At 40.3% G+C, this 72,089-nt stretch overlaps 3 protein-coding genes across 3 annotated transcripts in view; 2 read left to right on the top strand and 1 right to left on the bottom strand.

Annotated features, from left to right (window-relative positions):
- LOC127621127 (indoleamine 2,3-dioxygenase 2-like) overlaps nt 1–9,708 on the bottom strand; it is a 12,317-nt gene extending 2,609 nt beyond the window's left edge. Inside the window, exons 1-9 of the mRNA XM_052094593.1 lie at nt 9,470–9,708; nt 8,172–8,267; nt 6,023–6,142; nt 5,768–5,886; nt 1,234–1,248; nt 860–959; nt 541–658; nt 384–435; nt 142–290 (exon numbers count right to left, since the gene is read on the bottom strand). Of these exons, the coding sequence (XP_051950553.1) occupies nt 142–290; nt 384–435; nt 541–658; nt 860–959; nt 1,234–1,248; nt 5,768–5,886; nt 6,023–6,142; nt 8,172–8,267; nt 9,470–9,562 (862 nt within the window). The 5' untranslated portion in view covers nt 9,563–9,708. The remainder of the gene's footprint in view (nt 1–141; nt 291–383; nt 436–540; nt 659–859; nt 960–1,233; nt 1,249–5,767; nt 5,887–6,022; nt 6,143–8,171; nt 8,268–9,469) is intronic.
- Nucleotides 9,709–23,127: 13,419 nt separating this feature from the next.
- LOC127621214 (rho-related BTB domain-containing protein 2-like) lies at nt 23,128–63,488 on the top strand. Its single transcript, XM_052094722.1, is given in 11 exon segments — nt 23,128–23,153; nt 26,464–26,665; nt 29,580–29,683; nt 29,822–30,007; nt 30,470–30,693; nt 30,696–31,424; nt 38,622–38,740; nt 45,139–45,289; nt 52,392–52,480; nt 62,292–62,397; nt 63,257–63,488. Coding segments are annotated over 11 exon segments (2,136 nt in total). The 5' UTR covers nt 23,128–23,130; the 3' UTR covers nt 63,460–63,488.
- A 6,974-nt stretch (nt 63,489–70,462) lies between these two features.
- Nucleotides 70,463–72,089, top strand: part of LOC127621316 (phosphatidylethanolamine-binding protein 4) — a 209,974-nt gene continuing 208,347 nt past the window's right edge. Inside the window, exons 1-2 of the mRNA XM_052094872.1 lie at nt 70,463–70,586; nt 70,805–70,922. The gene's annotated coding sequence lies outside the window, so the exon portion shown is untranslated. The remainder of the gene's footprint in view (nt 70,587–70,804; nt 70,923–72,089) is intronic.

The raw sequence follows: 72,089 nt of genomic DNA, 5'->3' as shown, positions 1-72,089 counted from the left end.
ACTATTCTTATTTTTCATGAGATCATGTATTTCTCAGTCTTCTTAATGACAAGGCTTGCTTTTAAATCATGAATCACTATATATAGTAATACAACTACAGTATGATCTAGCCATTGGGGTAAGCACTGATGATTTTCTCACCACTGTCTCCTTCATGCTTGACTCCGAGCAGTTCATCAAAGCAGTGTAAGAGACTGCTCTGTGCAGCACTGCCACCTGAAAACTCCATTGGCTTTTCTTGAACTCCTTCATACACCAGACCCTCTGCTATCAATGGATTATCTTTCCACCTAACACAGAAAACACACACAGCAAAACAATCTTTCACAGGTTATAAATAATTTGGGGGATTTTTTTTTTTAACTGTAAAACCAAAGGCTTACCCAGACAGATAGATCCTCAAAATACCATAGAATACAAAGGGATCTACATACACTGAAACAGTACAAAGATGTCAAATACAAAGCAATACAAATAAGACAAATGTAACTTAAAAGCCATTTTATACACCTTTGTTGATTTATCATCTGAATATATTACCGTGCATTAGTTTTAGGGCCTGTTTCATGTTGCCTATGGCCTGACTGACCACATCAAGGGCTTTGGTGACCATAGCAACATCATTATAATGGACACCGCTGATGACTTCAGGGATGGACTGTACAAAGAAACATCTACTTTATTTTTAATGTTCAATAGTTAATCATTGCATAGGTCAATACACTGAGCTGCTTATTGTTCTAATAACACAGTGTATCACTGTATCAAAAGCAATTATATATTATTAAAGTTTTTACTATACAGCTCAGTGAACTGTTTGTGAACTGTGACATTTGCAAAGCATTTTAAGGTGTCAGACCTTCAGGCCAGGGACAGCTGCCAACTCCACAAGCAGTGTAACTAGAAAAAACCCTCTCGTGCTCTCGCCTCCAGGCAATGTCAACAGCAACTCCAAGTTTCTACAGAAGGCAACAACATTTAGATGTAGGCTACTAGCTATAAACCAGATGAGCAAGCGTTTTAAAAAGTTGTACTTTATATTTTGCATTTTTGATTTTGTGCAGTTCATTTCTTGATACTAATGTCAATTCTATGTTCAGATGCTGCATGGGGGCATGCACATGCAGTCCTATTGCATATTCTGTACTGTACATAATATGATGGCTCCATCTGCTGGTTTTATAAATCAATAACATGTAATAAATATTTCTGTTAATTAAACACAACACTTACTCAATGGAAAAAGGTCTGGGAACAATCATTGTCCAGTTGAGCATGGAAAAATAAATATACCATTACAGTTAGTTTGCTTTATAGTACACAGCATTTCAGATCTGTAACACAGATGATATGTCTAAATAAACAGTATATGCAGATCTATGTAAATGTCACAAAATACTGGGCATGTGGTGTATATTTACAATGAGATCTTATTTCTTTAAGTTGCATAGCAAAATGTGCTTTTTTTGATAAAAACTGATATTATTTAGTCAAGCAGGCATTTTGTGGTCTGCAAAAAAAATGAAACATGGGTTATGTTTGGGATAGCATGCTGTACTAGCATACTACTCTTACTATAGTATGTATACTTTGTACAGCATGCACATTTTCTGTATCCATGGATTACCCGGATGATCTAATGCTACATTTACCAAAATGTGCAGTATACAAGAGCATACTGTGCAGAGTACTGTAACACACAATGCAATGTGCTTGACATGACCTTAAATTTCCAATGTAACAAATCAACTGGAAGTACTATTATTTTTTTTTTACACAAAACTGGATTAGAATAACCATAACAATTTCCAAGATGATATCTGGATGCCACTCTCTAAATGTACCCAGTAAAGCCTGACATGAAAGCACTGTTTATATAACAATTTTTTTATATTACATTTACCTGTTTTTAGCACCATTAAACATACTGTAAAATAATCGTATAATAAAAAGTGCACTTTATATTTGATACATTGGCTTTAAATGTCATTATCCTCCTGAGGCCCAGCAATTCATTTTTGATGAAGACATTTGTTAATTAAGTTCTTCTTAGCCCATACATGCTGCATTAGTAAATCATCTTGGTTACTGTCGTAACCTTCGTTCCCTGATGGAGGGAACAAGATGTTGTGTCGATGTAGTGACACTCGGGGTCTCTCTTGAGAGCCTCATTTACCTGTTATCTTTGAGGAAAGGCCAATGAGAATTGGCCAACCGAATGTGCATTCCCTTCCCCCGGACATACAGGTATAAATGAGGGAAGCTTTAGGGTCTGTTCAGACAGGTTTTGAGCAGAGGAGCTGAGAGTAAGGTCCCGGCCATTTCAGCGGCTAGTACAGTGTTGTGGCAAGAGGGACACAACGTCTCATTCCCTCCATCGAATGTTACGACAGTAACCAAGACGTTCCCCTTCTGTCACTCACTCAACGTTGTGTCGATGTAGTGACACTAGGGGTCCCTATCTAAAAACGCAACAACACTGAACTGTGTTACGTGGACTGCTGATGCAGGTGCAAGCAAGCTGCTTCGTGCAACAGTAGTAGGTGCATCAGACTGGTCTTTGACAAGGCTCGCTTTCTCAATGCCCCCATCTCCCAGATCGGCCACTGCTGACTCCATAGGAGGAGATGGTTTTGAGACATGCGACAAGAGCAAACACTCTTTATATATACATTTTTTTTATATATATACTCTACTGTTGCTGTGTTGTCTGAGTGGATCAATACGTGCTTGCCATGGATCAGCAGGGTGCTGTTTCTTCACCACGAGAACTGCTGGGCAAAGTTCTCAACGTTGTCATCGATTAGGCCGATCTGGGAGATGGGGGCGTTGAGAAAGTGAGCCTTGTCAAAGACCCGCATCTCGACCAGATTCAGCCACAGATAGCGTTCCTGGACCACGGTGGTGTCCATTACCTGTCCGAGTGCGCGCGCTGTGTCCTTCGTTGCCCGGAAGGCAAGATCGGTCGCTGAGCGCAGTTCCTGCAGCACATCAGGATCAGGACTACCCAGGTGCAGATCTTTTAACGCCTTGGCCTGGTGAACTTGCAGGAGGGCCATGACATGCAGGGGGAGGCGGCCTATCCAGCGGCGCTGTTATCCACCTGGGGTAGCCACTTTGTTATCCACCTTGCGGCAACTGCCTTATTCACCTGGAGGAGCTCCGTGTACCCGTGGACCGCCCCTCTGTCAAGGGTAGTGAGAGCGGACATGAACCATGAACCATCCACAAACGCTGCCTCAGTGTGATCGCTGCTCAGACATGTGAGGCAGCGCCAATGACAGTCAGATGCAGAGAGGTAATGACCGCATTCAGGAATGATACAAAAACGGAAGGGCATCTTGAGAAAGATGCATCTTTAAAAAGACGTTCAACGTCAGATGTATATACTCTTTTAGAAGGGCTGTCAAAGCACCCAGGGGCGTAGTCTGCACTGGCATGCAGAAGAAGATAATGCTGCTTAAAATGCGCTGTATCTCCAACAGCGTTTTCTCTATAGAGATAAGTGGAACAGCAGTTGGTTTTCTCAGTTCGCTCAAACAACCACTCGGCTCCAAAGAAAAAATCTGTCAGAACAATCGCACTCTTCCCTCCTTTTATACCCGTATGTCCGGGAGAGGGGCATGCAAATTCTGTTTGCCAATTCTCATTGGCCTTTTCTTAAAGATAAGAGGTAACCCAGGCTCTCAAGAGAAACCCCTAGTGTCACTACATCGACACAACTTCAAGTGAGTGACAGAAGGGGAACTTATCAGTGGACTCAATGGGCTTTTCAGAGATACTAAATGTTTGAGAGTTTGTCCATGGTGGCTCAGTGGTTGAGGCTCAGGGTTACTTACCAGAAGGTTGGGGGTTCAAGCCCCAGCACCACCAAGATGCCACTGTTGGGCCCTTGAGCAAGGCACTTAAATCCAGGTTGCTCCGGGGGGGTTGTCCCTGTAATAAGTGCACTGTAAGTCGCTTTGGATAAAAGCGTCTGCCAAATGTGTAAATGTTGTAAAGCAGAGGAGGTCAGGACTGGGCTGGAACAATGCACACCCGGACTCCAATCAGACTGATGGGGGCGCGTGAGGGATAAAGGCGGCTGGTGATGACAGTTCGAGAGAGATAGAGAGAATGACAGACAGCTGCACTGTGTTTGTGTTTCCCCCACATGGGGGAAAAAAAACTTATTTTGACTTATTTTGGGTAAGAATTATTTTGAGAGGTTGCTTGTATCTCTTGTGAGATACAAGTGTCTCGTTGCTGTGTCCGGTACTTACTTTACGTACTTATTTGGACAGCACACAGAGCTTTAGACTCTCTGAGCAGCTCTTTATTTGCTTTGGCAGACAGCAGAAGGGAATGCTGTCTGCAAACAGAGCCTTGCCCACTGGGTAGTCGACTCCATCGCATTGGCTTATCAGACCCAGGCTGTGCACGCCCCCTTGCAGGTTCAAGCACACTCTACAAGAAGTGCAGAATCCTCGTGGGCACTGGCCAACGCCACCTCTCTAGCAGACATCTGTAGAGCAGCGGGCTGGGCGACACCCAATACCTTTGCCAGATTCTACAATCTCTGGGTTGAGTCGGTTTCGTCCCATGTTTTGTCAGGCTCGAGCATGTAGAACTCAGTAACACGGGATGACTGACCGGGTGTACCGCTTGCGCTGGTGCCTTTCCCCTCCACTGAGGCGAACACGTGCACTTTTTCTACCAGGTGGGTCCACTAAACTCGAGCTCCCTAGATGTCTTTCCTCCCTAGTTCTCTGGTCTGTGAATTCAGTGGAGGAATTCCCAACCAGACCCACTACGATTACTAACTACTCTGTACTGGAATAGGTGCTCCACAGGGTTTGGACATCATGGATTAATCCCCCTGCCGGTGGACCCCCGTCTCCCTCGGGCACGCCCCTCTGCCCTCTGGTCGCTGTGTCTGTAGCAACTCCTCCCTCGCTAGCTAGGATCTACCACTGCGCCGCTTCCACATGGGGCCTGAAAGCCCATGTGACGTATTCACCGCATTTATCCTCCCCCCAGCTTGGGCAGGATGTAGTCTCTACAGGTTCTTTTCCAACTCCTATTCTTTCAGGGGGGGAAGTACGCCTTCCCAATGCATGTTATAGCGTTAAATGGCGGCTCTTAGTGGGGCGTTGGGGAGGGATATGTACAGTCTTATGCTCATGCTTCTTGGCACGCTATAGCTTGCTGCACCAGCATCAGCAGATCACGTAACACGGTTCAGTGTAGGTGGCACAATTGAATAGGGACCCCTTGTGTCACTACAATCGACACAATGTCGAGTGAGTGACAGAAGGGGAACGTCTAGGTTACTACTGTAACCCCCGTTCCCTGATGGAGGGAACGAAGCGTTGTGTCCTCCTTGCCACAACAATGTACCAAGCCGCTGTGATGACCGAACCTTATTCTCGGATCCTCAGTGCAGAACCACTAGGTACACTAGTAACCTAAACATTCAGTTTATTATTAAACAATTATATCAAGTGAACTGTCAATTTATCATCTTGGAAATAATTTTAAATCCAATTTTGTGTAAAAAAATAAATAAAATGCTTTTACTTTTGCAATCCGAGCAAATAATGAGTCAAGAAAACCTGTTAAAAATGTGCAAACTGTGCATACTTGAAAAATAAATAGTATGAGCTGTGTACAGTATAATTATCTCCTCTGAAAGTTAAACAAAAGGTAAAAATGTGTAAATAATTGGGATGTCATATTAATATATATTACAATAAATTAATGAACCTTAATATTACAGTGAGTTTACCCATTTGGGTCTGTTTTCTTCCAGTTGGCAAGGACTGAATCACCGTGAATGAGTATTGGGGGCAGACCCAGTCTTTGAGACACCTCCCAGAATGGCACAGCCAAATTTTGTGGTAGCACCTGAGAGAGATCAGGACATGCATAAGCACACACACACATATTAAGTATGAAGTCCTCTACAGATTAATATGGTAATTTCAGTTCTGTAGTTCAGTCATATTAGTGATTTAAATGGTACATAAAACCATTATCGTACTTTTATTGTTTCTCTCGCTCCCTCCTGCCATACGTAACCCATAGTCATCATACTCAAAGCCAGATGGGCCAAACGCTGCTCTCGATAGGTCTGCAAAAAGTGAGTCTCCAACAGTGGCATCTGAGATAGGATACAGCAGACTGTACATATCATTCACAGACAAAATTCTAATATGATTATTAAGCAATGAAATGCACTTCTTCAACTCTGGGGCATTTTTGGGCTGCTGCCTGCAATTTAAACCAAATGAATAAAAAAGAGTCCAATTAATCATATTGTAGAGCGGAGGAGGGCAGGGCTGCATCAGCCTGATCATGCACGAGGGATAAAGTCGGCCGGTGACGATGGTTCGAGAGAGAGAGAATGACATGCAGCTGTTCTGTGTTTCTGTTGGTGTGTTTTTCATTCAGTTTATCATTAAACTAATATTTATATTGCCAAGCCGGTTCTCGCCGCCTCCTTTCCATTAACCCGCTTTACATATAAATAATATATGATATGTTTACAATGTATAAACAGAAGATACTTAATTTCTATAAAGATGATTGTGAAAATTGATAAAATTACAACAACAATGGTCTCGTTGTCATCATTCCATCATTGTTGTTTTTGTTTGTTTGTTTAGTGTTGTGTAAGCAGAATTAATAATAAAAAAATAAATAAAACAAAAAAAAAGGAAAATTGTTAAAATTGAAAGTAGATTATCTGGTCTGGGCTATTTTGTTATTTTTTGTTGTTATCTTTTGTCATGTCGGTGAGGTCATCTAATTTGTAAATTTTTTTATTATAAGAATGGGGTAGGAGTTTATAAGATTTTTTTTTCTTCTTCCTACTCCTGTTCTTTTTGCCATGGAATGTACTTTTGTTGTGTTTGTTGGATTTGTTAAATTGCTGTTGTGGCATTTCGTGTTGCATTACCATGAAAAGAGAATACATAAATAAATGAAATGATGAATAGAATTTTTTTAAATATAGATATTTTATTTTGTCTATGTAACCATGTAAATCTGTATTTACTGCATCTCCCACGAAAAATACTTATTTTATACCAGAAATTACTAGAAAAAATATTTTGAAAAAACTGTAGATGGCACTCTAACTCATTTTAGCCCTTGCAGTTGTGCTCGTCCATAGACATTCGGTCTAATTTTCAGTTCATGCACCACCACCCCCATTGTTCCATTGAATATCTTGGCCTCTGAGTGGACTAGAAGCTCAATATAGGTGACGTTAGAAACCTGCGATCTTCGTCTTTGCTACATTTTATCATCAAAAGGCTATAACATATATTTCTGATGATTTGTTTAGCAAGTTTTTCCTGCTGGTCTGCATATTTTGTTCTGGATCTAAGATATAACATTGGATTATTCACTAAAAGAAGCACACAGGCAAGTACAAAATGGCAATTTATTTATAAAACTGCAAAAAGGTAACAGCTGACATAAAGTTTCTAGCTATTTGGGGCTTACAGCATCAGTGATTGGTGCATAAAGGACAATTTGTATTGGATGTCTTACAGAAATCATATTTCAATTTGTGATTCTTTGAAAATACTTCGGACTGTGGTATTAGGGCAACAAAATATATGAGAATGAGAGCGTTCATTTAATATATGATTTATCTATATATGTGCTATTTGAAAGACTTTCATATTCATATTAATATTTCTACCACATAACCTCAAGGTTGCACTGATTTGCAACACAAATATTTTAGGCCTTATTTTGTTATTTTATGAAACGTGAAGTGATGTTATAGATGAAAAGTTAAATTCTAAGCTTTCAAACGATACCACATACTGTATGTGTGACTTACTGTGTATATTCAAAGACTTAAACATTTTAAGCGTCCTTTTTTTTTCATGACATAACGCCATTTTGGACCTGCCGGTGGATCCTCAGAGTTGAAGAGGTTAAGCAATGTTAAAAAATGCCAGAAAGGAAAATAAAGGGAATAGGAAACATTTTAATATATGTAAATAACATATAGTATTATATAAGACCACGTATTTGTGATATAGATATAGCACAAAATAGTAATACATGTCTATATTCTCAAATACAGGCTTGAATTAATATGTAAACTCTTTATTTCCTCTTTGTTGGTATGATAATTGTCAATTTACTCAGTACTTCAAATAGAATCATACATCATGAATTCTACGGCGTAAGGAATGGGAAGAGAGGAGTTCTGGAACATTTTTGGCAATGTCCATCCAGGGCTTGTAGTACAACGGAAGGTCTGTCTGAAACAGTGCAGAAAGATTTTATGACATTGCATAAGCTTTTATTGTTATATACTGCTTTTATGCAAATAGTTACTGCATGTTTCATTTATGTCAGATCACATTATGCTGAATTCCTTATGTTGATCTTATTTAAAATTCTTGATTTGGTTGCAAAAGCATTATATACCTTGATATGACTATACTATTACAATAATATATACCATTTTATAACTCAAAGGGATAAAGTCACAGATTATTCAGTTTAGAGATATAGCTAAAGTACATTTTTAAATCTTATACCAATCATTGAAAGAGATGCATCAAGTTAACAATTCTAAGAACTTTGCAGCTGGAAAGTTGTCACTACACTTATGTGCACAAAATGCACATTGAAATAGTTTACTTGTAAACTTGGCTTTATATTGTGCACTTATAGAAAGAAAAGAATTGTAGTGCAAAGTTCTCTATTTTCTATTTTCCATTAAGCAAACAGATAAAGGTCACAGAGAAAGCAAACAGTCAAAGTCTATGCTTTATTAGACAGTCAAGCAGTCTAATTATGCACCTTAACATGGTAGATGAAAAGTAATAATTTGTTATAAAAATTCCCACTAGTACAGCTACTGGGAAGCTCTCAGTGCATGTTTATAGTGGAAAGTAATGACAAATTGTTTCTTTGCATGTAAGACTCAATAGGAACTCAATAGTTCCCTTTTCGCAAATTTGAAACCTATTCATTTACACAGTTGTCAAAGGTTTATTTAATAGTTTATTTAAGTACAACGTCCATTATTTGAATCTAAAATATCTCATTGTTCATCAAAAATATTGGTATCAATTTCCAATAAGGTTCCATTTGTTAACATTATTTAACAACATTAGTTAACATGCAATAACAATGAACAATACTTTTAAAGCATTTATATATCTGGGTTAATGTTAACATTGGTTAATAGACTATGAACTAACATGAACTAACAATGAACAGTTGTATTTTTATTAACTAACATTAATAAAGATGAATAAATGCTTAATAAGTATTGTTCATTGTTAGTTCATGACCTAATGCATTAACTAATGTCAACGAATGGAACCTAAAGTAAAGTGTTACCAAAATATTGTACATTGCATAATACAACAATACATTAATATGTCACAATATGCATAAAGCACAAAGCATATCACCTTAATACAAAATGCAATAAATCGTCTCCACCTACCAGAGGATCTGGAAGAATAAACCCACAGTCTTCAGAGACATGAAACTTTCTCAATGACAATAGAGTTTCTACATTTTTCACTTGAGTGTCCATATTGTTTGATACTACTAAGTGTTGGGCATATGCTGCTGTCACTGCTCTATAGCTAGAAACGTAATGAGCCTTATCTATCAGACAACAAACAAATATCTCTCTCTCTCTCTCTCTCTCTCTTTCTCTCTCACACACTCTCTACTGCGTTTCTGTTTTACCGTTAACAATGACTTTGTTCTCACTTCCTCTTACAATAATCATATGAGTAACGTCAATGAAATCACTGCATCCTGCTCCTGATTACATAAAGTATGGCTTTATCATAAAGGCAATTGGTTGCTTTTTTAGAGAGAGGGTTGTCTGGTCAGAGGTTTAGAGACTAATTTTGTAATCAGTGGAATATTTTATCAGGTAACAAGGTAACCTTGAACATTTTGAACAGGATAAATAACCAATCCTAGAAATAGTTGCACATTACTTTTTATTGTGTGACCATTTAAGTCCTTTTTTACTATAATTTTTCACTTTCATATTCTCATTTTATTTTTGGTGATTCACATTCTTTGTAAATATTGAACCCTACTGGGAAGGGTGGAGAATTTATAGTAATAAAAAAAAAGAAAAGTACTTCAATATTGATCTGTTTTTCACCCACACTTACATTGCTTCTGAAGATGTGGATTTAACATCACCGGAGTCGAATGGATTACCATTATGCTGCTTTTATATGCTTTTTAGGGCTTCAAAGTTCTGCCCACCATTCACTTACATTGTATGGAACAACAGAGCTGAAATATTCTTCTAAAAATCTTTGTTTGTGTTCTACAGATCAAAGAAAGTCATACACACCTGGGATGGTATGAGGCTGAGTAAATGATAAGACAATTTTCAATTATGAGTGAACCATCCATTTAAGGGGAGACCAGGGCAAGTTGTTGCTCTTTACATTTTGGGTAATATTTTTAAGGGTGGGTTTATTTTTGAAAATCTTTTTCGAAATATGTTCATATAAAGTCTTGGCCACACAAAAGCAACTGAAATCTGTTTTGCCCACCATTGCCTAGGTACAGATAAAGTTCATTGAACACCTGTCATCCTTTTAGGACAATATGAATGTTGTCACACTATGGGGCAAGTTTGCACAATGGGAATGGGACATTTTACTTAAAACCTTATGGTTATCATGATATAGTCCATTGCAACAAATTCCCTGTGGGACAAACCATTTTGTTCTCCCCACCTAGTAATCTGAATATATTGACTACAAATTATGTTTACATGATGATTACATGACAACTATTATTGCTCCATGTTTACCAATTCATGTTATGTTGACTATGTTTTTTTTTAGTAATATCGGCATTATTACTTAAAGGAATAGTGCACCTAAAAATGAAAATTCTCTCATAATTTAATCACCCTCATGCCAGACCATGGCTGCGTTTCCCAAAAGCATCATAAGCCTAAGAAGATCGTAGAATCCATCTTACAATTGATCTTAGTGTTGCAGCCCATTTCCCATAAGCATTGTAACTTAAGTAGTACTTGAAAATGCTCGTATATGAATGATTACTCTGGAGTAATCATACAGCGCTAAGAGCATCGTAAGGACACAGACTTATGCAGACACCTGCAGGACAAACGCGGAATTACACCTAGTACAATTTAAATACCTGTAGCTACACTTTATGCTCATTTAATATCAGTATACATATGTTTTATTTTATTATTATTTTTAAACAACAAGGCTAATATTAAAAATAAATGCAGAAAATGGTTAGTCAATATTGGATGAACTGATAAATTAATATGTAAAGAAATAAAGTTATTTGTGGACTAGTTGGTAACAACAAAGTGGTGGTATGATTGTTGCAAAGAACTGTAAAAATGACAAAGGAAAAAAAGTCAATAACTTGCTGCCATGCATGAAAATTAAAATCATCCATACAGTATATTGGCTCCTCAACCTCATCTCCTCTTCCTCTATGACACTTAAGGGCACTCTTGCCCACACCACACATTGTGTAGTACTGCATATGTTGTGTAGCACTGCAGTAACTGTTATCACCTTTGAGAGTAAAGAGCAGATCTCCCATTGATTGGTGAAAGTTCCTAAAGCGCAGCTTCCACGCGTCCGAAAATAACATGGTGAACCTCGTTATATTAAATTCATGTTTGTGATTAGCATGACCACATACAGGGTCTCCGCTATCTTCATTGATCCTGGAAGCTTTAATATTGACCCACAGAACAAATTTTCAAAAGGAAATATGAAAATGCACATCTGATGAATGAAACAGTGATTGTGTGAAAGACATGTTTCGTTCTGCACAAAACAATTGAAGAACAAAATGCAATTATGTGGTGAATTAAGTTGTACATTTAAGAAACCAAGCTAAATTACAAACATTTTTAAAGTTATGCACAAATATAATGAAGCTGCAATGACGAGCAGCACAATACAGTCACATTTCAGCACCTCGGACATGGACAGCGTCTCTCTGAATTAGCACTTAAAGTGCATCTTCGAACATTCATGTTAAGTGTAGTTTTGGGAAATGCACACAAAAAATAATGAACATTCATAAAATCGCTTGTAGAAAACGCTCTTAACTGCTAAGACCAATCTTTTTTGGTTAATGAGGCCCAGGTGTGTGACTTTCTTTCTTCTGCTGAACACACAGTAGTTGGCGATATGCACAAAGAGTGTGAATCACCACAACAAAAGTAGAAGAATGTGAAAATGAAAGTGGACATTCATGGTAAAAATGGACTTAAATATTGATCAGTTTCTCACCCATACCTATCATATCACATCTAAAGACATGGATTTAACCACTGGAGTCGTATGGATTACTTTTATGCTGATTTATTTGATTTTTGGAGATTTATGGTCACCATTCACTTGCATTGTATAGAGGTACAGAGCTGAAATATTCTTCTAAAAAGCTTCATTTGTGTTCTGCAGAAGTCATACACATTTGGGATGGCATGCGGGCAATGAAAGAACTTACATTTTTTGGTGCGCTATCCCTACAAAGTTTGCGTACTTCAAGAATTGCTCAGATGATAGGAAAATATGTGGCACGATTCATTTAGTTGATTTTTAACACGCTATTTTTTTAATATAATTCATAGCACTAAATTAACACATTAAATCGACAGCCCTAATATTTAGTTATGGAATGAAATGACAATAGCATATTTTTAAATGTGGCTTGAATATAACATCAGTAATATTCTTGTTTATGTTGCGGTGACGTATAGTGGCATAGATGCAGCATCACGCAAAAACAGAAGTTCTCAGTTACTGATGTCATTGTAAAATGTGCTATTCACAGTCAGCAATGATTAATTCCACGAGTGAAAGTGTCCAATTACATTGGATTATTGAGATATACGGTGTAATATTCGTCTGGTCACATGATGTTAACATGGTGCTTATGAATTTTTGCCCCAATACCATATGTTCAATCAGTAGACCCTACTAGAAAAATAAAATCCAAAATTAAGATAAAAAAAAATAAATAGAAAAAGTAGTGACAGATTTTTTTATGCAGACCACCATCATTTGACATCACAGATCCTCCATATGTTAATGTTTTACACTTCTCGATTGCATAACCATAACTTCACCAAATTCCCCAAACTTCCTATTTTCAGGTCAAAATGAAGCTCTCCACTCAAAACCATTCAATCTTGCTGAAAAACCAAACTTTACCCTCAGACATGACACACTAGCCCTCAAAAACACACACTACAACATTACACACTGGTGAGATAAATTCAAAACTATAATACAAAAACGGGTAATAAGTTATGTTGCTTGTGGTTCTCCCCCTCAAAAACCTTTTCACATGATAGACAACAATAGACACAACAAATGCATACATTTGCACATATTTTATTCCTTATGTACTGTACAATACAATACACCAAACAACAAAAAATTATTCTACCCCAGCATCCCTCATAGTCATACCATGAACAAGGACATGGTCAACTAGAGTGGCACAAATTTCATCCAAAACTGCTTGTCCCCTTCCCCCCTCTTTCGACTCTTAATGTTTCCACCTGGGTAATTGTGTGCTAATTGTGCTCAAGCTGTGCTGATTTGAGTGAACAATATTGAATGCTAGTGCTTTCTAAATAACCACATGGTGTAAGCAATGAGAAATTAAGGGATTTGTGTGTAGAGTTTTACAGTGACAGTTCAACAAATCTGACTCGTGTCAGAACAGGGGAATATTGTTTATAGTTTAGGGACCTAGGTGTGCTTTTTGATAAATAGCATTATGGTTTTGAAAATGTTGTTCAAAAGCCAGGTTATAGTGTTTAAGCAATCGAGGAAAACTGTAAAAGCCCAGACAGTGCTTCCACTTAACCCAAGATTAGGTTCTTGGACTTTGATCTTTTAAATCTGTGAAAACACAAACATAACCTTATCATCCAAGGGCCACACTTATAAACCAATTTAGGGATGGAGATATTGGATTCAGCTCTCTCTCTCTCTCTGTGCGCATGTGCGAGCGATTGCGGAGCGAGTGAGAAGCGTGTGGTGAGTTTGAGTGTGATTTCTAACTTTTTCTGTAGTTTGTTTGTTTGTGTTTTTTGTGTGTTATTTTGGTGTAAAAGAGCAGTTTTCTTTAGAGAAAGTTGTGGGAGTGCTCCCGGCGTCTTTTTTTGCCTGGAAGCATGGCTGCTTCAGGTGTTACGAGTAGTGATGGGCTAACTCGGCGTCATGGGATTAAGATTTTGGGTAAATGCAGTGTAGAGGAATGCGCTTTAGCGGTTGGCAATGTAGTTGGTTGCAACGCTATTGTTTCTGCTTCTAAAATGAACAACGCGATTGTTCTATTTTTAAACACGATCGAAAAAGCTAATGAGGCTGTTCAAAAGGGAGTCGTGATTAATGATACTCTTACACCTGTACTTCCTCTTAGTAGTCCTTCCAGAAAGATTGTTTTGTCAAATGTTCCTCCTTTTGTTTCTGATGCAAGTATCGCTAAAGCATTGTCTGCTTTTGGTAAGATAGTCTCTCCCTTCAGGAAATTGCCTTAGCTGTAAATCACCCTTGCTGAAACATGTAGTATCTTTTCGGAGACAGGTCTACATGATTCTGAAAAACAATGCTGACGAGCTAAACCTGTCTTTTAATGTTAAAGTCGAGGATTTTAGCTACACTGTTTATGCAACGTCTGAAAGCATAATGAAATGCTTTGGCTGTGGCAAAATTGGCCATCTTATACGTGCATGTCCTGATAAAGCGGATGAAAATGCGACTGTACAGACAAACTCTCAGAGTAATGTTGCTGAAGCTGTGTCTGTCACAGAGGATGTTGTGGCTCCTGCTGCTGTCGAGTCAGGTGCTGGTTGGTCGGTTGGGAATAAACCCACTATGGCTGAGGTTACTGCGGGTCGTTTCTCTGTACCTGGTCTCATGGTTTATGAGACGGGTAATCTAAGCAGTGATATCACTGTAACTAGGGATAAAATGACACCTACTGATAAACAGGTCAGTGAGGGTGTTGGTGAATTGGAGATGGAAACAGAATCAATCTTCAAAGTCCCTATTAAAAGGAAAAAAAGTCTATCAGAGCAAAGACATTAAACAAGTAAAAAAAGACAAAACTGAGGCTGAAAGCTTAGTCTCCGATAATGACAGTGATTCCACGGATTCCAATATTTCTGATTGTTCTTATCTTTCATCGCAAACTGAAAATGAAAATCAGACAATAGTATATAAAGTTGAGGAAATTAGCAAATTTTTGAAAGAAACAAAAGGTCTACCTGGAGTTCAAGTTGAAGATTACTTCCCTGATCGCTCAACTTTTATTAATGATGCAAAAATTCTAATGAAAGAAGGAGCTTTTGTAGATAAAGAAGTTTACCGTCTCAGAAAAATTGTGAGTAAACTGAGAAAGCAAAGCCTTAATGATGAAAAACAAGATATGCTGTAACTTATTTTTTCTGGTAGAAATATTAGCCTTGCTGACTGTTTCTTTTAATTACTTAAGCCCATGTCTTTTTAAAACATCATTTTTTATGAGAGATTTTAAAATCGGAACCCTCAATTTAAATGGTGCTAGAGACAGTCAGAAGAGAATGTGTTTGTTTGAATTTATAAAACAAAAACATTTTGATGTTACCTTTGTTCAAGAATCACTTAGTGACTTAAAAAATGAGGTAGACTGGAAAAAAGAATGGGATGGGCAAATTATTTTGAGTCATATGTCTTCTAATAGTGGAGGAGTAGCTGTTCTGTTTTCAAAGAAATCACTACCAATTTCTTATGAAATAGAAGATATAGTTAAAGGCCGTTTTTTAAAAGTTAAAGCCAAGTTTGAAAACACTATAATGAATTTTTTAAATATTTATGCTCTCACAAAAGGGGCTGAAAGAATAGCTTTTTTTATGTAATTAGTGTTGTTATGAAAGATTTAAACCCAGATGAATTATTGTTCCTTGGTGGAGATTTTAACTGTACTGAAAATGATAAATTGGACAGGAATCACTTAGAGCCACATATTGCCTCACAAAAAGCTCTCACACAATTGATAAGAGCTTTTGATTTATGTGATGTTTGGCGGAATGTGCATCACAACCACAGACAATATACTTGGGCACATTGTAGAGATAATCTCATTTCTATGGCAAGGCTGGATAGGCTTTATGTGTTTAATTATCAAGCAAATCTTGTTAGAGAATGTAAAATAATTCCAGTTGGTTTTTCAGATCACTTTTCTGTTGTCTGTAATATGTTTATTAATTCTGTGCATTTAAAGAGTGCTTATTGGCATTTTAATACATCTCTTTTAAATGATAAAAAGTTTATTGGAATTTTTAATTTGTTTTGGGAAAATTTTAAGAAACAAAAACAGTTTTATACTTGTTTTCAACAATGGTGGGATTGTGGAAAGGTCCACATTAAACAGTTGTGTCAAGAGTATGCTCTTAATGTCACTAAAGAAATGGCTCAGTCAATGAAAAAGCTAGAAAATGAAATCATAGAACTTTTGAGTACAGCTTCTACAGGTGATGGTGATTGTTTTGAAAGCAGCAAATCCAAAAAGAATTGCTTGCAGACTTATTGGGTATGAAAGCTCAAGGGCGTTAATCCGTTCCCGTTTTCAAAACATTTCACAAATGGATGCACCATCTAAATTTTTTTCAATTTAGAAAGAAAGAATGGCCAAAGTCGCATCATTCATTCATTACGCTCTGATACAGGGAAAGAGCTTACTGAGCCTAGTGAAATACGCAAACATGCTGTTGTTTTCTACTCAAACCTGTACAAATGTGAATTGTCTCAAAGAGAAGATGATGACTTCACTTTTCTTAATGATCTTCCGAAGATTGACGAAGAGTCCAATTCTATGCTTGAACAATCACTGTCACAAAATGAATTATACACTGCTATGATGAGTATGGAAAATGTAAAAGACTCCTGGCATTGACGGGATTCCTGTTGATTTTTACAAAATTTTATGGCCAGTGATTGGTGAAGATTTCTTTTTTGTTTTTAATGACAGTTTGAATAAAGGATTGTTACCGTTAAGTTGTAGAAGAGCTGTTATTACTTTGTTGCCTAAGAAGGGAGATCTCCAAAATATAAGTAACTGGAGACCGATTTCTCTTTTATGTACAGATTATAAAATTGTGTCAAAGGCTCTAGCTACAAGGTTAAGTCAAGTTCTGAGTCAAGTTATACATTCCGATCAGAATTATTGTATACCCAATAGGTCAATCTCTGACAACATATCATTGGTCAGAGATGTTCTAGAGGTTTCAAGGTTATTTGGTGTTAATGGTGGTCTAATTTCGTTGGACCAGGAAAAAGCCTTTGACCGTGTAGAACATGCATATTTGAGAGATGTTTTAGAAACTTTTGGTTTTAGTCAGAGTTTTATAAATATGATTGAGGCCATGTATCGTGACATTGAGAGTATACTCAAAGTCAATGGTGGTTTGAGTGCTCCTTTTGAAATTCAAAGGGGAGTTAGACATGGATGTGCCATGTCGGGAATGCTATACTCACTGGCCATTGAACCTCTGCTTCATAAGTTAAGAACTGAGCTGAGTGGTTTTACTATTCCACACTGTAATGTCACGTTGCACCTTTCTGCTTATGCTGACGATGTAGTTGTTTTTATATCTAGTGCTGATGATATTGAAAAATTAGAGATTATTGTTAACCGCTTTAAAATTATTTCTTCTGCAAAAGTTAACTGGGGAAAAAGTGAGGCCCTTTTAATGGGTAATTGGAGTAGAGAAACTCCCAGTTTACCTGGAGGTTTAATCTGGAAGAAAGACGGATTTAAATATCTTGGTATTTTCTTAGGTAATGAGGATTTTGTTCAAAAGAATTGGGATTGTATGTTAGAAAAATTCAAAGGGCTTCTACAAAAATGGAAATGGCTACTTCCCAAAATGTCGTATCGAGGTCGCACGCTTATAATTAACAATCTGGTGGGGTCCTCGTTATGGCATAAACTTGCTTGTGTTGATCCTCCTGTTGGACTTTTGCCTAAGCTTCAAGGAGAAATGGTTAATTTCTTCTGGGACAATTTGCACTGGACACCCCAAAGTGTTCTTTTCCTGCCAAGGGATGAAGGAGGTCAAGGCTTGGTAAATTTCGTCAGCAGAGGAGTGACTTATCGGCTACAGTTCATTCAGCGTCTATTGATGGGACCTCAGAATTTAGTGTGGAGACCATTAGCACAAACTATTTTAGGTGGAGTGAATGAAATGGGACTTCATGCTGCTCTTTTCTTAACGGATAATACTCTTCTGAATTTGACTGGACTACCTTCTTTTTACAAAAGTCTTTTTAAAGCGTGGAGACTTTTTAAAAGTAAATGGACAGAGTCAGCTACATCTCTTTTCTGGTTGCTTGAGGAACCTGTGGTGTTTGGGAGTCGCCTTGATGTGTCAGGAGATGACTTGCCAGGGCTAAAAGACTTGCTTGTGTCAAAGAAATTACTACAATTGAAAGATATCATTGACAAAGCAGGACCTGAACTAAAAAATGCAGAAACTGTTGCTATACATCTGGACATAAGATCAGTGAGATTTGTCAGAAAGTTTCTGAACAAACTGGACTTGAAATTAAACCCCAAGGCAAGAGCTTTACTTGGGAGATACAGTATGGGTGACTTTTCCCCTGACGTTAATGACTTTTTTCCAGACATCAGAATTACACCTGATCTTGAAAACACCTTGTATAACAGCCCACTGTTGTGTTTAAATAAAAATGAAAATGTTGATTTTTGTACAGTTAAAGGAAAGGTGATATACAGATGTATGGTGAAGATAATAGATAAACATACGTTAAAAGACAGAGTTGACACAGAATGGAGAGACAAGCTGGGAATGATAGAGGAAATTAAACCAGAGTGGAGTGTACTATACAAACCACCATTGACTAAAAGAGCAGGAGATCTCCAGTGGAGGATCTTACATGGTGCAATCGCTGTTAACGCTTTTGTGACGAAACTGAATCCCACTGTAAATGATTATTGTCCTTTCTGTTCAGAGAGAGAAACAATATTCCATTGTTTTATGAATTGTGACAGACTTTCTCCTCTCTTTGATCTTTTAGAATTTTTATTTTCTTTATTAGGGATTTGTTTTACAAAGCAATGTTTTATACTTGGCTTTAAGTATAGTAGACTACAGAAATATAAGTGTCAGTTAATGAATTTTATTGTTGGTCAAGCCAAATTAGCGATTTATATCTCCAGAAGGAATGAAATAGAACAGAGGAATGCACAACAACTTGTATCAGTTTTTAAGAATATGTTTAAATCAAGAATTCTTGTTGATTTTAATTATTACAAAATGATGAATGCAATCAATGGTTTTGAGATTGAATGGTGTTGTGATGTTGGTATGTGTTCCGTACTAAATGAGGAGTTCTTTTTTATAGGTGAATTATGGTAGCTAAAATCATGTAGTGTTTTTTGTTTGTTTTCTTGTTTGTTGTTTGGCCATGAAATAACAGTTTTTTTTTTTAATAAAGTGTTTTAAAACTCAACTCTCTCTCTCTGTCACTCTCTCTCTCTCTCTCTCAAATTCAAATGAGCTTTATTGGCATGACTGTATACAGTGTACAATGTTGCCAAAGCATTGAGTAATAAACACATTACAAACATATATATATACAATAAATGAATAATAATGATAATAAAATAAAATACAAATGGCAAAGTAAAATACAGAGCGCAATGAGGAAGGGAGGGGAAAAAAGTATATTAAAATATCAGTTTGAATGGAGCTGTAATATGATGAGCGGTCAGTCTCTCTCCCTCATGTGATGACAGGACGACACATACTGCGCTGCCCGCTGAACACACTCTACTATCTCTCCCATAAGATACAACAGTTTGTCTAAGTCATTTATGTCCTGGAATTCAGGTAGAATATGAGCTATTTGTGTAAAGTGTGTGTTTCTAATGATCTCATATTTACTGCAGTGAGTGAGGAAGTGAAGTTCATCCTCCACAACTCCTTCAGTGCAGTGTGAACACAGTCTGTCCTCTCTGGGTCTCCGGTTCTGTCTGTGTCGACACGTCTCTACAGACAGACATGCGCTCACTCAGATGATACTTTGACAGTAGCTTTCTTTGTCCATAATCTTTAATATGGATCAAATGTGGTGCCAATTCATAGTCAGTCTTGATTCTGTGGAAGTAGTTTAATGTATGTACTTGTGTGACTTTGTGCTGCCAATCATGAATGTATTCTTCCTGCGTTATTCTTTCTGTCTGTTTCAGATTTGCCAATCTGAACTGGATGAATGAATTTAGTTGATATTTTTCTACTAAATAGTGCATAGGGTCACTCTCTGGGTGTCCTGTCCTGTGTGTAAAGGCACAGTGATGATAGTTATCTGGAGGTGTGTCCAGAATAATGGAACCAGAATTTAGCGGCTCTCTTCTGGATTTCAGTGAGGAGAGGGAACCGGCCCGGTTCTGCTCTACAACCCAGACTCGGCATTTCTGTGAATTCCCCCAGGATGTTTTTGCAGAATTCTAGGTGGAAAGTTTAAACAGGGCTTTTGTCCCAAGATTCATAATTTAATTTATATATGGGGCCCCAGATAAGTATTGGTTTGATGATTTTTTCTCTCTCTCTCTCTCTCAATTCAATTCAATTGAGCTTTATTGGCATGACTGTGTAAAATAGCACAATATTGCCAAAGCAATAGTAATATACAAACATATATGTAGGTAAATAAAAGTGAACAATAAAAAAAAAAAAAAAAACATTTCCATATTATGCATAAATATATCACAATAAATAAAAAAAAATAATAAATAATAAATATATATATATATATATATATATATATATATATATATATATATATACAATAACAAAAATAAGTATAGAGAGCAGTTTAATGGAACGGAGGGTTCAGCCCTTGTCCCTCATATGATGGCAGGAAGACACATACTGCGCTGCCAGCTGAACACACTCTTCTTTCTCTCCCAAAATATAACACAGTTTGTTTATGAGGCTCGCTTGTTGAAATTGAGGTACAATCTGTGCTATTTGTGTGAAATAGGCGTCTCTGATGTTTTTATACTTGCTGCACTCAGTGAGGAAGTGCAGCTCGTCCTCTACGGCCCCATCAGTGCAGTGTGGACACAGTCTGAGCTCTCTCTCTCTCCAACTCTGCCTGTGTCGGCCCGTCTCCACACACAGACTGTGGTCACTAATGCGATACTTTGGCAGGAGCTTTCTCTGACCATAATTACTGATTTCAGTCAGGTATGGTGCCAATTTATAATCGGACTTTATTTTGTTGAAATATTTTAATTTATTTAGTTGTGTGACCTTTATCTGCCAATCGTGTATGTATTCTTCTTTGGTTATTTTCCCTATTTCTTTTACTTTTGAGTGTCTGAATTGAATTGATGAATTGAGTTGGTGTTTTTCCACTAAATGTAGCATGGGGTCGCTCTCTGTGTGTCCTGCCCTGTATCTGAGAGCGCAGTGATGGTAACTCTCTGTCTGCGCGTCTGGTAGATGGAACCAGAACTTCACGGCTCTCTTCTGGATTTCAGAGAGCAGAGGGAATCTGCCTAATTCTGCCCGGCAACCCAGGCTTGGAGCCTTTCTGTGAGTTCCCAGGATGTTCTTGCAGAACTCAAGGTGGAAAATTTCCGCGGGGGTTTTGTCCCAGGAGTCGTAATTTAGTTTAAATTTGGGGCCCCAGATTTCACAGCCGTAAAGAAGGATGGGTTTTATGATGCTGTCAAAGATTTTCAGCCACAGTTTAATGGGTGGGTTAAATTTGAACAGGGGTTTTCTTATACTGTAATAAGCCTTACCTGCTTTATCAGTCAGATCTTTTATTGCAGTGTCAAATTTTCCAGAAGCTGAGATTGTCAGACCCAAATAATTATAACAGGTGACATGATTAAGAATTGTTCCCCCAAGTGTAAATTTGTATTTCTTGTCAGTAAGGCAAGGTTTTTTCTGAAAGATCATGATTTTAGACTTGTCCATGTTGATGGGTAAGGCCCAGTCGCTGCTGTACTGGTCCAGAAGCGAGAGGCTGTGGTGCAGACCCTCTTCATGAGGAGACAGCATCAGAAGATCGCCAGCGTACAGGAGGCTTCTGATCTCTCTGTCCTCGAGGGTCAGACCGGGACAAGAGGACTTCTCCAGTGTTGATGCCAGTTCATTAATATAGATATTAAATAGAGTCGGGCTGAGGCTGCAGCCTTGACGGACTCCTTTAGTTTGGCTGAAATAATCAGTACGTTTGTCATTAATCTTAACCCCGCATTGGTTCCCATTGTATATGTCCTTTATGATGTCATATGTCCTTCCTCCTATTCCACTTTGGATTAGTTTTAGGAAAAGTCCATTATGCCACACCGAATCAAAGGCTTTTTTAAAATCAATGAAGCAGCCAAATATTTTCCCTTGTTTTGTTTGTTGGACGTGTTTTTGTATGAGTGTGTGGAGTGTGTAAATGTGATTTGATGTTCTCTGTTTAGGCATAAATCCAATTTGACAATTGTTAAGGATCTTGTGTTCTTGAATGAACTGAACTAATCTGTCATTGATGATGGAGCAGAAGAGATTGCCCAGGTTGCTGCTCACTGTGATGCCCCTATAGTTATTTGGGTCGTACTTCAAATCAAATTTTCTTTCCATATCTCAGGAAAGTGTCCTGCTTTTAATAAAAGATTGAATAATTTGAGAATTGCGTCTTTCAGTTTCAATTTTCTCTCTCTCTCTCTCTCTGTGTGTGTGTGTGTGTGTGTGTGTGTGTGTGTGTGTGTGTGTGTGTGTGTGTGTGTGTGTGTGTGTGTGTGTGTGTGTGTGTGTGTGTGTGTGTGTGTGTGTGTGTGTTGTACAGTTGATACGGTACAGAGGAAACATCAAGACCACACTAGCTCCGCTGCCTGACAGCCAGAGCCCAAAGGCAACATTTCCTCTGATGGCGTTTGGAAAACAATGAACAGTTTACCTATTGACCGATTTGTTTGACGGCTCTGATTCTAAGCCGTGTATTATTGCTGCTAAAATGAAGTTCAGTGACGGCTCTCTTCAGTCTCAAGCCGCATCCGATGGATCTCTTCTGTCGCTTCCCCTTTACAGCCAAACCGATGCAGCACTTCCCTCTGATGCGGTAAGACGAGCCGCAGATTGTGTGTTTCACTCTGTTTACGGGTTGATGAGAAAGTTCTTAAATCGCGGTTATTTTTAAGATGACATTTAAGTGGTAATTTCTCAAGGAGACATCAGCGGTTACATAATAGCCTGTTGTACCGCAGGGCAGTGAATAAACGCACTTTATTTCATTCAGAAAATGAAAGAGACAGCCGTGAAAGATTATTCCGAGAGGGAACAAAAAAATATCCGTTTTACATGGTGTGTTTGTAGCTACTGCAGTGTACTATAAATGTCTTTCTCGGGAAAGACTGACTGCAAACGGTATTGACAACATCATTCCGGTGTTCAGAAGGAAATTAAGTAGCCCAATTTCTGTCAGGATTTTCATGTAGGCTCTACAAAGGTTTAGAGCGTTAACCAAGAATCAAGATGTGTACCTAACGAAATATAAATACAATTTTATAGCATATATAGCCAATAAAATTATTTAAAATTATGTTTTCATATGTAAAGGTTGTAATCGTTAAATGTGCATAAGTTGGCGTTGGGCTAGGCTATAACCAGAGATTATTTAGCAGAGATGGGCCACTGCTATTTAACAGAATGGGAGAAACTGGAACGCTCAATGCCCAACGGTCAACGGATGTAGAATGGAAGTCCCGCCTTACAGTTAAAAGAGCCAATCACCTTTTAAATAGAGACATCGTCTTTCAATCAACTGTAGAATGCGCATGCGCATTAGCTATACACATTGTTTTTAATAATTTTTTTTGCGTAACATGAGGTATAGTATCACAGTTTATTAAACAGTATTTTCAGATTTTATTGATGATATGAAATATGTTATTTGATCGTAATCTTGACCAACCCTATTTGAGATTTGATGTCAAGTAGATAGGAGCTGCACTAGCATGACTGGAAATAACCTCCTGAGAGTGTTCCAAAGATGGCCTTCAGTGGACTGACTTGCTAGAAAGACTTTGCTATAACTCACCTTTCTTAATTTGCAAATAGCTTGTCAAGTTGATTAATGTAATCTGTTGCTGAATGGTCAGTTTCTGAAGATAAATAGGTGTATTCTTATGTTGGGAGATGCTTTAGCAGCATTTGATGAGATGGTCCAATAACACACACACGCGCACACACACACACACACACACACATGTTGTGTTTCCATGTTTTATGGGGACTTTCCATAGACATAATGGTTTTTATACTGTACAAACTTTATATTCTATCCCCTAAACCTAACCCTAGCCCTAAACCTAACCCTCACAGAAAACTTTCTGCATTTTTACATTTTCAAAAACCATAATTTAGTATGATTTATAAGCTGTTTTCCTCATGGGGACCGACCGACAAAATGTCCCCACAAGGTCAAAAATGTCGGGTTTTACTATCCTTATGGGGACATTTGGTCCCCACAAAGTGATAAATACATGCTCACACAGACACACACACAAAATATATATACCCCAATCTTTTGAAAGCATGGACAAACGTCACTTTCAGCATCTCTGTTCCCAGAGTGTTTTTTTCACAAAAAGGAAATTTCTCTAATCAATTACTCACCCTCATGTCATCACATATGTGTATGAATTTCTTTCTTCGGAAGAACGCAATTCAAGTGAATGGTGACCAAGCTCCAAAAAAGCACATAAAGGCAGCATAAAAGTAATCCATAAGACTACAGTAGTTTAACCCATGTCTGCTGAAGTAATCCAATCGTTTTGGGTAAGAACAGACCACAATATAACTCCTTTTTCACTATATATCTTGACATTTGCAGTCTCCATGGCAATCATGATTTCAAGCTTGAATACACTTCATATAGCTCCATTTTGTGCTCTGTGCATACGTCAAGCTCTTGGAAGTGAAGCTTGGAATCATGATTGTAACAAGAGACTGCAATGGCAAGATGTACAGTGAAAAAGGATTTATATTATGGTCTGTTCTCACCCCCAAACTGGTTAGATTGCTTCAGAAGACATGGATTTAACCACTGGAGTCTAATGGATTACTTTTATGCTGCTTTTATGTGGTTTTTGGAGCTTCAAATGTCTGGTCACCATTCACTTAAATTGTGAGGATTTGAAGAGGTTAAATAATCTTATAAAATTCTTTGTTTGTGTTCAGCAGAAGAAAGAATGTCTTACACATCCGCAGGAGAGTGAGTAAATTATGAGAGAATTCATCATTTTTTTGGGGTGAACTATACTTTTAAGGGGCTACTGTATATAAATGGTCTACTCCAAATGCTCATATTTATTCATCCCATCACTGAGTTGAAAGAAAATGTTATGTTAGGACCAATAAGGGTAGGTTGCCAGGAAGAATTTTATTTTTTTTTGGCTGCATTTTCAGCTGTTTGAAGACTGTGTATGGTGAAATAGTCATCATTAATTCACCTTCTCTTATTATTGTATTTTCATGTACTCAATTTCTATCAAATATTAAATGTACTGTAATTCTGCTGGCCAGTATAAAACCCTTAATGTTCTTTCTGAAAATGCACTGGTAGTAAAATGAGACTTAGAGATTGATGGGACACGTCCGTTACAAAGCAAACGTAGGAAAAAAAACAATTGCAACATCTGACCTCAGCTGCATTTTATCATGAGCATCTGTTCTTTGTTTTTCAGATTACCCAGCAGGTTACCCCATCTGCTTTATTTTACCTCTTGTGACGTTTTAGCCTATGTGATGATGTTGGTAACAAATATTAACTTCCAAAGTTGGCTGTATCCAGACTGGACAAAATAACTTTGCCTGCTTTGTAGGACAATAATTGTTGTTGGCCATATATAGACTTAAATATGATCCTCAATGATCGTCTGTCAGTCCATCATCCATCCATCATACATATGGCAAGGCTTTGTCAAGCCAACGAAAGTTTCTTTTGACAACTTTCCTTATCTAGCTTTATGTGATGTTTTATGAAACAACTATACCTATTTCTGTTACTGTGAGTGTTGAAGTCATTAGCACATGAGGCAGAAAGCAGTGAATCAGAGTCCATGCTTTATTTCAAGTAGAACACACCTGAAACAAAGCCCTCCCTCTCAGTAAGACAGTAGAGGGCAATTACGCTATTGATCTCTTGTGTTGCTTATTTTCTGATTTCTCAGTATGCTGAATCAGCTCTGTTTGAAGAGGTGAGCACAAGGATTTTGTAGACATTTTATAGATTTACATTAGAAGGGGGTCACATTTACTTCCAAATAATAAAACTGCACTAAACGGAAACCCAAACCCCAAAGAAATGCTTTTTGCTTGCTTTATTTGATCGAATTGTGTTTTATGGTTTATTATTTTTTGTGTGGAAGGCCCCATTTTATGGATTCTAACATGGACTATGAGAGGCCAAATGTTGAGACTATCAAGTGTGTGGTGGTTGGGGACAACGCTGTTGGAAAGACCCGACTCATCTGTGCCCGGGCCTGCAATGCCACACTTACACAGTACCAGCTACTGGCCACACATGTGCCCACTGTCTGGGCCATAGACCAGTACAGAGTCTGCCAGGAGGTGAGGAATGCCTATAAATCCGTTAATGTACATACACTTATAATCATATTCTTTAAAGACCCCATGAAATTTCTTTATAATTGAAATTTTTTGTCCTGTGTTCAAAATGTTCCTATTGAAACAGGAAGTTGAGAAATGCATATCTGCTAAAAGTTTAGTCAACTTTTTGGAGTGCACTAGTATATACTGTAGATACATAGCTTCAAAGCTAAAAGGCATGGACTAAAAGCAACATAACTTCAATTATTAAATAATAATAATATAAATACATAGTGCATTCAGAAAGTATTCAGACCCCTTCATTTTTTTCACATTTTGTTATTGCAGCCTTGCTGCAAATGCCGAAAATGTCTACTTGTTATTTACACACACAAATTCGCCGCAAATGTTTCCCAGTAGTTTGCAGCTCTCCACCGGTAGTGGTGAACCTAAGGCAAACCTTTGGTGACAATGGACAATTTGCAGCAAGTTTGCTGTGCTCTCTCAATTTTTGTAAGGGCAGATCTGGGAAAGGCTACAAAACTATTTGGGCTGCATTGAAGGTTCCCAAGGGCACAGTGACCTCCATAATTCATAAAAGGAAGAAGTCTGGAACAACCTGGACTCTTCCTAGAGCTGGTCCCCAGCCAAACTGAACAATCGGGGAGAAGGTCCTTGGTAAGAGTGGTGACCAAGAACCTGATGTCACTCTGGTTGAGCTCCAGAGATCATCACTGCAACACTCCACCGATCTGGGCTTTATGGCAGAGTGGCCATAGTGCAAGACACATAAAAAATCACCTAAAGGACTCTCAGACTGTGAGAAACAAGATTCTCTGGTCTGATGAAACGAAGATTGAACTATTAGGCCTCAATTCTAAGCGTCATGTCTGGAGGAAACCAGGAACCGCTCATAACCTATGCAATACCATCCCAACGGTGAAGCATGGCTGTTGTAGCATCATAGTGTTATTCAGCGGCAGGGACTAGTTAACTGGTCAGGGTTGAAGGAAAGCTGAATGCAGCAAAATACAGAGATATCCTTAATGAAAACCTGGTCCAGAATGTTCAGGACCTCATGCTGGGCCAAAGGTTCACCTTCCAACAGGTTTAGTGACAACTCTGGGAATGTCCTTGAGTGGCCCAGCCGGAGCCCGGACTTGAACTGAATCAAACATCTCTGGAGAGACTTGAAAATGGCTGTACACCGATGGTTATCATCCAACCTGACAGAGCTTGAGAGGATCTGCAGAGAAGAATGGCAGAAAATCCCCAAATCCAGGTGTGCAAAGCATAATACCCAATTGTCCCATCATACCCAAAGACACTTGAGGCTGCAATCGCTGCCAAAGTTGCTTCAACTAAGTATATTACATTATACAGTATATATATACACTCACCTAAAGGATTATTAGGAACACCTGTTCAATTTCTCATTAATGCAATTATCTAATCAACCAATCACATGGCAGTTGCTTCAATGCATTTAGGGGTGTGGTCCTGGTCAAGACAATCTCCTGAACTCCGAAATGAATGTCAGAATGGGAAAGAAAGGTGATTTAAGCAATTTTGAGCGTGGCATGGTTGTTGGTGCCAGACGGGCCGGTCTGAGTATTTCACAATCTGCTCAGTTACTGGGATTTTCACGCACAACCATTTCTAGGGTTTACAAAAAATGGTGTGAAAAGGAAAAACATCCAGTATGCGGCAGTCCTGTGGGCTGAAAATGCCTTGTTGATGCTAGAGGTCAGAGGAGAATGGGCCGACTGATTCAAGCTGATAGAAGAGCAACTTTGCCTGAAATAACCACTCGTTACAACCGAGGTATGCAGCAAAGCATTTGTGAAGCCACAACACGCACAACCTTGAGGCGGATGGGCTACAACAGCAGAAGACCCCACCGGTACCACTCATCTCCACTACAAATAGGAAAAAGAGGCTACAATTTGCAAGAGCTCACCAAAATTGGACAGTTGAAGACTGGAAAAATGTTGCCTGGTCTGATGAGTCTCGATTTCTGTTGAGACATTCAGATGGTAGAGTCAGAATTTGGCGTAAACAGAATGAGAACATGGATCCATCATGCCTTGTTACCACTGTGCAGGCTGGTGGTGGTGTAATGGTGTGGGGGATGTTTTCTTGGCACACTTTAGGCCCTTTAGTGCCAATTGGGCATCGTTTAAATGCCACGGCTTACCTGAGCATTGTTTATGACCATGTCCAACCCTTTATGGCCACCATGTACCCATCCTCTGATGGCTACTTCCAGCAGGATAATGCACCATGTCACAAAGCTCGAATAATTTCAAATTGGTTTCTTGAACATGACAATGAGTTCACTGTACTAAAATGGCCCCCACAGTCACCCATCTTACATCTCAACCCAATAGAGCATCTTTGGGATGTGGTGGAACGGGAGCTTCGTGCCCTGGATGTGCATCCCACAAATCTCCATCAACTGCAAGATGCTATCCTATCAATATGGGCCAACATTTCTAAAGAATGCTTTCAGCACCTTGTTGAATCAATGCCACGTAGAATTAAGGCAGTTCTGAAGGCTGAAAGGGGTCAAACACATTATTAGTATGGTGTTCCTAATAATCCTTTAGGTGAGTGTGTGTATATATATATATATATATATATATATATATATATATATATATATATATATATATATATATACACAGTGCGTTCAGAAAGTATTTAGACCCTTCATTTTTTTCACATTTTGTTATGTTGCAGCCTTATGCTAAAATTCTTTAAATATTTTTTTCCACATCAATTTACACTCCATACCCCATAATCACAATGCAAAAAAACAGTTTTGTTTTTTTGCAGCTACAGTATTGTTTATTTCTCTAATTATATTTGGAAAAAGTGTTGTTCACAGTTTCTCAGGTAAATCTCCATGTGATTGGTGTGTCTCTCTGACCAGGTTCTAGAAAGGTCCAGGGATGTTGTGGATGATGTCAGTGTGTCTTTGCGCCTCTGGGACACTTTTGGTGACCATCACAAGGACCGCCGGTTTGCGTATGGCAGGTAAACACTGATAAGCCTATACTGTGCATGATGGTGATCCAGTGATGGCCAATGTGACCCCAAAATGGTTACCCAGCAACCTAAAGGATTTTTTTAGCATGGAGGCCAATAACTTAATTGTCTCTGGTTTGGTAACAGGTCTGATGTGGTGGTATTGTGTTTCTCCATTGCAAACCCAAACTCACTTCATCATGTGAGGACCATGTGGTACCCCGAGATCAAGCATTTCTGTCCCAGAGCTCCTGTTATCCTAGTGGGCTGCCAACTAGACCTGCGATACGCTGACTTGGATGCAGTGAACAGAGCTCGCCGGCCACTGGCCAGGTAATATTTTCATGGCAATTGCAAATGCACGTAGGAGTGTTCATGCTAAAAACTATTTTGTAGTGACAAAGTGACTTGAATTCATTCGTTTTAAATGAGAGTCAGTGATTTCAGGTGACAGTGACCATTTTTGATGCAACAAAGTTGAGCACAAACTGCCAATTGCCAACTACAATTAGGAGTGTAAACAATGATTGGCAGCCTGATATAGTCGGACACAGTGGTCGAGTTGGTATGCCTTCTCACAACCAACTGTAGAGACTTGGTGACCTCCAGTATTTTGATTGCTGTCAGTGTGTAGACATCTTAATTTGTAACTTGAACCCAACTGGAGTTTGTGGCTTTTTGTCCATGTCTGTTATCCTTGAAGCGATCTACTGTATATCCTATTGTTCTCTTAAAACTTCACAAACTCTTTTTTTCAGAAACAACCTGTGTTACTGTTAATGTCTTTTGTTTCAGACCCATCAAATCCAATGAGATATTGGCCCCAGAAAAAGGACGTGAGGTGGCTAAAGAGCTAGGCGTACCTTATTATGAAACTAGCATTGTTGCTCAGTTCGGAGTCAAAGATGTTTTCGACAATGCTATCCGCGCTGCCCTTATTTCACGCCGTCATCTGCAGTTCTGGAAGTCTCATCTACGTAATGTTCAAAGGCCACTTCTCCAAGCCCCCTTCCTTCCCCCAAACCCCCTCCACCCATTATCACGGTTCCCGCCGCCCCCAGTAATATTGAAGAGCACCCTAGCCGCCTGTTGGAAGATCCACTCTGTGCTGACGTCATCTTAGTCCTCCAGGAACGTCAGAGGATCTTTGCCCACCGCATTTACCTTGCCACTTCCTCCTCCAAGTTCTTCGACCTCTTCTTGACAGAACCTCGAGCTCCTGAGGAGAATGAACGGCAGCGAGAACGACCCCGAGGGCCGCCGCTTTCTGGCCGTGACTTGCTGATGCGGGCAGCTAGCTTTGACGTTTGCGAAAGTAACGGTGATGGTGATAGGGTAAACTTGCGTGCCTGCACCAGTGATGGAACTCTAATAGGTGGAGATGGAGATCGCCGTGGTCGTCTCCTCCCAGCCTTGAGTCGTGCTTTCATTAGCATCCAAGAAGAGATGGTGGATGATCCCGTCACCTTCAACCCTAGACAAATGACTGTGGTACACATGGATCCTTCAATGCAGGCCGGTCCATTCCGATCTGTGTTGCGGTACCTGTACACAGGTAAACTCGATGAGGGGGAGAATGAGCTGATGCAGGTGGCCCACATTGCAGAGCTTCTGGAAGTGTTTGACCTGCGTATGATGGTGGCAAACATCATGAACAATGAGGCATTCATGAATCAGGAGATCACCAAGGCCTTTCACGTTAGACGCACCAATCGAGTGAAGGAATGCCTGGCCAAAGGGACCTTCTCTGGTGAGAGACATGTGAACTGTATGTGTTTGCTTGGTTAGTTATTAGAGATAAAGTTTCCAGCTAGTTTTTTAACTTAAGTAATTTCCATGATGGTGCTTTAAAGCGGATGAGAGGGGATTTAGAGACTTAACTTCTCAGAAAGGGTTGGGCCATTTAGACAGAACAAATATTTATTTTAAAAATAAAAAAGCTAGAATGAATGAGCACAACGAATCAGTTTTGGGGAAGTTACTTTGAAACTGTAGCTCTCCAAGCTACAAGCTACTCATAACTTAAAATTTACTTAGAAAAGTAAACTGTGTAAAATCTCTATTAAATCTTCCTATTTGCCCCATTCAACCTTTCTTTATCATATAGATTAATACTGTCAGCATTGGCACGCGGAGGGGTAATCACTGGCACCCCAGCAACGGCGAGAGAGGAGTAGACTATTTTATTTATATAAATTCTGCACCTGCATTCCAAACTACAACTTGATGTAATCCTTCCTCATGATCACGCAGCGTGTTCATACCCAACAAACTCGTGCAGCGTGTGCAAGCCATCCGTGTATCACATGCCGGCAGCGCCTCAGTATCAGTTAATCGTGCGTGTAAGTGCGCCTGCTTTGCTTCGGTCAGTCTGCGCGGATGACAGCCTACATTCCATGTTTCTTTTTTTTTATTTCTGCTTTCAGAACAACACAAGATGTAATGAGAAAAAACATTTGAGATTTCCAACCCAGCATACAGGTACACCCTCCTTAAACCATGGTCACACTCAAAATTCATTAAACGATTAAAAGAGAAAACATAAACCCACACGTGAGGTTCAAACATCTGAGTCTGTTCACAATACAAAGCAAACTAGGGAAAGTTTAGTATTTTGTAGATGTGATTCACAGAAAAGGGATAAGTAGTTGAACGGCTTGTGATGCGTGAATGGCTTGCATGCGCAGCGCGAGTCTCGTGACACTTTAATAGTGTTTAGCCTCCCATTCAGCTGATGAAAATGCAATGCGTGATTATGAGGAAGGGTTACATCAAGATGTAGATTGGAATGCAGGTGTGAAATAGGTACTATACTGTAAATAAAATGGCTTGCTTCTCTCTTGCTGTTGCTTGCGTACTAGTGATTACCCCTCTTGAAAAATGTATGACATTATATAAGAAATATTAAGATTCCACACAATTTTGTGATCTGTATTCAAATAAGCACATTTGTGACATTAACTGTGTTAACTCATTTTGTACAATAGATAGGTTACATTAAAGCACTTTCACAAGATACTTTGTGAAAATTCACATGCAGGATCATTATTATATCCTAATCGTCGGGTTTTGCACAAAACGATGAATTTAGAAAATGGACTCAAATAGAAAATGTGTGTTTTTTGGGTGGGGGGGGGTAGTCATTGTCCAGGAAAAAGAAAAAGGCACTCCATGTCAAAAAGGTGCCTACCCCTTGTTTACAGTGTCCATCCTAGCAGAAGGCTGCCCTTTTCAGATACAGTTCCTAAAGCATTTTTTCTCAAATGTCATATGGTGCATGCAGGAAGTTGCAGCACAAAACAGTCGTTCACCCCATAGAGAAAAACAAGTCCCCATATTTTGTCAGCTGGCTTTCTAAGTACTCTTATGATAGTGAGAACCCTTGTGATTGTGTCATGTTTTTAAGGATATCAAGCTGTCTTCTAATGCAGACAAGCTTTCCTCTCTCCAAACATAAACACTGGGCATTTCTTTTTATTTTCACTTCACTTCAGCACTATGACTGCTTTTTAGTGGAATGTAATATTGACCCACTATTTCAAATGGCCTTTTAGGTTGCCAGGATGATATTTTAGTGCAACCCTTGCAATTATTTTGTTGAAAACCTTTTTAACAAGACTTTGTTTGTGCAAACAATCATAAATCCATTACTATGGAAGTCTATGGGAAAAGGCACTGCACCAGAAACATTAAAATAACAAAATACTGTACATAATGAGACTACATGAACATTATACATGAGTTAAGATGAGATTAGTGTGATAAAATCGCTTCCTAACCTTGTCTGTGCAAAGATATATCCAAGGTTATACTCAAACTCCTGTCATGTAAAGCTGGTAAACCTGGTAACTTTCATGTGATATGTGCATGTGATACCTTAAAAGGACTGTTTACATAGAAAATAATCCACCCACAGGAATTACATCTGTAACACACAAAGTTAAGATAACTTAACAGCTCAAATAAAACATGTAAGGAAGAAAATAATGCAATTAATATTCAGTTAAACAACAATTCAAGCCTCACATTTCTACTTTTAAATACTGCCTTGCCCCTTACCGTATGTGTCCACTGGCACACGGTGAGCGAAGCGGGCATTTTCAATTCATTGCGATGTGAGCGGAGTGCCACGCTTGGAAGGTGAATTCTAATTGGAATTAATTGAAAATGCCTGCTTTCTTCTTCACCATGCACCATTGGAAACATACGGTTAGTGCCCTTTCAAGAAGGTATCTTAAACAGTGTGTCAGAAGCTGACGCTATGGGAGAACCTGTCAGGGGACGGGACTTTGAAACACTGTAACATCACGCAAAAAATAATGAATTATTTATCAATATATCTTTAAAAGGGAAACATGAATAATTAATCATAACTCGTTATAATTAATTATGAACATATGGATTGGTTAATAGAATCAACTTGAGGTAGCTGAATTAACATTATAATCAATTTATCTCTTCGTCCAGTGGACACTCAGTATTGATTGTCTATCAATTCTCAGAAAGGATATTTTTCGTGGCCACACAAATATACAGTTTCAGCATGGAACACCTTTGTTACAAAGGGGTTTTCATCTTATACTAAAACTAGGTTCAGTTAGTTACTGGTATGAGACTTGCAATTGCCCTGGCTGTTGAGAGAGCACCCAGATGGCAGAACTAATTGTACATTATCTGGTAGTTCTGTCATAAGGCATGCATAAAACAGTATACAGTAAATAAAAAAGACACGATACAAGACAGTAATGATCCTATACACAATGTCATGGGGATACACATGTGAAATTATAGACAGTTTGTCTATAATTTAATGAAGAAAAGTCTGTCGTTCTGGGCTTTGAGTCCATTTCTTATGGGGGAAAGATTGTTCTGGCATGCAGCAGCTAACTTCCCCCGCTTGGAATGTCACTAGCAGCAATGACAGTGGAGGCTTGATAATGATCAGTGGAGGAGCAGACATAACGGTGTTGGCTTGGATGTACTTGGACCTTTCCTTGTTACAGTCTTCTCTCCGTACGGGCGCTTGACCATGCCCCCGCTACCTCAAAGCAACCGTGCGGTTCTTCAGAGTAGCAGATTTCAATGGTGGATATTAGCTACTTATTAGCTATCATGTGCTACCACAAACAGAGGTGAAACATAAAGCAAGCATTTGGGCATTCAGATGGTTTAAAACAGTTGTCATTACTGATAGGACAGAGGACTAATTTAAGCATCTCTGATTGGCTATTCCCATTTCATTGCTCAACGGACATGTTAGTGATTGGTTAGAATACTCAATCGCTGCAAAAACATGTTGTAAATAGAAACCATTGACGAAACCGGAGCAGACTTAAATTGAACGCTGTAATTGTCAGTTTTCACGATTACATAATCATGGCAGCCGTAATCACGATTGTTTTTTAAATTAATTGTGCAGCCCTAATTCCTTGGATAACATTCTCGCTTTCCCCACCCTTATATGTCGTGAACAAGAAAGCTATTTTTAGTCTTTGCTGTTCAGTATGCAAGAACTCTGCCATGCCCCAGCATGACTGACAGATTTCATAGTGGCTGAGCACAGTCAAACAAGGCTATGTCCTGTGCAAAGGACATCCATTGTTTGGAAGGTGCACAAACCTGTGTGGCAAATAAATCACCTGGAACTGCTTGAAGTCCTTTGGCTCTGAGAGCTAAAAGCCTTTTTCACCCTGCTGCCATCCCCATCTGGGACTTATTGTTGGAGTTAAGTACACTTACAGGATCCCCTTTTGAGCCACTGGAGATGGTAAGCATATACATACTCTCTTCAGAGACTGTGCTACTAATCGCTTAAGCATCAGTCAAATGTGTTGCAGACCTGGCATGCAGCAGCTAACTGTTCAGACCAGGCCTGTCAAAGACCATTCGTAAGCCCAGGAAAGTTTATGTGCCTAAATTGCTAGCAACCACCATTGGTGCTCAGGTTTTTACCCTGAAGTATTCTCCTGTACTCCCTTTTAGTCAGATGAGACTAAGAGACTACACATGCTCTGCCCTCTGAGGGCATTATGCATGTATGTTGATCAAATGATTAAATTCAGGGAATCAGAACAACTGTTCTGTTTGCTTTTAAGGCCACAAAAAGGGTTTGGCTGTCTCAAAGCAAAAAATGTCCCACTGGGCCATGGATACTATTGTGCTCGCAAATGACTTTGCAATAACCCATTCTACAAGGATTATGGCCTCCTCCTGGATAATGGCAAAGGGCATGTCTCTTGAAGACATACTGTATGTCTGGCTGCAGACTGGGCTTCCCGTAACACCTTTACCATGTTTTATCACGTCATGTATCTTCCCTCTCTTCCCAGATCTTTACAGCGGAAGAATGTTGATCACTGACCAATTGGTTAGTATTGATGTTACACTGTGGTCACTATTTACACTGTGGTGAATGAGAACATGTGTAAAATGTTTCATTGTCATTGTGCCACAGCCAACGTTTTACTACCCTGTTGGATAGTGTCATTTTTCCAAAGCCCTTGGCACAAGCAGCTCTGCCTGTCATTCCAGCCTGATGACCCTACTGTCTCAGCTCGTATCTCTGCCTGCCTCTCTGTCATTTTGGTCTGGATGAAGAAACGACACCTTCAGCTCAACCGTGCCAAGACAGAACTCCTCGTGATTCCAGCAAACCCATCTGTTGACCACAACCTCACTATTCAACTTGGTTAACTACACTAACACCAATGAGAACAGAGTGGTGGTAGATGACCAGCTTAATTTTAACACCCACATCTCAACCACCTGGTCTTGCAGATTTGTGCTCTGCAACATCAGACAAATCAGACATTTTCTGTCTGAATATGCAGCACAGCTCCTTGTTCAGGCTCTGGTAATTTCAAGACTGGACTACTGTAATGCTTTGTTGGCTGGCCTCCCAGCTAACACAATTGAGCCACTGCAGAGTAGCTGCCTGGATCAAATTAAAGGCTTTGACTCTGGTCTTCAGGACAGCCAATGGAACTGCACAAATCACTTCTCCAGGTCTATGCTCCAACTTGCTCTCTGTGGTCTATGAAATTGCACTTACTATTGAACTTAACTTGCTCTGTATACACCAAAACAAACTTCTGTCTCTTTCTTCTGCGCTAGCGCCTAAACTACTCCAGCTACCTTGAGAGCTTAGCAGTACATCACTGTAAATGTTGTTGAATTTTGTATGACAAATTGCTTGCTATGTTCCTCATTTGTCCCTTTGGATAAAAGTATCTGTTAAATGACTAAATGTAAAATGTATTCAGCATTCATTTGTGTCTCTGTCTTGGCATCAATCTGTTGGTTTATTGTTCCTACCTCCCTTCCTATTTCTCAATGTGAAGGTGTGACTACAGCAGTACCCTACAATAGCTAGTAGGCATTGAACATCAGTACAATGGCGTTATGGTAAACGGCTCCTGTAGAGTCAGCTTCCGATGCAGTCTAAATTACCTTCTTGAAAGGGAATGTCTAGGTTACTTTGCATAGCATTGGTTCCCTGAAAGGAGGGAATGAGATTCTGCATAACTGTGCTGCAGCTACTGATTTTTCAATGTAATTGGTCGAGAGATACACTCTGCTTCCCTTCAGTTGGAAAATCCATACAATGTGAAGCTGGTCTTCTGCTTATGTGCTAATGATGACATCAGCCAATCACATTGGCATGATGGTAAAGGGTTTCAATGTCATGCCCTCTGACGGGTCTCCCACAGTGTCATCTTCTGACACAGTGTCTCATTCCCTCCTTTCAGAGAACGAAGGTTACGTGTCCGGCTGGGATTTCTAAATTTGCAAAAATGATCGGGATTCGGCTTTAGTTGCATTATGATATGCATTTGGTCTAATACTCCATTGTGTGTGCACGCATATTTGCATTGCTTTAACCCCTCTTTGTAAGTCCCACCTTCTCGCACACTAATTGGTCGATTATAAGAGGCTTGCAGCAACTATTGGCCAAATTGCTGCCTGTCAATCTCTCAGTGAATGTGCAAAGCACTGTTGTGTTCGGCATCAAACAGTTGCTTTACAGTAGCAGCAAATGACAGCTGAGTGGAAACAATGCCCCAACAAAATTGCAAATTTACAGAAGATTTTCACAAAATATTCCATGCTTTCTTCCAGGTCGAGATCCGTGGGAAGCAGAGTTTATGACATTTAAAGCTGCCAATTATGTGTCAGATGCTAATAAAGGTGCAAGTGATTTAGAAGCACACATAGCTCTGCGAAGCATAAAGGGTCAGCAATAGGTGAAAGTTCATCAAGTAAATTAACGGACTATTTTTGTAACCAGGTAAAATTGTTGTCACATTGCTTCATTTTCATGGCCATTCAAAATAATAGTAATAGTAAATAAAGGTACACTCATGGCATCAAATATTTTATTTTAGTACATGGATATTCAAAAGAATGTTGAACATTTGTATTTATATATATTTATGTTATGCTAATAGAGTGTCTTTCTCACTATATTAAAGTTTGCATTCATAGTAACACTGGTTTGAACTCTATTATTCCACCCCAATCCCCCTACCCAGCGGAAAAAAAAGTGTCCTCTTTTTGGAAAATCAGAATAAGGTCACCCTTAGTAACCAAGAGGACTTCTATTGTAATTGCATTGTTGTAAATTATTTTGTTTGTTTTTATAAATTGAGAAACATTTTAGTAAATTTTTATTATGTATATATTATTCTTTTTCTGTGGTAACCAGCATTTCACACAATAAATGGCCTTATTGGACTAAGGAGAAAGTTCTGAGTTCAGTTAGAGTATGTTTACATAGTACAAACTTTTATTTCAAAAGATCAAGGAAAATTAGATGAATAGGCATATGATGAAACAATAAGTTATTTATTGGTAATTGGAACATGTTGAAGATTAAATATGGTTACTTATGGCAGGTCTCAATATATTAGTGATTAAATAAGCTACAGTAATGTGTTCTCTGCTGCAGATGTTGTGTTCAGGTTGGATGATGGCACCATCATGGCCCATAAACCGCTGCTCATCTCAAGCTGTGATTGGATGGCAGCCATGTTTGGTGGACCATTTGTGGAGAGTTGCACAAAAGAGGTACAGTGCAATTGCAGTATGTCTAAAGCAGTTGAATGTATTGTTTTTTTTAAAGCAGATGTTTTGCCTGTATGCATTTTAATGGACACATCATTTTCTAACATGACCCTCATTTGGTTTTTATTGAATTCTGATAAAAATTTGGGATATTATATCTGGAAAGGTTCTAAATTAATGTATTTAATTTAGAAGAGATTTGAATTAAACAAATTTAATTAATGGAATCTGTTGGCAGTGATTGTGTTCAGTAATTTTGTGAAATTTGTAGCAGTGAAATACACTCACCTAAAGGATTATTAGGAACACCTGTTCAATTTCTCATTAATGCAATTATCTAATCAACCAATCACATGGCAGTTGCTTCAATGCATTTAGGGGTGTGGTCCTGGTCAAGACAATCTCCTGAACTCCAAACTGAATGTCAGAATAGGAAAGAAAGGTGATTTAAGCAATTTTGAGTGTGGCATGGTTGTTGGTGCCAGACAGTATTTCACAATCTGCTCAGTTACTGGGATTTTCATGCACAACCATTTCTAGGGTTTACAAAGAATGGTGTGAAAAGGGAAAAACATCCAGTATGCGGCAGTCCTGTGGGCGATAATGCCTTGTTGATGCTAGAGGTCAGAGGAGAATGGGCCGACTGATTCAAGCTGATAGAAGAGCAACTTTGCCTGAAATAACCATTCGTTACAACCGAGGTGTGCAGCAAAGCATTTGTGATCCAGAACACGCACAAACTTGAGGCGGATGGGCTACAACAGCAGAAGACCCCACCGGGTACCACTCATCTCCACTACAAACAGGAAAAAGAGGCTACAATTTGCAAGAGCTCACCAAAATTGGACAGTTGAAGACTGGAAAAATGTTGCCTGGTCTGATGAGTCTCGATTTCTGTTGAGACATTCAGATGGTAGAGTCAGAATTTGGCGTAAACAGAATGAGAACATGGATCCATCATGCCTTGTTACCACTGTGCAGGCTGTTGGTGGTGGTGTAATGGTGTGGGGGATGTTTTCTTGGCACACTTTAGGCCCCTTAGTGCCAATTGGGCATCGTTTAAATGCCACGGCCTACCTGAGCATTGTTTCTGACCATGTCCATTCCTTTATGGCCACCATGTACCCATCCTCTGATGGCTACTTCCAGCAGGATAATGCACCATGTCACAAAGCTCGAATAATTTCAAATTGGTTTTTTGAACATGACAATGAGTTCACTGTACTAAAATGGCCCCCACAGTCACCAGATCTCAACCCAATAGAGCATCTTTGGGATGTGGTGGAACGGGAGCTTCGTGCCCTGGATGTGCATCCCACCAATCTCCTATGAATATGGGCCAACATTTCTAAAGAATGCTTTCAGCAGCTTGTTGAATCAATGCCACGTAGAATTAAGGCAGTTCTGAAGGCAAAAGGGGGTCAAACACAGTATTAGTATGGTGTTCCTAATAATCCTTTAGGTGAGTGTATATAAAGGAACAAGCTAATTCAATTAACTTTTTACATTTAATGGTGTGGAATTTAATGTTATATTAGTCTTTTCTGATTAAATTTGTATTCTTGATTCAAACAATTAACAAAGAAAAGCAAAACATATATTCACAGAATCAACATTTAACAATTATCTCTAGATGCAGACTTGACGTTTTTTAGAATCCTAACCCACACTTCCCCCTCCAATACCAAGTTTAAATCTTTCTCCCATAATCTCTTGATAGAAGTTAAAACTCCATCCCCCAGACTCTGAATTAGCAGGGAGTAATACACTGATGCCTCATGACCTTTTCCAAAAGCAGTAATCACCATTATCAGAGTATCTGTTGCTTTAGGGGGGTGTATCCTACTCCCAGAAATAGTACAGGGCAGGTGACGGAGCTGTAAATACCTAAAGAACTGAGATCTGGGAATCCCAAAATGTTGAACCAAATTTTCAAAGGATTTCAACAATCCACTCTCATATACAGTGCATCCAGAAATTATTCACAGAGCTTTACTTTTTCCACATTATGTTATGTTACAGCCTTATTCCAAATGCATTCAATTCATTATTTTCCTCAAAATTATACAAACAATACCCCATAATTACAACGTGAAAGAAGTTTGTTTGAAATCTTTGCAAATTTATTATAAATAAAAAAATGAAAAAAAAATCACATGTATATAAGTATTCACAGCCTTTGCTCAATACTTTGTTGAAGCACCTTTGGCTCCAATTACAGCCTAAAGTCTTTTTGTGTATGATGCTACAAGCTTGGCACAACTATTTTTGGGCAGTATCTCCCATTCTTCTTTGCAGGACCTCTCAAGCTCCATCAGGTTGGATGGGGAGCTTCGGTGCACAGCCATTTTCAGATCTCTCCAGAGATGTTCAATCAGGTTCAAGTCTGAGGTCCAGAGTGCTCTGGAGCAGGTTTTCATCAAGGATGTCTCTGTACATTGCTGCATTCATCTTTCCCTCGATCCTGACTAGTCTCCCAGTTCCTGACACTGAAAAATATCCCCACAGCATGATGCTGCCACCACCATCCTTCACTGTAGGGATGGTATTGGCCAGGTGATGAGCGGTCCCTGGTTTCCTCCAGACATGACGCTTGCCATTCAGGCCAAAGATCTTTGATTCATCAGACCAGAAAATTTTGTTCCTCATGGTCTGAGAGTCCTTCAAGTGCCTTTTGGCAATCTCCAGGTGGGCTGTTAAGTACCTTTTACTGAGGAGTGGCTTCCGTTTGGCCACTCTACCATACAGGCATGATTGGTGGAGTGCTGCAGAGATGGTTGTTCTTCTGGAAAGTTCTCCTCCCTCCACAGAGAAACGCTGGAGCTCTGTCAGAGTGATCATCGGGTTCTTGGTCACCTCACTGACTAAGGCCCTTCTCCCCCTATCATTCAGTTTGGCCGGGTGTCCAGCTCTAGGAAGAGTCCTGGTGGTCCCAAATTTCAAACAAACTTCTGTCATGTTGTCATTATGGGGTATTGCTTGTAGATATTTGAGGAAAATAATGAATTTAATCAATTTTGGAATAAGTCTGTAACATAACAAAATGTGGAAAAAGTGAAGTGCTGTGAATACATTCCGGATGCACTGTAGGTCACAGGGCATATAATCTCCCTCACAATCCACTCTGTCCAGCAGAAAGGGGACTTATTAATACATCATTTTGGGTTCAGCCATATGTTCGAGGCAACATTTAAATTAATGTCTGGACACCCGAGTGCAAATGCGAGATAACTGGGATAACTTAACTTCTATTAGTTTGATAGAAAGGCTTTGCTATGGTGAAATAGGGGCAATAACTTTTCAATACAAAACCAGGGAAGGGCTCTCTCAGGTGGAAGTGACCAATAAACCAAATGTCTGAGACCGAATGCATAATAATAAAACAAAATCTTGGGTAGGTGTAGCCCACCTTTGTCAATCGGCCTATGCAACTTACTGAAATGTAATCTGTGACGTTTACCTTTCCAAATGAAGGACTTCCCTATGCTGTCAAATTGCTTGAAATAAGAGAGGGGGACATCTACAGGGAGAGACCGTAGCACGTAGTTGAATTTTGGAATGCATTTAATTTTAATAACATTAACCTTCCCAATCATAGACAGATGTAATGAAGCCCACTTGCCCACATCGCTCGAAAACCTTTTTTATTAAAGGATCAAAATGAACTCTAACTAAATCACACACATTTTCTGGGAATAAAATCCTGTTTGGGCCACTGGAAGGTGCTCGGCTGAAAAGTCTGTACTGGGCAGTACACTGTCAGAGCCAAAGGTTCAGATTTAGACCAATTAATTGTGTATCCTGAAAATTTAGAAAAGGAATTAATAATTCTGTGGAGGCAAGGCATAGATCTAGTAGGGTCGGAGACGAATAATAAAATATAATCTGTGTAAAGTAAAAGCTTATGCGCCACACCTCCAGCCACCACCCCTGAAAAATCATCCTCCTTTCTTACCGTGGCTGCTAATGGTTCCAGAGCAAGACAGAACAATAATGGGGAAAGAGGGCAACCCTGCCCAAACTTTCTGCCGGGTGCCGCTATCCAGAGTAAATTCATCTGAAATTAATCCATTCTTTTGAACAGCCGCTACCGGGTGTCTATAAAGTAAATTTATCCAACCAATAAAAGTATTCCTGAACCTGGATATTTCCAAAATCTTTAAAAGATGATCCCATTCTACCATATCAAGGGAGATGGCAGTGACTGGAGTCTGATCATTTGCCACTGGCCATATGATATTGATGAAATGCCTAATTTTATCAGAAGAGCTATGGCCCTGAATAAACCCCACCTGATCTATATGTACAAGAGATTTCATAACTTAATCGGTTAGCCAATATGTTTGACAATATTTGAATATCTTGCTGGATTAGGGAAATTGGATAACTCTTATACTTGTTTGGATCTTTTTCCATTTTAAGAATCAGACTGATGTAGGCTTGCCTCATAGTTGGCAGAAGCTTTCCATTCTTTAATGTTTCCGTATAAACTTCTAGCAAAAGTGGAGCCAATTCAGTAGCATAAGATCTAAAAAATCTCAGCGGCAAAGCCATCTGGCCTGTAGCCAAGGCCTTAATTACCTTGCCAAGCTCCTCAAAGTTTATCTCAGAATCAAGAGAATTTTTTTGCTCAGACATCAGTTTAGGAAGTTCTAATGGTTCCACAAAGTTTCTAATATCCTCATCAGTAGACGAAGATTTGGAACTATAGAGATCAAGATAGAATTCTTTAAAAGCATTATTAAATATCAATGGCTGTGGATTGTACCTGCTGTACCACCAGCAGATTTCACTGAGGAAATGGTAAAAAACTCTCTCTGTTTTATATATCTAGCCAGAAGTTTTCCTGCCTTGTCCCCCAACTCAAAGTATGACTGTCTTGCCCTAAATAGCCAAAACTCCACCTTCCACGACAAAATAGTATTATATCTGTATTTCAATCGAGGCCATCGGATGACATTCGGTACTTCAGCTCTGCCTCGGCACTTTTAATATTCCCTTTCAAATCCACAAGTTCTCGTGCTTTGGATTTTTTTTTATGAATGAGGCATACTGTATGATCCGACCCCTAAGAACCACCTGCCTCCCAAGCCACGCCCACAGAGGATACTGAGGACCAGTTGGTCTTCAAATAAAAATAGATTTTATATTAGTATTTTAATTGCTACAAGAGTTTTGTGCATCTGTTTATTATTTTCTTTCAAATCTGTTTATTTAATAGATTTTAAATAATTTAAGCAAAACATATGGGAATGGTGGTGGATTAATGTTTGTCACTGCCAGGCACTAAAAACTAAATGTTTTTAATTTCGGTTCATTCTTAGCAAAAACTGTATTTTTAATTCCAATTAAAAAGTTCTGCATCCTCCTTTCCAATAGTTACTGGTTAGAACAAAACAAAAGAATGGTTAATAACGTTCTTTTTAAAATGACAGTACTCTGCGCTAAGGGGTGGGTGACATTCCGATTGCAGCTTTGCAAGATATCACAAGATAAGCAAGCAACCTGGTTTGGACAAACAAGCTCAAAATAAGCCAATTGCCTCAAAATATTTTTTTATTTTTTTTATTTATCAGAATAGAAATTGTAACAAGCATGCAGTTTATTAAAATGAAAGTAACATTTTTATTAAAGATCTGCTTCTGAGTCAAAACCGGACAGCATCAAATCTGTATTAATGCATCATAGCTAAAAGTAATTCAGAAATAAGACGGAAAAAGTACTTTTTACCTCTAATAATGTTTTCCTTGTTGCATTAAATTGCTAAATAAGAACTACAACTTTCACAAGGTTGCGAGTTTACGCACTTGATGAATTGTACAGCTGCTGAATTACTAATTTTGTCTCGCTTTTTTGCATACTTTTTAGACCTTGCACTAATGCTTGACCTGAGAAAATAAAATGAGAAAAAAGTAAACAGAAAATAACTGTACATTTCATAGAAGTGGTGTGGATGTATAAAACATATATCAGGCAAATTCAAATATAGTTTCTAAAAAAAATTTGTAAAACAATATAGAGTAAAACCATTTAATATTATTTTAAGAAATGTTTAATAAAATAAAAAGCCTTTTAAATGGGGTTTCTTGACTACTTGAAATCTATTTTATGACTGAAAAGTCAAGGGACATGTTTGTCACCATATTTTGATAATGACCCATTTACATTTCAGGTATGACTGTGTGAAATTTATGTTGTAAAACAAAAAGTGAAAGTATCATCAAGTGATGCTAACCACAGACATTATTTTACTCAAAAACCACTGTTCAAAAACCCCTTAGAAATTCCCAAGCTAACCAATGGTGAATCGGCCTTCCAGGTTGGCCTATAAATTGACATGAGTACTGAACAGCTCTATTATTCCAATAATAATAATAATAATACATGTGCTGTTTTTCCAGGTGTTGTTTCCTAACACTACACGTAGCTGTATGCGTGCTGTGCTGGAGTATCTCTACACTGGCCGCTTCTGCTCTCGCCCAGATCTGGATACCATGGAGCTCATTGTACTTGCAAACCGACTCTGTCTGCCTCACCTGGTTGCACTTACAGGTACACAAACAAGCCTTCACATTCACTGTTTCTGCTCAGGGAATTACAGAGGCAGTAATGCCCTTAACAGTATGGGTCAGATCCCTGCAGGCTCTAATCCTGCATAACGTTAGACCCTGAACAATTGATGAAGCGCCAAGATCAGGCAGTAACTGATAATATTGAGGGCTGCTAATTTTTGGCATCAGACACTATGGGTGTCATATTCACATGTGTCCTCTTGGCCTGAAATATAAATGATTTTATCTTGTTTAAAGCTGTGTAATTTTTTCGATCATTAATTTCTTTCAGAGTTTGCAGAATGCAAAGTTTGTAAATCTGCAAGTAAGCCATTTGTAGGTTGATTTCACTTAAAAGTGTAACATTATGGCACTATTAAAACACTCTTTTTGTTTAAGTGACCCATCCAGCCTGATACAGCAACACTGGCATGACCAATGGTGTGAGTTTAGGGCAAGACTAATTGTTTGTAGAAATATAGAAGACAGGGAAAGGTTTCTGGAATCTGTGTAAAATAAGTGATGCAGAAATGACTTACTTCAACTTTAAGGGGTGTCATTAGGCCAACCATGATGTAATGAAAAGTACAATTGCTAAATTAAATTACGTGGTTAATTTCACGTATCGCTGCAGTTTTGTGGTTAATTGTGGTTAATGCTCTATGGAGTTTTAAATAAAGAAAACCTACCTCCCTAACCTAATCCTTTAACCAAATCAAACCAGTAGTGTCATAAAAAGCAAAACGTTTGGTTACGTATGTAACCTCCGTTCCCCGAGGGAGGGAACGACACGTTGTGTCGGAGAAGCGACACTAGGGGTCTCTCTTGAGCGCCGATATTCACCTCTGACCTATTGAAAAGGGCCAACGAGAGTTGGCAGTCAGTATTTGCATACCCCGCCCCCCCATACGGGTATTTAAGCGGGGCAAATACGGAAGTTTAGTCAGGATTTTTCTGAGGAGCCGGAAATGGTCCGGCCACAACAGTGGCTCGGTTCAGCGACATGGCGGAGGAAAGACACAGCGTGTCGTTCCCTCCCTCGGGAGCGGAGGTTACATACGTAACCAAACGTTCCCCTTCTGTCGCTCTCTCCACGTTGTGTCGGAGAAGCGACACTAGGGGACCCATTCCAATCTTGCCATGCGCTGAACCGTGAACCGCCGATACAGAGGCGGGCAGGGATTTCATCCAGTGCCGCGCATCGTCTGTACCTGGCTGCACGTACCCTTCCCCAATGCCCCATAAGAACATCAGAATCCTTCTAGTTACCCTGGGAGGGGAACAAGGCGATGTTTGGCAACATGGGAACGGGCCAGCCTGGCTGGGCCTCTTTTCTCTCTATGTTTCTCGCATAGAGCAATCACGGCCGGGGCCCTTATACGCATATAGGGAAGGGGGTCTTATCCCAGACCCTGCGGAGACCACACCTGCCCTTTTTCTTGGGGAGGAAAAGTGGTAGACACGTCACACGGCCGTCTTAGAGCTCGTGTGGAAAGTATGGTGCAGTGGTAGATCCAGCCTCGAAAGGGGGGAGTTGCTACAGCACGGCGACCGAGGCAGCTGTAACTGCCTAAGGGAGACACGGGGTCCGCTCGTAAGGGGACAGAACCGTGGAGTTACACACAGGGGAGTCCGAGCAGGAGGCCTTACCTGTGGAGCACCTATACCAGTACAGGGTAGCCATTAGGGTACCCGCGGTGGCTGGGTTGGCGAGTTCCTCCGCTGAACCGCGGACCCGGAGGGCTGGGGAGGAATCGACCAGGGGCCCGACTTCGGAGTGGAGCGCCCTGGGAAGAAGGCGCACTACTTTACCTTGGCGTCAGGAAAAGGGGCTGGAGCAAAGCAATCCACCCGGCCGGTCGGTCTACTTGTTACCGAGTTCTACGGGCTCGGACCTGACAAAACACAAGACGCAACCGACTCAACGCGGAGGTTGTAAAACCTCGCGAAGGTGTTGGGTGTTGCCCAACCCGCGGCTCTGCAGATGTCTGCTAGGGAGGTGCCCCTGGCCAGTGCCCACGAGGACGCTACACCCCTTGTTGAGTAAGCTCGGACCCGCAAGGGTGGGGGCACGGCCTGGGTGTGATAAGCCAGTGTGATGGCGTCGACAACCCAGTGGGCGAGCCTCTGCTTGGAGACGGCATTCCCTTTCTGCCGTCCCCCAAAGCAGACAAAGAGCTACTCAGAGCGTCTGGTGCTCTGTGTGCAGTCCAGGTAAATGCGCAGGGCACGCACTGGACATAGCAACGAAAGGGCTGGGTCTGCCTCCTCCCGGGGCAGCGCTTGCAGTTTCACTACCTGATCTCGGAACGGTGTGGTAGGAACCTTGGGCACATAGCCCGGTCGCGGTCTTAGGATCACAGACGTATCTGCCGGACCGAACTCCAGGCAAGTGTCTCTGACAGAGAACGCTTGCAGGTCCCCGACCCTCTTGATCAGCAGGGCCGTCTTAAGGGAGAGGGCCCTGTGTCCAACTGATTCAAGTGGCTCAAAGGGAGGTCTCTGGAGTCCTGCCAAGACTACCGAGAGATCCCAGGAGGGAACTAGGCCTGGCCGGGAGGGATTCAACCTCCGGGCGCCTCTCAGGAACCTGAGGATCAGGTCGTGCTTACCCAGAGTTTTGCCGTCTACAGGATCGTGGTGGGCGGCAATAGCGGCAACATACACCTTGAGGGTGGACGGGGACAGCCTCCTGTCCAGCCTCTCCTGTAGGAACAGAAGCACTGACCTAATCGCGCATCTCTGCAGGTCTTCAGCTCGGGAAGAGCACCAATCTGCGAACAAGCGCCACTTTAGGGCGTAAAGGTGCCTGGTAGAGGGGGCTCTGGCTTGGTTAATTGTATTCACAACGGTCGCCGGTAAGCCGGCTAGCTCTTCCATGTCCCGGGGACCAGACGTGGAGGTTCCAGAGGTCTGGGCGCGGGTGCCAGAGCGTGCCCCGTCCCTGAGAGAGGAGGTCCAAGTCTGAGTGGGCCAGTAGGGGGCCACCAACGTGACTTGCTCCTCATCCTCCCTGACCTTGCACAGCACCGGTGCAAGAAAGCTCACTGGGGGAAATGCGTACTTGCGCAGCCCCGAGGGCCAGCTGTGTGCCAGCGCGTCTGTCCCGAGGGGAGCCTCTGTTAGGGCGCACCAGAGCGGGCAGTGGGAGGTTTCCTGGGTGGCGAACAGGTCTACCTGGGCCTTGCCAAACCGTTCACAAATCAGCTGGACCGACTGGGGGTGAAGCCTCCAATCCCCGCCGGGCAGGCGTTGTCGTGATAGCGCGTCCGCTACGACGTTGAGCTTGCTGGGGATGTGAGTGGCATGCAACGACCTGAGTCGCTGCTGTCTCCATAGGAGGAGATTGTGGGCGAGTTGTGACATTTGGAGGGAGCGTACGCCGGCTTGGCGATTTATGTACGTCACCACCGCAGTGCTGTCCGATCTCACGAGGACATGTTTGTCCCGAACTAACGGGAGGAACTTCCTGAGAGCAAGAAGGACGCTGCGTGCCCGCTGCACACGGCACCCCACCCGGACCGGGAGGCGTCGGTTGTGACCAGAACGCGTCGGGACACCTGCTGCAGGGGCACTCCTGCCCGTAAAAAGCAGAGGTCTGTCCAGGGTCGGAGTGTTTTGAGGCAGGCGGGGGTGATCCTTACCCGATGCGTGCCATGGTGCCATGCTTGTCTCGGGACTCGAGTCTGGAGCCAGTGCTGGAGTGGTCTCATATGCATCAACCCCAGCGGCGCGACCGCCGCGGAGGACGCCATATGCCCCAGGAGCCTCTGGAAAAGTTTTAGAGGGACCACTGTGCCTGGCTTGAATGAAGCGAGGCAGTCCAGCACCGACTGAGCACGCTCGCTCGTGAGACATGCTGTCATTGACACTGAGTCTAACTCCTGCCCGAGAAAAGAGATGCTCTGAAACGGAGTGAGCTTGCTCTTTTCCCAGTTGACCTGAAGCCCCAAGCGGCTGAGGTGCCGGAGCACCTGGTCTCTGTGTGTGCATAGTAACTCTCGAGAGTGTGCTAGGATGAGCCAGTCGTCGAGGTAGTTGAGTATGCGGATGCCAGCTACTCGTAGCGGGGCAAGGGCCGCCTCTGCGACCTTCGTGAAGAAGCGAGGGGACAGAGACAGGCCGAAGGGGAGGACTTTGTACTGAAATGCCTGGCCGTCGAACGTGAACTGTAAGAAGGGTCGGTGTCGTGGCAGAATTGAGACGTGGAAGTACGCGTCCTTCAGGTCTACCGCTGCGAACCAATCTAGATGCTGAACGCCAGCCAGAATATTTCTCTGCGTGAGCATTTTGAACGGGAGTTTTAACAAGGCCCGATTGAAAACTCACAGGTCCAGGATTGGTCGTAAGCCGCCGCCTTTCTTGGGTACAATGAAGTAAGGGCTGTAGAAACCCTTCCTCATTTCGGTTGGAGGGACGGGCTCTACCCCTTGGCTAAGAGGGTTCGCGATTTCCGTGCACAGGGAACTGACATGCTGGCCGTGTACTGTGGAAAAGCGGACGCCCCTGAAGGGGGGCGGGAGCCGGGCAAACTGAATTGCATAACCGAGTCGAATGGGACTCAGAAATGGACGAGTATTTTGGACGTACCCGGCGGGGCCTCGCAGCGGGGCGGAACAGGTAATGCAGCTTCGGGCGGCTTCGTTGCGGCCTGAGGCTGGGGTGCTGAGAATAGACTCAAAGCACTTACCTTGCTCCGTGCACCCGGCAGGGGGCGGGTTCGTGACTGAGGAGGAGGTGTGCTGGCGTCCTCTGGACTCGTCTGAACCGGCCGGCCGGGGGGCAGTCGTAGGCAGGCGGAAGGCGGGATCGCCGTGTCCGGTGTACCGGGACTGTCGTGATCTGGAAGCAGATTGCCGTGAGAACGCCATTTGCGGGCCAGGTGACCCAGAGGCAAAGGAAATAGCTCTTTTATTGATAATGTGGGTACCACAGCCCCCGTCAGGGGGTGTGGCAAATGAAAAAAACACCGGGGGACGGAGCGGTCTTACCACCTCCGGAGCTAACGTCTTCGGCTCTGGGTCAGCTGTCTCAGGAACGCTTGGGAGCCTTCCGGGTCCTAGAGGGGGTTTGTGAGACAGGGGGGCGTGCTCCGCCTGCGGAGTGCTCGACGCTGGGGCTGAGAGCTGGGCCCGGGTTGAGGCGGAGCAGGAGCTGGTTTCTTCGCAGGGGGACGCCCTCGGCGGGCAGACGGGACAGGGCCCGTAGCGGCAGGTCTGCGGCGGGGCATGATGTGGGAGATGGCCTCCGTCTGCTTCTTCACCGCGGAGAACTGTTGGGCGAAGTCCTCGACGGTGTCACCGAAAGGCCAATCTGAGAGACAGGTGCGTCCAGGAAGCGATTCTTGTCAGCCTCACGCATCTCGACCAGATTGAGCCAAGGATGGCGTTCCTGGACCACTAGGGTGGCCATCGTCTGTCCGAGTGCCTGCGCTGTGGCCTTCGTCGCTCTCAGGGCGAGGTCGGTCGCTGAGCGCAGATCCTGCAGCACATCATGATCAGGTCCACCCCGTGCATGTTTTTGAGAGCTTTGGCCTGGTGGACTTGCAGGAGGGCCATCGCATGCAGGGCGGAGGCAGCGCGTCCAACCGCACTGTAGGCCTTCGCGTTAAGCGAGGATGTTGTCCTACAGGGCTTGGATGGGAGTACGGGGCGACCGCGCCAGGAGGTAGGGCTACCGGGGCATAGGTGGTGCGCAACTGCCCTATCGACCTGGGGAATCGCGCCGTATCCGTGGCGCTCTCCGCCGTCGAGGGTGGAGAGAGTGGAGCGGTTGGCACCTAGACGAGTGGAGAGCGGGGCTCTCCACGTAGACATCAGCTCATCATGCACCTCCGGGAAAAAGGGGACCTGGGGGATGCGAGACCGCGAACGGCGCGCTGCCCCCAGGAACCAATCATCCAACCGCGAAGGCTGTGGGGAGGATCGAGGGTTCCAATCCAACCCCACGCTCACGGCGGCCCAGGAAAGCATGTCGGACATCTGAGCGTCGGCCTCAGCCTGGGCCTGCTGGCCCGAAGGCGGCAGTCCAGGGGAGTCCTCGGCATCAGACACCGCACTCTCCGATGCAGTGGCGAGCTCATCCGCTTCGGACTCGGGAGGATTGACAGCCGGGCCGTGAGGCGAGCCGCTATCGCCGCGAGCATGGACGGGGACCAGCGAGCGTGTCGGGGAACGGGAGGTTCGCGGGGGTCTACCCAGCGAAACTGCACCCGCTGCCGCCCCCAAATCGCCCCCAGCGCCAACCGCATCATCCTCAATCCTGTGGGAAGGAGCAATGCGGGGTGCAGCTGGGGTGGCTTGCCTTCTGTTGAAGGCAAGCCGCGACCGCAACGTGGTCATGTTCTCGCAGTGAGAACATGAACCATCCACAAACGCCACCTCGGTGTTATCACGGCCCAAACACACGAGACAGCGCCTGTGGCCGTCTGAAGCGGAGAGGCTTCTACCACATCCAGGAACGACACAGGGGCGGAAAGGCATCTTGAAAAAGACTTGTCCTTAAAAGGACGTTCAACGCCGCTGTGTTTGCTCTTTTAGAGAAATTTGCTCTTTTACAGGAAATTTGCTCTTTTAATACACAGTGTGTGTGTGTGTGTCTGCGCTGTCGAAGCGCTCAGGGGCAACAATGCACGCCGTGCAAAGTATAGAGAAAGCCGCTGTTGTGCGCCGTCAGATCCAACAGCAAGCAGATCGTCAGAGATACAGGAACGTTCAGGGTGTGTATTCTCGCAGCAGACTGCAAACAGACCATCGGCTCCGAAGAAATTTTCTGACTAAACTTCCGTATTTGCCCCGCGCTCAAGAGAGACCCCTAGTGTCGCTTCTCCGACACAACGTGGAGAGAGCGACAGAAGGGGAAGTGAGATTAATATTAAAACCTACTGTTTTTGTATTTAAAAAAAAAAAAAAAAAAAAACTACATCCCTACCCTAAACCTAACCAATTGCCATCATAAAACCAAATGTAAGATGAAAAATGCAATAGTATCTAAAGTATGTTGCAATGGCTTTGAACATGGCTCATCCAAATCGATTTCAGAGTCAGACTTTTCATTATTTTAATATATTCTATTGTTTTTAAAGTGTTGTGTGTTGGTTTTAGAGCGCTACACTGTGACGGTACTAACAGAGGCTGCTATGATGGGAGCTGATATAGATGGAGATGTTCTGCTCTATCTAGACATAGTTCAGGTAAGCATACACCTGACAAAGATGATGTAAATGGACAGCTGTCAAGTGAAATCCTATCCCCCTTGAACCCAGAGGGATGGCTGTTTGTAATGCTTGATACAAGGTATCTTTTGTGTGAACCCAAACAAAAACAAACAATGGCGGAAAAAGGTAAAACACAATAGAACAAGGCTGAAGAATCACAGCACAACAAACAATGCTAGACAAAGACAGCAAGAACACGAGGGCTATACAGTATATAACTGATGAACAAACTAAAAACACCTGGAAACAATCAGCAAGGTTTAATGACTACGACAAGTCAAGAACAGAGAAAACAATCTTCAAAATAAAGTCCCATGTATGACAGAGCCCAAGCCCCCCAGGGGATTTAGGCGAGGCAGCTGCGGGCAGGTGGCAAGGCCTCTCGGGGGTCTGGCGGGGTCGAGGCAGTTCAGGTTCTGGCATGGTTGAGGCAATTTGGGGTTCTGGTGAGGTTATGGCAGCTTTCTCACAATAAATGGTTTTCTAGTGCCCATGTAAATGTGCTATAATTTAACATCCATTCAGTCACCAAAGAAAGTATTACTTCACCCCCTGCGTAACGTCATTAACAACAGCTCTATATTATTGAATCAATGTGGTTTGAATGAAGTATAAGCAAGTTAGGTACTACAGTTACGGGAAACTGTCATGAGTAGTTAGTTCATTTCTCCAACAATATATCATACTATGGTAATTAAGCAGAATGTTAATGGGGGAAATGCCCCCCTGCTTTGTACAGTTAAGCCACCAAGTCTCCAAAATTTTCACAATACTGTGAAACCGATAAGGATCCTTGGAAAAGCACCAAAGTCTGGTCCGCTGAGTTCATGATACAATCTTGCATTCTGTAACGTTGATCCTTCGGCAAGCTGAATGTGTGAAACCTAGTGATGTAACATATGACACTTAAGCTTTAAAGCATACACTGATCAGCCACAACATTAAAACCGCCTGCCTAATATTATGTAGGACCCCTTCATGCTGCCAAAACAGCACCAACCCTCATCTCAGAATAGCATTCCGAGATACTATTCTACGCACCACAATTGTACGGAGTGGTTATCTGAGTTACTGTAGACTTTGTCAGTTCAAACCAGTCTGGCCATTCTCTGTTGACCTCTCTCATCAACAAGGCCTTTCCATCTACAGATCTGCTGCTCACTAAATGTCTAAGGTCAAAACAGGCAGGCAATAGAGGAGGATAAATGCTCAAAAAATGCAAGACAACAGAGTGCATTTGTAAGACTTCGCAGTAAAGTGTAGGTGAGTGGAGACTATATACACAGGGAGTTCATAAGGGGATGGAAATCAGGTGTGAGAGTTAATGGCGGGAGGAAAGGGATTCTGGGAAATGTAGTACAGGAAGGGGTTAATACTCAGGGGAAGGGGATCTCGTATGAACAGAACTAGAGGATGTGACAGTTCTCGCAGTACTTTGAGCAGAGGTGGGTAAAAACTGTACTCAAGTAAAAGTAGAATTACTTCAAAAACATAATTACTCAAGCAGAAGTAAAAGTATGTAAAACCCTCACGGGAAGGAGGACAGGAAACGAAGGTTACAACGAGAAGGTAAGGTTTAATGGCTGTCTGTCTCACAAACATTTACAAAAAAAACCAACACACAATAACACAAGCGCACTGGGTTGGCTTGCTCTGGTCGGCTTCCCTCTGCTCTGAGGCTGCTGGCTTTTTCACCGCTCTCCTCACTCTACTGCAATTAGAGACAGGTGTTAGTCATAATTTGGCCCAGGTGTGAGCGCCCTTACTGCTTCTCTCTCCCGGACGGGCGCTTGACCACGCCCCCGCTGCCACAAAGTACTAACATAAATAATTACTTGAGTAAGAAAGTATCCAATAAAAAGAGTACTCAAGTAGTGAGTGATTTATATAATAAACGTTTACTCCCCTATATTGCATTACATAATACACATTGAACATGTACTACAGAATTATGATTATTATTAATGGAAATTCTGTCATCATTCACCATCATATTGTTCAAAACCTGTTTGACTTTCTTTCTTCCATGCAACACAATAAGGAGATATTACACAGAATGTTTGCCTGAGTCACTATAGAAGAATGTGAATCACCAAAAACACAAGAAGAATGTGAAAGTGATCTGTTTCTCAGTTTCTCATCCACACCTATCACATCACTTCTGAAGATACTTTTTTTTTAATAAAAAAATAGATAAGACTATCAAAACGATATGTCTTATCCAGAGTTCACTTTTAGAAATACTAGCGTTTGAATTTTTTAAAGATTTTAAATCTTCCTCTTCGCATTTGATGAGCTTCTTCATCTGCAAATGTATAACGCATAAATTAGCCTACAGCACTAAAATAAATTTAGATGGCAACTGATTGAAGTCAAATTATGCAATATTAGCATGTTGATTAGTTCAGTTAGTGTTTTGCGTCGTTAAAAGTTCATTTCTATTTAATGCGGGACATAATAGCCTACAGTTAAGATTGTGATGCATTAGATTAGAATGATGATATGATTATTCAAAATATTAAATAGGGGAGAGATTTAGATTTATGTAATGATGACGTTTACATTTTCTCTTCACATATGTTTTCTGGACACGTCTTTTAGGATTTCACAACAGACCTTTGATCATGGCAGTGATCTCCCAACTCGTGTTCTCCTTCGCCATCCCGTCATTAATTTTCAATAAACGGCAGTTGATGCAGGAATAAAGAGACAAGAGACAAGCATGTAGTTAAGTCAAGCTTTACCGCAAGATTAAATCAATGATAGGGAGTGTGAAAACAGAAAGCGAAAGTAATCTTCGTGCTGGAGTTTGAACATTACCAAGTGCCACAAGCTTTTACATTTTTTTTTTTTTTTTTATCACATTCTTTCTGATTATATCAGAAATTCCATCTTTCCTTCAAGACAGTAGTGTTTAATACTGCTTAACACGTGGTGAATTATTGCATTAAGGTCCGTTAACAGGTGTTTTGCCCATGATGGAACGTTAGTGGAGCGCTCTTGGAGTGAGAGAAAGCAATGACGCTCCAATTTTTTTAAAACATGCTCCTCGCTCCAGGCAAAACGATGATGCTCCACTCATCGCTCCGCTCACATTCTCTGGTTGTCACTTATTTACTTGTTTTGTATGGACCTACAGAGCTGAGAAATTCTTCTAAAAATCTTCATTTAAGTTCAGCAGAAGAAAGTAAGTCATACAAATCTGGGGTTGCATGAGGGTGAGTAATTAATGAGAATTGTCATTTTTGTTTGAACTATTCCTTAAAGGGCTCTTGTCAGATCTGGATGAATTTGTCAATAAGAAGAGAGGTTTGGAAACATTCTTAGTAATTATTACAGTGAAAACATTAAAATGTCCCAGAAGAACATTTTATATAATGCTGAAATATAATGCCTTCTTTTGCTATTTCATAGCTTTTTTTCCTGTGTGGATTATTATTTCAGTGTAGTTACAGTTTTCAGTGTCATAAGTATTTATATCATTAGTTCTGTACAGCAGTACCGCCGCTCTCTAAATGCAGAGTACACAACCTTCGTAGGGCACCAACCCTGATCGTGGAACAATCGCTTTGTCTGAAACCACCCCTATCCACTATATAGTGCACTATTTCGAGTTTTCACTATTTTGTAGGAGAGCCTGAATTCTGAATGAGCCACTCGTTCCCTTCTTTTGTTCACTCATTCTTACCCACAATGCACTCTAATTTCAAGTGTACATTTCAAGTACACTCGATGATGGTTAATTTCCCACAATCCACCATGGGGAAGACGTCCGAGCTAGGAGTTTACTGCTTCCTTTACTCCTGCAATGTTTTATTTCATGCTTAATGTAGTAAATAACTTTTTGACAAATCATTACTGGATTAAAATATCATAATGGCATATAGAGAGACAAAACATACAGATACATTTTAAAATGTGCTCTTTATTTGATCAAATGTGTTTACTCTTTATATTAACACACAGTATATATTAAAAATGAAAAACAGATTTATTGTATTAATATATTATTTAATAAGAATAACAAATAGGTCCAAGTATTTAAAAATTGAATATCTGACCTGTCTGCACCAGCCCCAGAGCTCCGACACTCTCGTCCGAATTCGCTCATTTGGTTCACTTACTGCTGAGATATATTGCACTAAGTGCCATTCACTATATAGGAAATAGTGAATGAGTGAACGATTGCATACACGGTCACTCTCGTCACAATGATTGCCTTGTGCACATCACACGTGCGTGCCCTGCGCACCTCTCTGTTCACGCACAGAAATGCTGTCTGTCCTCGCTCCAGTTGTCGATCACGCGAATGACAGTGATTTACACTCAACTTGGATGTTTAAATGGATTTATACAGTTAATCTGCCTGAAGTAGATGCACTAGTTTCCAGTACCCCCGCGAGGGTGCTGATAATCTGCATAAATACTGCTTAATGACATGCGGGACAAAGCACACTGATATATTGCTGCACTGATTTAAAAATGTACACTTAAAAACTGATGTCATAAGAGCCCAGTTACAGAATCACCCTGAAAATTACCATCTCATTACACAGACAATGTTAGAATTGGAGCCAAAATTTATCTCAGCGTACTGCCTGAAGTTGGAGCTTTGACTTAAATCTTGAAATATCAGCTTGTCTTGCTGTTAAAAGAAGGCATTGCATGACGGAGCTATTCTTTTTTTCACTGTGTGGAGCAAAGAAAGTGTTTCACTTTGAAGAGTTTGATGCTGCTGCACTGATTACTTTATTGACAGTCTGTGAGAGCGTCTCATCTCGCTGAGTGAACTTCCACTCTCGTAATAGTCCCATTCAATAATCTCTCAATAAATTACACATTTATTCAAATTAAACCCAGTAATGTAACGACTATAATCCCACACATTGTAAAGAAGTAAAAGTAAAAAAAGTTAATTAGAAATGTACTTGAGTTAGAGTAAAAAGTACCCACTTTTAAACCTACTCTAAAAGTACAATTTTCCCCAAAATGTTACTCAAGTAAATGTAACGAAGTAAATGTTAAAAGTTACTACCCACCTCTGCCTTTGAGGCACCCCTCAAGAGCATCCTGGGGGTCGGCCTCGGGGCCTAGGAGCCGGGCAGTCAGGATGGGCTAGGTGAAATTCCGAGATGAGAGAAGGGTACAGAATGTCCTCCGATGAGACCCAGGACTGCTCCTCAGGTCTGTAGCCCTCCCAATCTACCAGATATTGAATAAGTCTGCCCCGAGGTCGAGAGTCTATGAGAGTGTTAACTTGGTGGGGGTGGGGGGTGGGGGGGTGATTTGTCAGGTTTTCAGTAGAGGCACTGGAAGACTCGGCCACAGGTTCAAGGAGAGACATGTGGAAAGTAGGAGAGATGCAGTAGTGAGGGGGCAGTTGAAGTTCATAACAGACAGGATTAATTTGTTTGATGATCTTGAAAGGTCCAACATACCTGGGGAGAGTTTTTTGCAGGGGAGTAGCATGGCGGAGGTCTTGGGTGGACAGCCACACTCGTTGGCCAGGACGGAGAGTAGGGAAAGGTCAATGATGTCAGTCGGCATGTATCTTCTGCTGATGGATGGCTCTCTGCAGGTGAAAATGAGCTGATTCCCAGACTTGTTTGCTGCGCTGCATCCAATGGTTCACTGGAGGTATCCCCAAAGGTTCTTCCGACCAATGAAAGAGCAGAGGTTGGTATCCCAGGATGTATTGGAAAGGAGTTAAACCAGTAGAAGATATGCAAAGGTAGTTTCGGGTATATTCTGCCCAAGGGAGAAATCTACACCAATCATACTGGTTAGAGAGACAGAAGGTGCGGAGATAGCGACCTACTTCTTGGTTGAGGCATTCCGTCTGGCCATTAGACTGAGGATGATACCCAGAAGTCAGGCTGACATTGACATTTAGAAGTTTGCAGAACTCTATCCAAATCCGTGAGGTAAATTCAGGTGCTCCGTCAGAGATGATGTCGTCTGGCAAATTGTAGAGCCGGAACACTGGATGGAAGATGGTTTCAGCCATCTCTAGGGCGTTAAGTAGTTTCTTGAAAGGGATGATACGGCAGGCTTTGGAGAACCTATCCACCACTATCATGATAGTTGTGTTCCCCTGAGACACAGGCATATCAGTGAGGAAATCTATGGCAATGTGAGACCAGGGACATTGTGGAATGGGTAAGGGGTGAAGAAGTCCTGTTGGAAGAAGTCTGAAAGATTTTGCTTGAGCACAGATAGAACAACCCTTTATGTGGCGAGCTGAATAGGGTGGTGCGGTTCTCACCTGGGTGACCAGAGCTCAAGGTGGTATGGACCCACTGCATGACTTGAGGATGAAGCTTGGCGGGAACGTAGACACGGTCTCTAGGTTAACCGGGTGGGGGTCGTTCAGTCAGAGTGGTTGCTCGATGTCCTTCATGATGTCCCACTTGACAGGAGTAACTATAACTGATTTGGGCAGGATGTCAGAGTAGACTCAGGGGAATAATCCGAGAGAGAACATCAGCTTTAGTGTTCATTGACCCAGGATGATACGTCACAGAGAAGTTGAATCTGGTGACGAATAAAGCCCATCGAGCTTGTCTTGTATTGAGGCATTTGGCAGAGCATAAATACTCCATATTGCGCTGGTCAGTGAGGATGGTGAATGGGTGTTGTGAGCCCTCCAGCCAATGATGCCATTCCTCTAAAGCATCTTTCATGGCCAGAAGCTCACGGTCCCATATGTCATAGTTTTGTTCTGCTGAATTGTGTTTGCGAGCGAAGAAAGCACAGGGATACTTCTTGGCAGGGTTACCATGTCGTTAGGAGAAAATTCAGATTCTAATGTTCGAGGCCACCTCCACGATGAAAGGCTTGGAAGGATCAGTATGATGAAGTACAGGTGCAGTGGTGAATCTTACTTTCAGAACCTGGAAGGCCCTTATGGCCGGAGAAGTCCACTGGAGAGTTTTAGGTTTTCCTTTGAGAAGAGAAGAGAGGGCCTGCAGTGGTGCTGAAGTTGCAAATTAATTGACTGTAGAATTTAGCAAAGCCCAGGAAGTGTTGGAGTTCCTTGGTAGAACCCGGACGAGGCCAGTTCTTGACAGCATCTACTTTGAGACTGTCCATACGGGCCCCCTCAGGGCTGATCACATAAATCATAAAGGTTGTGGTGGAGACATGAAACACTTCTCTGCTTTTATGAAGAGGTGATAGCGTAAGGATTAACTTGGTGTACGTGCAGGACGTGAGCTTCAAGGGAAGATGAGAAAACCAGGATGTTGTCGATATAGACAACGACACATCGGTGTAGAAGGTCGCGAAGATCTCATTTTTCAAGGCCATAAGGCATGACCCAGTATTCGTAGTGACCCGAATGGGTGATGAAGGCGGTCTTCCACTCGTCCCTCTCCTTGAGGCGAATGAGGTTGTAAGCATGGTGCAAATCCAGTTTGGTAAAGACCTTGGCATCCCGTAGTTGTTAGAGTGCTGCTAGCACAAGAGAAAGAGGGTAGCGAAATTTGATGGGGATGGCGTTCAAGCCTCTATGGTCAATGCAAAGACAGAGTCTGCCATCTTTCTTATCCATAAAAAAGAAGCCAGCAGCCGCTGGAGAGGTGGAGGGTTGGATGAAACCCATCTGTAATGCTTCCTCGATGTAATCCTCCATGACTTGTTTCTGGAATCGACAGCGGATAGATTTGGCTCTTAGGTAGGTTGAGTGCCTGGAAGGAGGTCGATACTGCAGTCAGTAGAGCGGTTAGGTGGTAATTGAGTAGCCTTTGTCTTACTAAACTTGGGCAGGAAGTCCTGGTAGACCACTGGGATGGTAAGCTGCACAGAGTCTTCAGTAGGGTTGATACAAGTGGTCTGGAGGGAAACGGGTAGCACCGACTGTAGGCAGGAGGTAAAACAAAAATGCCCCACTGAATAATCTCTCCATCAGTCCAGGAAATTTGAGGGTTGTGTTTAGCGAGCCATGGGTAACCAAGGATTATGGGGTTCTTGGGAGTGTTTGTGACAAGAAGCTGTACTGTTTCATGATGAAGAGCTCCCACCTGCACAGTGACGGGTTGAGAAATATGAAGTTCTGTGCCAGTGTTATCAAGAATGCTATTCTGAGATGTGGGTTTGCACTGTTTTGGCTGCATGAGGGGGACCTGCACAATATTAGGTTGGTGGTTTTAATGTTGTGGCTGATTGGTGTATATTGAGTACACAGCATAATTTACAATGAAGCCCTGTATCAGAGTGTGTATTGTTTTCAAAGAAACATGTGATCGATGATAAATGAAGCTTCACTTTCTGTCCAGACACGTGCACGCTTTGCATGCCGGAATGTTCCAAATCTGGACCTATACTTTATGGTTTTATGGATGTTTATTTCCATTTGATATATCCTGTCAAAAAAGTCAAGAAAATTACAAAAATATTACATCACCAAATAACTGCCAAGTATAATAATAAAAAGTTATTTTTAACTAAACAAACAAAACATGGCTGAAGACAAGAATTAAAATACTAAAAACAATGCAAGACAAAGACAGGGTGAACACTGGGCTATATACACACAGGACTGATGAACAAAGTAAAAACACTTGGAAACAATCAGGGCCTGTGTTCACAAAAAATCTTAAGGGTAAAAGTAGCTCCTAATTTGGAAATTAAGGAGAAACATGTCACTCCAAATTTTATGACAATTTTCATATAAGAGTAATTCGTATAGCATTTTAACACTAAAAGTAGCTCCTAAACCCACGACAATTTAGAAATTGTCCTGAGGACTCCTAAATCCATAATAGTTAATCGCAAACAATCTGAAGTACGGCTGCTATAGTCAATTCATGTCGCTATCGACTCAATGTATTATAATATTATATTAAAAGTATCACTTGAATCGCAGTCAAATAACCCAATTATACCGGGGATAAAGGTTTTGACAAATTTGTGCTCCCTGGTCTGGCCACAGAAAAAACTGCGCTTGGATGAATTGGCACCCTTGGAACTCCTCTCATCCAATCAAATTTGAGGACTGCAACTAGCCATTATATTATATTATATAGGCTATACATTCCCCTGAATTTCTATAATGAATATCTTGACAAATATTGTAGTAGTTCCCTGTCTGCCAATGAATTTGGGCGATTTAATAAAGCACGCTCATAGAACGTGGCATCATCCATAGCAACAAGTTCAACTCCGCCTTACTCTTACCTAAAGATTTCCTTTAGAGTCTTTTGCTGAAGACAAATTAAGATTTTTAAAAAGACATGTCTCAGCTTGGTCCATTCAATTCAAGTGAATTCATTGGTGAGGAACAGATCAATATTTAAGTATTTTTTTACAATGAATCTCCACTCTCACATTCTTCTTGTTTTGGTTTTGGCGATTCTCATTCTTTGTGCATATCGCCACGTATTGGTAAAGGAGAAGACTTTATAGTAAAAAAGGACTAAAATATTGATCTGTTTCTCACCCACACCTATCACAATGCTTCTGAAGACATGGATTTAACCACTGGAGTCTTATGCATTGTTTTTATGCTGCCTTTATGTGCTTTTACATATTCCAAGTTTGATGCCAAAATCTGTAAGGGTGGATCACTGAAAAGGGGTATGGCTAAATAAGGTGACGAGCAGTGCAAGAAATTTGAATGTGTCACTAGTTAATTCTTACATGTGGTTTTACATGACTTTACATGGTTTGATATGAAGTGAACTCTGCAGTCTTTATCTCTGTTGAAGAGTGATTGGGGGTAGTGTCTCAAAATGTATGATTTTTTTCCGCCTGTGTTTTCATGTCTGTGATTGGTTGTCTCCATTAGTTCCACTGTGCTCATCAGTTGACTGATTGGTGCCTCCATCACATCTGCACCAACTACAACAGAGTTTGCCGCAAATTCCCTCGTGACATGAAGGCCAAGTCTACAGGTATTTAAACAGCTCTCAGAATGATATTTCCAACTGACAACTCTTCAAGATAACACTTATCCCTTCAAAATCAAATTGTTAAGACAACATGACAGCTTAAAGCAATTGAGACTCTGGTTGTGCAGATTTTATTACATTTGTTTCTGTGTAGCAACCTTTTTCTTCTACGCTTTAGTCAGCACTGAACAACCTTAGACAGAAATATAAATGATAATTCAGCTTCTGTACAGTACAGAGAAAGCTGACAGAGGGTTTGCAGATAGTAATGCTTAAGATGTACTTTTAAAGTGTGGTTCATGAGTTCACTGGTTCATATAGTCCTCGAGCGCATATATGTTTCCTTGCTCCTCTGTCATGAGCCCGTGACCCGGAAACCGATCAAAGTCACATAAATTCACAAATTCACACAAAAGTTTTAATTCAAGTTTATTCTTTGCAGTTTTAATATACCGTAATTGTTACATACTTTAACAATGCATATTGAACTATTACAATTTATTATATATATATATATATATATATTAATATATCAAGTTTCAACAACATAACAGCAAGCGCTCCAAGTTAATGCAGCTGCAAAAAGATGGCACTCTGAAGTGAGACATAAGTGGAAATGTATTTTTACAAATGTATTCTGTTTCGATTCCTCTGTCCCCATTTCCTTTGCTTGCATCCTTTCCACGTTTCCTAATAGGGTGGAGCAAGGACGCAAGGAAAGGGAGCAAGAAAAGGATAGAAGGATGCTCAATTTTAGAAATGAGATGCACCCTCTGATGCTGCATAAACTCTAGTGTGTAGGCGCCCTTAATTGAAAATGTTCTCTTTAAAGATAGGCCAGGTGTCTTATTCTATCTTGCAGAAAATCAAGAGTACTTCGAGAAGCATCGCTGGCCTCCGGTGTGGTATCTAAAAGAAGAAGACCACTATCAGCGAACTCGTAAAGAGCGCGAGAAAGAAGATTACTTATACCAAAAGCGCCAGTGTAAACGCAAGTGGCTCTTTTGGAACCTACCATCTTCACCTTCCTCCAATTCTTCTCCTGGTTCCTCTGCAATCATCTGATTTGGAGCATGACCCACCTAACAGCCCCAAATGTGAGATTTAAACAGCAGTTATAGCCTTTATCATCTTAGCTTTTCAAGATATTCTTTCTGCGTTTCTGTTGATCGAATAAAGCTCAAATGAAACAGGACTGAGACACTAAGTCGAAGACATGCAAAGATTTTTAAAAGCACTTTGTTGAGGCTATTTACTGAATGGACTTTTTGATATCAGATCAGCTTTGACGAGGATTGACATCACAGCTTTGACATGATATTATACTCCATTTGCTAGAAGAATATTCAACATCAGTTCACAAACAGAACCATCAAACATATAGCTGCATAATCTGTATAGAAAACACATTGCAGGACTGCACACATTCTTACCTGGAAATGCTAAGCTTGAAGTGCTACTTAGCTGTGAAGGACAAGTGAACAGGAACATTTTAGAGCAACCAGCAAATATGAAAAATAATTATTCCTCAGTGTGTTGGCAATCTACAATCAAACCACGTCTCCAGAGAATCGTTCACAATATTCCAACAGTGGTGTCTTCTTGCCCATCTTTCACAATATACTGGTGAGATATCAAGGCTCTGATGATAGTATTGTTGGGTTGTATAAGTTTAAATCTCTGTGATCTAAACCACATGACACTTTATCTGGAATTAGATCACTTTGCCTTGCTCTAGTCCTGCTCTTGACGAATTATCAGGCTGAATGTTAATCATGCACAAAAGACAAATACTTTGATAATGAAATTGTTTATTCTGCACACTGTGGTCTATATTTTTGGTAACTCGCTAGAACAAGGCAATCTTTCTTTTCTCTTTCTGCATTTCTTCCTCTGCAAGGAATATTTCACCCTAAAATTAAAATACTATCATTATTTACCCTCATACCATGTTGTTCCAAAACTGGCAAACATGCCGCTTTTATGGGACTCTGTCATTTTTGGAGCTTGACGGTGCCTTGTCTATGGAAAAGAGCGATTCTGCAATTTTTATTTTTTTTCTACTCATTTTGTGTTCCACTGAACCAAGTAAATCATACACATTTAGTATGACATAAATGAAGACAGAATTTTAATTTTTGGGTGAATATTTTCATTTATAATTGAAATTGTTCACTCACATAATTCAAAATAGACATTTGAATGATAATGGGTTTACACACAAAATAAGCATTTACTCGTAAAGTTACTTATTTGTGAAAAAAAAATTAAGTTCAGGTTTAAATCAAAATGGCCTCCTGAAAGCTGCATTTTATCTTGATAACAATGTTCTGTAAAAAAAATAAAAAATAACAAAAATAACAAAATATTAACAACCTGTTATATTATAACCACAAACTTCAAAACAGGACTCATGGTGAACAGTCACACTGGGTTTCTATACAGGGAACATAAACAGTGCCTCAACACTTCTAATATTTCAAAGTGTGAGCACAGGCTGCTGTCTTTACCAAAGTAAGCTCACAAATGATTCATTATGTTGATGAGATCCTACTCCGCTTTTAGATTAGTTTCACGGGCAGGCCTGTGACAAAGCTATCGCATCACAGCATTTTCCTCCATGTTTAAGGTCTTTAAACTATTAATATAGCTACTAATAAGAAAAAAGTGAGATTGTATATGAATATTCTAAAATATTTTAAAACCAATTTTCCAAGGAAAAATTCAATTTGACAAATGCAATGCAAGGTAGTATCGCAAATTTACATTTACAGTATATATCTATTTGATAAGTGCATTACCTGTAGGAGAGTGAATTTCAAAAGCATGGTTCATAGTGTAGACTTAAACCCCTTTGCCATATGAATGTTTATGACCTAGTACATGCGAGATAGAGGCAAGTAGTGCTTTAAATGTAGAATGACTTATAACAAAGAAATATAGTTGTTTTTATAGCACCAAACGGACATTTACAGGGAAAAATTTCAGGAGAAAATATATTACACATCCTAATCTTTTGGCTGAATCACACAAAAAAAGAACGAAAAAAAAAACAACGTATTTACAAAGGGCAATTTGCTATGCATTTTTAGACATTTTAAACACTGTAAACCCTAATGTTTAGAATAATCAATTGTTTAGAGTTGGGAAAAATTTTATCATACAAATTAGTTTAAATAAATAAACCTTGATGAGTATGTAGAACTTTCTCTATCTTTTGAGTTTATGAAACTGACACCTTTTAAGTAACCTGAATTATTACTTTTTTTGAGTTTAATGAACTTGTCTCTTTAAATTTACAGAAATTGAAATGTAAATGAAACTGGGCAGGGGATTTCTATTCCCTAGCATGCTTTGCATGGCACTCGACAGGGAGGGTAAATGTTTAAATAAGGTGTTATATATTGTTTCTTTGTGCAAGATGAATGTTAAGTAGACTTGTTATTGTTTATTGTTTTGTTGTGGTATTTAGAAGAGTTTCTGTTATGTTACAAGTTTTTGGGGGTTACGTTATGGTGAATAATGGAGCTTAGCTTGAGGAGGGCTACCATTTAAGGTTGTACAACATTATATTGTATAACTCATTGAGTAATTGCTATGCTAACCTTAGCACAGGCTTTTCCAATTAGCATGCATTCAGCATGATAACATCCATTGTACTAACTAGTACAAGCTAGTTAGGTTCCCTCTACTTAAAGTATTTAAGTTGAGCTTTCTTGGTAATTTTAAATTCAGCCAAAGAGTTCAATGTAAAGTTAAGTGCTATTAAAATGTATAAATGAACTTACTCAGTATTTCCGCTTAAGAGCAATTAACATGCACGTGTAGAACTAAATTAAAATCTGAAAGTTCTATTTACTTAAACTTGGGAGTTTTATTTACTAAAAAAAATTATGAAACTAACTGCCTCAAAATTAAACTTATTATTGTTTACAGTAAGCATTAATAATTGAGAATGTCTTTGTGCTTTAATTAATCAAACAAATTCAGAGCTGACCTGCATGTTTAAGGCTGTTTTGGCTATCAGCAAGGGAATGTTAAGGAATATTGTTTTAGGTTTGATAATCCGTAAATAAATATATGTTCTATAAGCTGTCGTTAGAATGTAGATTTAAAACAGCAGATATGAAAAGGGTTAGAAAATCCAAGATGTACTTTTAGTCAACTAGAGGGGCAAACTGATCAGCAAATCTATTTAAGACTTTTCGGTATGTGACTAAGCATTTGTAGTACCACTCAGGAACATTTGCTGACTCTTCTGTAATTACAATATAAGAAGATAATTGAAGATAATTTGGAAATTGTGGACGTGAGAGTGAAGAAATACTGAATAAATTAAAGAAATAACACACTAGTATGATTCATTGTGAAGTTACAAATCTCTACCAAACATCCTATTTACAGTACAGTGGCCCCAAAAAGAATTTGGACACTTTTGCACACTTAAGTCACACTTAAAAAAAAAATGTGGCTAACTCTAAAAGTCTTTCTTTAAATAAATGCCAATTGCTTTGATGTTTTAATGGAATTACATTTATACTTTTTTTATTATTATTATTATTTTTAAGTGTGTCATAAGTGTCCAAATACTTATTGAGGCCACTATAGGACAATAATGGTATTAGAAGATACCTAGTGTGGAAGTGGTGTACGTTAATTTACAAACAGTCACAGCAAGCTGTAAAAATGTGATGTTAAAAGGAAAAACGCAGCCTCCGAATCACACTCGTCACTGATTATGCACTTAATGGATTCAACACGAGTTTCGAACCCGGGTTTTCTACTCTGCTGATGCAACGCGTTTCCGGTTGCACCACAAGGGATGGCCACAGGGGACACTCTGGAGCCGATGCAAAAATGTCTGATAGGAGATGTTGAAACAACATGCTGACTTCCCGTGTGATCATGTTGACACAACATTTCTCTACTTTTGTTGGCCTACAAAGATTTTAGACATCGATAGAATGCACAGTTGTTACACTAGTACATTAATTATATACTCAAGAAATAAGACCATTAAAGCAAAATGAGTAAGATTATGCATATGATTGCATTTTATGAATGGAAATGAATGACAGACATCTTGACATGTGCTATGAAATATGTTACAGTATACTTTATGCTGCATGACTGTACATGATTTTCACATATTTTGATATTTTAATCAGCCAAGATTGACATACTACAGTTTGTAGAAACTCTTGTGTGTGGAAAAAACGTGATTTAATTGCTTTGATTAAAAGAGTTTCTCAGAACATTGATTTCCAAATCTGTTGCTGCAGAGGAGATACCCCATGCCTTAATGTAAAGTAGACAAGGAGAGGTGTAGTTATTATTCATTGTGTTTGTATTTGAAATTGAAAGAAATATTGGATGTACCATATGTGCTGTACTCTGAATGGTGCATAGAGTTCAAAATCTATTACTGTATGTCATGTTTTTTGTTTGTGAAAGACAGTATATTCGTCCACTTTGCTGGAATGTTTTGTTTTAGCTAGACCATCGTTAGCGTGTGTTTTCACTGTATAATGCAAAAGTGTTGTTATACTGTACATTACCTTTCAATGCTTAGAATCATTGGCAATTAAAGGGATAGCTCACCCAAAAATGAAAATTCTCTTAATATTTATTCACCCTCTGCCATCCAAGATGTGTATGACTTTCTTTCTCCTGCTGAACACAAACATATATTTTTTTGAAAAATATCTGATTTCTGTAGGTCCATACAATGTAAGTGAATCGTGGCCAGAAGAAGGTCCAAAAAGCATATAGACGCAATATAAAAGTCATCTATAAGACTCAGTGGTTTAATCTATATCTTCATAAGTGAGTTGATAGGTGTGGGTGAGAAACAGACCAATATTTAAATCCTTTTTAACTGTAAATCTCCACTTTCACTTTCACATTCTTCTTTTGTTTTTGGCGATTCACATTCGTTCTGAATATCACCAAACTACTGGGCAGGTAGAAGAATTTATAGTAGAAAAGGACTTAAATATTGATCTGTTTCACACACCTGTCATGTCACTTCTGAAGACACAGATTAAACCACCGGAGTCTTATGGATTACTTTTATGCTGCATTTATGTGCTTTTTGGTCCTTTACATTTCTGGCCCCCATTCACTTGCATTGTATGGGCCTACAGAGCTGAGATATTCTTCTAAAAATCTTTTCTACAGAAGGAAGAAAGTCATACACATCTGGGATGACATGATGGTGAGTTAAAATAATGAGACAATTGTCATTTTTGTGTGAACTATTCCTTTAAATAAGTGTAGGGACCCAATTTACATATATGCACGAGGGAGATCTGGGATACTTGTCACACTTTTTACTCCTGTGCATGTCTCCCAGGGTGTCAATTTCTGCATAAGACACATACTTTGAAGTGTTCTTCAAAAATAGATGTCAATATGTTAATACATGTCAGTGACATATACTGTATGTTTGTGTGAAATACTACAGTACAGTACTAGTGAAGTTAAAAAGCCACATTTAAAATGAATTATAGGCTATTTTTATAGATGTTTTATTTTTAATAGGAAAACTATTTTGAAATGCAAAGCAATTCATGAAACGGCAAAAGTCGAATTATCAAGCCACTATTTTGCTTTACACAGAAATTTTAATTTATTAACTATATAAAGTTCCAGCATAAAAAACATTTGACAAGTTGCCCCAATTTGAGTTTTATAAAGAAATCCACTGAAAGGCTAAACTAAAATTTAATTATCTGATGGCATATATATATATATACTTACGTGTGAGTATTTTGAGAAAAAACAGCATTAATTAAACTGAAAAGTTATGGCTCAAATATCCAGTAATGGATATATAGTTGACAACTTTCCTGTGTGCCAACAAGCCCCGGTCTCCCCTATATGCACAGATGTTCAGTAAATAGCACATGCAGCCAATGTAAAGGGAGAATATGGAGTAGGATGGAAAAAGTGTGTAGAAAGGATCAATTAGGTGTATATTGTAAACCTTATAAAGAAGCACAAACCAGTCAGAGTGTGTGCCGAATCAGATGTCGGTGTGCTGCACAATCAGAATAATGGAGGAACAGTTGGCAAAGAAGCCTTGAAATCAAATGTCTATAAGCAAAACTGAACTGTTTTCTATGTAATAACAGCCTGATTGACAGTTTGTATGATAAACAAGCATTTTCCACATGTTGGTATTGGGGAGGGCATAGTTTGTATTTTCAGGAAATTTAAAGCATGTATTTGTTCTTGAAATATGTAAATAGAATTTAATAAATACAAACTAGCAGTTTACATTGTGTGTTTGTGTTTTTGTCCAACTGAATAAGCTTATGCTATTGTGTCACTATGCTTAACACAGTTTACACAAGTTGGACATATTCCTAAACCAACATCCTTGGTTGTCCTGGAACCACATGGTTATGAGCCAATCATTGCCCTGTAATTTTACAGGCAGATTTAGGGGTATGGATACATTTTGGAGATTGATTGGTTGATAGAAATGTTGTTTCACAACCAACACAAAGGATGTTTATCCAGTGACATGATCTATTTATATAAATTGCATAGTGTCATGTTGAGCGAGACATATTGCAATGCTACAAGTTCTGTATATGCAGTATGTGTATCTTGCACAGTATTTATATTTTTAAGACTGGGCTCATTATTTGATCGGACTGCCAAATTTATCACTCTTTTTACTTTTACTGAAAGTTGGATTAAAATAGCTAAGTATTTTTTTTCCTTTCCAAGACGAATAGATGACGCTCTCTGAACTAAGCCTGCAACGTAGTAAGGTTACATCTCAACAACGTAGCCTACTACGGTTTCAAATCTTCATTGTTGCATATTGTATACTGTTCACATATTTTCTTTAAATAGTAAGGAGCATACAGTATATACCGCGGAGTATGCAGTACGCTATTATTTCATTTCAAACACAGCCCGCCACAACGCCTGTCAATCTCAAGATCTTTGAAACAATCATCCTCCCGCCTCTCAATGACAAACACATGATTGACACTTCTATAAACCATTAAGGTGTCAGCTATAAAAAGCGGAAGCCAATCAAATGAAGAGTGGGCTGTCCTACTGTGTTTCTTAATTTAACTTGTAACATATTAGATTGCTATTTAAGTCGACGGCGAGGAAATAGCGTTTGAAGGCCTAACGCGAATAATAATCATATTTGTCGATATTTACAGGTAAAGCATGTCTGAGGCAGACATAATAAACGTTTTTAAGTACTTTTTGGTTTGACAAGTGATAACATCATGCGGAATATGATATATTATACGCCTATTATATATTTTCTCTAACCGCAAACGTCCTTTAACGTCTTTACATTCAAAATTAAACTGTTTTACGTGTGAATAACATGATATTAATCATCTATCCTCATTCCAATTGCTCTCCCTTGAAGGCTCGCAGGAAATGCGGTTGTTTAATGTGTCAGTTGTGCTGTGCGTCCTCTCTGCATGTCACATGAGCAGATCCACCTGCGACGAGCTTTTGACACCAGAAGATGAGGAATTCTGCAAGTAAGACTTTTTAAAGTTGTAATTCTTTTCACACTAGATGCCTTCAACTCCCCAAATGATCTAAAATTCTGTGGAAATGTAGATTTGTCATATTTATTTATTCATATTAAATGACAAAAGTGGTAACCTGCAATTGTTACTTCAAGGATCTATTTCTGCTTTATCTAAACCATAAAAAATACCTTTGTTGGTGTCACTTAATTTGTTAACCCATGTAAGACCTTCGGGATTTGTCTTTTTCATGTTTGTTTTTTCGATAAATGCCAAAGATGTTAATGCCAAATGCATACATTTTGGGGGACTTTTGATATTTCAACCTCAGTTCCTAAAATACATCTATAATACACTGTGTACACAAAAGTGTTACACTCGGGACCTTCAGGACAAAAATGTCCCCATTGAAACCCATTACTGTAAAACGGCAATATCTGATTCCAGTGCCATTAAAGCAAAAAACTAATTTCCACCAGATGGCGCCATTTTTCTCATGTTTAGCCTATAGAGCAAATACATGCTTTTTTACTATTTTCTGTTTGCTGTATTATGGAGCTCTGCAGGCCAGTTGAATAAATGATGCTGCTAAATTTGTGTGAGTGTGTTGTATGGATGTCAGAGTGTGTTTTGTATGTGTATATTGAGAAAGTTGTGTGTGTGTGTGTGTGTGTAAAAAACAAAAACAACGGTGGCATTATGTAAACAAACTGGCATTTTAAGGGTTAAAATCCTGAAAATGAATGAATATTTGGTTGTTTTGATCAGGACTGATGTTGGTCAAGTCAGTGAAAGTGAGAAATAATATTAATATATAGAGAGACTTTGTCTGCTAAGGACCTCTGAGTACCTTTTTTATTATTGACTCACAAGAGAATTAAAATAATAAAAAAAAAATATTTTTGAATTTAATAGAACTAGTTCATTTAGATGAAGCACAGTTTTAGGTTACCCCACAAAATGTGCCATTGACTTCTGTGCTCTCAGGTTATCGCTATCACCATCAGTCATTGAAAACCCATATTGGTCGAAAGTTAAAGGACTGGACAGTTAAAGGAAGCCACAGAGGGAACTATAGGAATTTTAATATTCTGAAAGATTATTTTTAGGGATGCACCGATACTGGTACTTGTACTCGTAAAAATGCTCCGATACTATCTGACATATGGTTGTCAT

The sequence above is a fragment of the Xyrauchen texanus genome, chromosome 27 (genome assembly GCF_025860055.1).
Source record: "Xyrauchen texanus isolate HMW12.3.18 chromosome 27, RBS_HiC_50CHRs, whole genome shotgun sequence".
Taxonomy (NCBI): domain Eukaryota; kingdom Metazoa; phylum Chordata; class Actinopteri; order Cypriniformes; family Catostomidae; genus Xyrauchen; species Xyrauchen texanus.
This window is presented reverse-complemented; position numbering and strand designations above follow the sequence as displayed.